Source organism: Diadema setosum, chromosome 11, assembly GCF_964275005.1.
Source record: "Diadema setosum chromosome 11, eeDiaSeto1, whole genome shotgun sequence".
Classification (NCBI taxonomy): Eukaryota; Metazoa; Echinodermata; class Echinoidea; order Diadematoida; family Diadematidae; genus Diadema; species Diadema setosum.
In genome coordinates this window covers 14,806,666-14,860,717 of record NC_092695.1, presented here as the reverse complement: position 1 = coordinate 14,860,717, position 54,052 = coordinate 14,806,666, and the positions used below count along the sequence as shown (strand labels likewise).

The following is a 54,052-nucleotide window of genomic DNA, read 5'->3' as shown; positions in this document are numbered from 1 at the left end:
TTAAGAGAGCGAGTATTCGGGAATTTGAGCATTTCCACTTGACCTTTGACCCTTGCCCTTTGACCCTATGGTCCAAAATACTTCAATAATCATTAACTGGCAACATCCATTTTGATAACAATACTTTATCTCAAAATGTCGGAAAACATGTGACATTCTAACATTTTCCCTTGACCTTTTTTAACCATGGCCAGACTCTTTCCCTACAGCATCATTGTGCAGTAATGTGTCTACCTTGTTTAATTAACTGTATGCATTACATAATCTGCAAGGTATAAAGAAACAAGAGACCCGAGGGTCACGCGCTCACCTGAGTATCGCAAGTTCACCTTCCATGCATTCTTGCAGACTCTTACCTGAGAATATTGGAAACTTACGGTGGGGGTAGCTTTGAGAATGGGGGCATGGTGTCCATTTACATATTCCATCACACTGGCAAAAATACATGTACCTGCCAAATACACTGTACTTTATAGAACGTTGGATTATGCAGCTTGGGAAAAAAGACTTAAAGCCTTATCACTTTTGATTAGAACTAGAGAAAACTATTATTTGATATTCATTAATTTAGGAGGTTTGGACCCCCTAGGCGCTGTGGCCCCCAAGGAAAGCATGGTGCCCATTCAAACACTTTGAGATCTTATCCCTATGGGAATGCTACTTGACAAGTTTGGTGAAAATCCATTATGTTGTTTTCAGCAAGAAGATGAAAATTTAGGCCCGCATTTGGACCCCCCCCCCCATCCCATCCCGCTTCCTTGGGTCCCAAGGGGGTGGGGGGGGGGGGAGGCACCCCTGATTCTCCCATGAACAAACTTGAAACAACAGTCATCAATATACTGACTCATTGTATTAACTTAGCTCAATCACTTCCAGTTCTAGAGAAAATCTGTAAAGATTCCTTACAGGAGATGGGGGGGGGGGGGGGGTGGGCCCCCTGGGGCCCACCATGTGGGGCATGGTGCCCATTTGATGGAATTGAGATTCTATCCCCCTAGGGATGCTACCTGCCAAGTTTGGCGAAAATTAGTGACAGGGTTTTCAAGAAAAAGATGAAACTTTACAATTTCGGTCCAAATTTAAGCCCCCTGGGGCCCCTCAGGTGGGGCATGGTGCCCATTTGATGGGAATGAGATTCTTTCCCCCTAGGGATGCTACCTGCCAACTTTGGTGAAAATTCATAGTGGCATTTTCAAGAAAAAGATGAAAATGTACAATTTGGGCCCCATTAGGACCCCTCCCCACCCCCTCCCCTGGGTCCCAAGGGGGGCACCCCTGATTCCGCCATGAACAAATTTGAAACTACAGTCATCAATGTACTAATTCATAGTATTAACTTAGCTCTATCACTTCTGGTTCTAGAGAAGAAGATTTTTTAAGATTCCTTAATTTTTTTTTTTTTTTGGGGGGGGGGGGTTTGGGCCCCTCTGGGGGCCCCCAGGTGGGGTATGGTGCCCACTTGAACAGATTGAGATCCTATCCCCCTAGGGATGCTACCTGCCAAGTTTGGTGAAAATTGGTCAGGACGCACGACGGACGCAGGACGCCGGACGAAGAGAGATCGCAATAGCTCACTTGAGCCTTCGGCTCAGGTAAGCTAAAAATGTAAGCATTTAATGGTAGAAGGTTAGCATTGTAACTTGACGTTTGACCCCATGACCTAAAAATTCTAAAAGAATCACTGGTAAACAGTACACGCGTGATATGTACTAAGCTTCATGATGATACCTTGAGCCACTTCCGAAGAAAAAGTGAAATTTAGCAATTTAAGTTGACCTTTGACCTTGTGAACTTAAACCCTACGGCTAAAAACTTTCCCAGATAATGTATATCTGCAATTGTAATGTATGTATACACTAATTTTTAAGAATATGCCTCCAGGCATTGCATAGATATGGGGGAATAGTAAAATTTTGAGGATTTGACCTTGACCTTAGACCCCATGACCCCTCAAAATCCCAAGTCCTGTCAGGCAGTACATGTATATGTACTAGGTTCCATGAAGATACCTTGAACCATTTCTAAGATATGGAGAAAAAGCAAAATATTAGCATTTTTGATTGGCTGTTGACCTTTGATCCATGGCCAAAAACCTTCCCTAGAGAATATTTATTGGGTAATACATGTATACACTGAGTTTCAAGAAAATAACTTATGGCATATTATTTAAATATGGGGGAAAAAGTGAAATTTGTAGTATTTGACCTTGACCTTTGACCCTTTACCTCGAGCATGTGTACCCAAAATTTGATAGGTACAACTTCGTCCACTCATAGGAAATGCCAGGTTTCATTGGTATACCTCAAACGACTTTTTAATTACGCTGTCCACAAAATTGATTGCGGACGGAAGGACGGACGGACGGACGGACAACTTGAAAACATAATGTTTCCGGGGATATTTCGTGGTGGAGGCATAAAAAATTCATATATTATTGCAAACAAATCATGATCTTGTACTTAATTGTTTCGTGCAGTTCCCGTCATTCATATAACTCTTACTGCAATTTACTTATTTTCCTTCTTTAGCTGTACATAAAACATATATTCTGATGTAGTACTTTCTAACCTTCATTTTCATTGTTTGCCATGTCATAAACTTCAATTATGTTTTTTTTTCTGATTTTTTGACTTTTACATCAATTCTAACTCGATTTAACTGAACGTTTTTGTGCAATCTATGCCATTTCCTTTTGTTATCTTCACTCATATCAACTTACCTACATGAAAATTTTACTATTCCACAAAAACCGTCTTTAATAAAACACCTAATGTCAGACAATATGTCGTAAACTTTTGTTGCTTTATATCCATCCGAAATGTTATTTTGTTTTGATGCAATATACACTGTATAATTTATTACTATATGGATTTGTGCAAAATACCAGTTCATTTTTGTTCTTTTCTTATCTAATGTGCATATTCTATTCACGAATAATAATACATTTGTTTTGTCTTACAGAAATTGTTACGTGATTTGATTATAGCTCTATATTTCATTTTCATTTAGCCGTTCATGTGAAAATGTGGTAAATACTTATGCAGTATACCTTCTATGACCTATACATCTCCATTGTAGTTTGTGCTTTTCTCGATTGACTGTATCTTTTTGTATCTATTTGCATTGTAATAGGTATGTATCCTCTGTATGGACCCCATAGAAGATCAACATTACCATGTCCACAAAACATCCATTTTTGTTGTCTGCTGCTGCTACTACTACTACGACTACTTGACTAGCAAAAGCTCTCAGATTCCTTTCTGCACTCTTACCAAGAATTCACATGCGCGTTTAGATGCAACAATTCAGCGATCTCAAATATTGTTCTTCTCTTATTTCTAGTTCTTCATTTCATCCATATAGTATAATGTACATCTCTGTCTTTCTGTCTGTCTCTGTCTCTCTCTCTCTCTCTAGATATCATATTTATATATTTGAGGGAAGTGCGCTTAATATACTATTGACCTACCATATTACCTTTCATCACACAAGTAGGCGTACACATTTACCAAGTCATGCTTTCTGTTACCATAAACAAAGTTTGTAGGTTAAACACGCACCGACACATAAGCTTACATCAAAGTAAAACCTTAAAACCCGGCGATTCAATTTCTTTAGGATCAAGGTTATTACATAACGTGTATTGAACGTTGGTGAAGCCAAGGGTTACGTGAAAACAAGCATGACGATACTTTCCTTTCGTAGTTCAAAATTGTTGCTGTTATCTGTTGTTGTTCTTTGGGTTGCGTCTAGCACACAACAACACAAAAATGCCCGGCCCCGGGACAGACCCGCAGAGCAATGTATGGTAACATGATGATAATGATAGCTTACATGCAAGTTCGAGAGGCCTTACAATGAATGACAGAGCGCGGTCTTTTATCGATCAGAATGCCTGTTACTTCTCGATTGAAGACGTGTAAGCAGAGGCGAATGCTGTATTGGTACATCATGAAGTGCAGACATCGGCCCTAACAATCAGAACACAGGTGTAATTGATGCTGGCCTGTGATTTGGGTTAACTAGGAGTATTCGTAATGCGTGTTCTAGTTAACACCTTATTAGATCATCTCCCCATGTCTGCTTGCTACTTGGCAGTTGAAGTCTGAGAAGAAATGAGAGATGTGACGTAATAAGGTCACTTTCTGCCGTGACCATATCCACCGTCAGACCTCTCTGCGTATGTATACTCGAGTATGCAGTTTACGATACAAACGTATGCACTGTGTCGGTTCTTAAAGGAAACCAAAACTCAAAGAGCAATGTTGATTGAGTGAGAGCAGCAACGTTAGTAGAACACATCAGTGAAAACTTGAGGAAAATCGATGCATAATAAGTTATCAATCTTAAAGTTTTGGTGTTATAACCACTGGATAAGGAAACTACTAGAATTCATGACGTCATGTGTGGACAACAATATAAAGAAAATATGAAAGAGAATTCCCCAAAAATTCATTTTTCATGAAAATTACACATTCCTTCAACTTGATACTGACATATGTTAAGAGCAGTAATTATTCTCCCTGCTTCTGAAAGCTCTTAGTCAAATGCTCTTTCATTACGCTAGAAAAGTGAAAGCATGTTGAATTCTTTTTATATTTTCTTTATAATTGTTGTCAACACATGATGTCATTAACTCAAGTAGTCTCCTCATCAAGCGGTTCCAACACCAAAACTTCAAAAAATTTATAACTTTTGCATTGATTGTCCGATTTTCCTCAAGCTTTCACTGATGTGTTCTACCGTAATGTTGCTGCTTTCACTCAATCCACATTTCTCTTTGGGTTTGGTTTTCTTTAAAGGGGATTTTCCGGGTCAGTTAAAAGTGAGTCTGAAAAGAAAAATAAAATATGACAATCACAATAGTGTAAACATTATGGTCAAAATCGAATTAAAAGTAAGAAAGTCATGAAACTTCAACGGTTTGCTATCTTGTTTTGCAAAACAGTTCTTGAACAGTAATGACGTGAATGTGTAAATCAGTGAGCTGATGAAGTCATCACCTCACAATTTCCATTGATCGTGTACAAACTTCGTGTTCAACTTTTCTGCTACACACATGTAAAACATGATGTTATTCCTAGTTGAATATCTTCCAAATAATGATTGGTCAGATATATCTATTTGAGATTAGGGCATAACTGCGCTTGAACAAAAACCTGGAAATTTAAAAAGTTTTATAAGTCAAATAGTATTACAAGCTATATGACAAGCTGTGAAGGGCGACATCATCAATTCGTCATTTGCATATTCATACTGACTATTTAAAGCTGTTTTGTAAAAATTGGCAAAACTGCACAAATTCACAACTTTAATATTCTATTGAAAGAATGAAAAGAAAACAGTGAATGAAATAAAAAAAGATAGATAACATAAACAGTAAACCTAGTAGTAAGTTTAAGTACTTTGACTGGTCGAGTTTATTTTCAAATATGAGATCTCGTAAGTCATCACAAATTATTCCTGAAAGTGTGCCACTTCGGTGAAGGTATAGACATTTTTCTCCAAATCAAGGAAATCACATCTCAGCAATTGACAAAATCACCACTAAAGTCGGAGAAGATAAGAAGTTCACTCAAAATGAAAACTGCTTCGGAATGAACACTTCACATAATCAAATCGCTAATAAATAAATAAATGAATGAATAAATAAATAAATAAATAAATAAATAAATAAATAAATAAGATAGAATTGGAACAATAGTAGCTGAGGTCTTTAAGATATAGACTGCGGTAGGCGGAAAACTGCTTTCCAAAAACGTGATTAAAGAAATCTGGGAATAACAATGATGAGGATAACGATAATGCTAAAGATAGTAATGATAACAATATCAATGATAATAATAATAATAATAATAATAATAATAATAATAATAATAATAGTAATAGTAGTAATAGTAGTAGTAGAAGTAGTAGTAAAAGATATCATAAATATCATTTGTGTTATCATTATGAGCATTATGATTATACTTATCATTAAGTAATGCTGATGGGAATAATGATAATATTATAATGATAGCAATGATTATAAGAGTGATTATAATACTCCTTTCCACTGCCACAGTGCCCTATAATTAACTTAAGAAACAAGATAAACAATCATCTGAACTTCTCATGAAATTTGTTGGTCGTGTGATAAATAATTATTTTGACATTTTCGAATCTAACACCAATATTCAATGATTACAAACAAATAACGGAGACCTGGAAGTGCAACACTATGGCCCGAATTCACAAAGGTGGTACAAATTAAACCATGGTTTAAACCATGAAAAAAAACTATGGAGCGCCAAGTGTCGCATGGAATATTTCATTACGAAATCAGTCATTTCGTCGATGAAATGATTATTTTGTAACTAAATGAACATTTTGTCCACGAAATGATAATTTCGTTAGCGAAACGGTCTTTTTGTTGACAAAATGACCAATTTTGTAATGAAATATTCCGTGCGACACTTGGCGCTCCATAGTTTTTGTCCATGGTTTAAACCATGGTTTCATTTGTACCACCTTCGTGAATTCGGGCCAATGGGGTGAATAGCTGGGTTACAGAAAGTGTGAATTATGCCTGTGGGACAATATATAGGCCTACAGTGTATATACTGAGTAAGTGCCCTGCTTGCCGGAACAATTCAATTCAATTCAATTCAATTCAATTCATTTATTTTCATTCTTCTTTTTCCAACAAAACATAACACAGAATGGATCTGGGCCCCATTTCATAAAAAGTTGATATGATAGCAACTCTTGCTGGAATGACAATTGTCATAGTAACGACAAGAATCCAGTTTCCTGATTGGCTGTTGCTGTTGGAAGTTGCCATTCCAGCAAGAATTGCCATCCTATAACATCTTTTATGAAATGGGGCCCTGGAATTATATCATAAACATATATATACATTGAACTTTGCAAAGGATAAATGATACAGATAAAGATATGCATGCATACTGGTCGAGCAACTCTTTTTATTCCCATGAAACTTTCTCATGCAATTTATGCCATGCAAGTTCTTTGAGGACAAAACGAAAACAAATACAAGACAAACATTACGTTCTTATTAAGCCAGTGGAGGATAGACATTAATGAAACAAGCCATTAGAAAAATGTTCACAGCAATGAAAGTAATGGTGCACGCACAATGTCAACTGCAGGGATATCTAGACAGGTAACAGGAAACTGACAAATACAACCTACTGCAACAAAGTCTTTTTCCCAATGATAACCATAGGTTATTTATAGGAACCAATGGGTTAATCGAGAGATTCAGGGACTGTCTAGAAGAATTATCTGCACATATCTGTGCTGTTCAGTAAATATGGGCCCTAACGGCCAAATGCAGTCTCTACAAAAACAAGTCAATGTTAGTTCACATTATTTCCACTTTCAAGTTTACACAATGGTACAAACTGAAAACACCAACGTGTGGAACATAACTGGTAATGTAGCCTGCAACATAAACCCCCAGATATAACGAGACAATTAAAAGTAGAGGGTACCAATTTGACGTATCCGGGCAATTACCCCCAGAGGGCAATTACCCCCCGGCTAAATACTAGTAAGTGGTAAGGTTAGAGTTAAGATTAGGGTTAGGTTTAGGGTTAGGATTTTGGGTTAGGATTAGGTTCAGGATTATGATTAGGATTAAGGCCAGGGGAAGGGTCCGGGGTAATTGCCCAGGGGGTAATTGCCCTAGACCCCAATTTGAAGCTGATAAGTATGTATAATATATACAGCCCGATGGATGCAATCTTAAGAGTACTTGACGTTCAATGTGGCGTAATGCGGGGAAAAGAAACAAAAATTAAAGTGTGGATGCATTTATTTCAATCTTGCTTATGTGAGTAGACGAAGCCTGCTGATAATCTCATAGGTTTGTATAGAATGTATTATGTCCCCTGTTGAGAGAGATAGAAATAGAGGTTTAACGGAAGGGAAGGAGAAAATAAACACACTAAAACGTACGTGCATATAGCTACCGGCCATTTCCATGGGGACCAGTATTGCGTGTATTTGGGGCGGACCATTTTACCGGGTATGCATCTTGCTCTTTGTGATGAATGAATGAAACGGAACCTTAAACGTGCGTGGGTTGTAAATCTCTCACAACGGGTGCTCCATCTTGCGTCCTATCCGAATGACATAGTTTGCCTCTACTTGACGTACAAGGGACGGCAGGATTACACACAACATTGCTCTGCAGGACTCACTGGGCTTCGAACCCAAGCCATTTGATTGCAAGACATATATACTACAGACTGAGCCACCAGTACAGACATCATTGGCCTACATTATTCAACTGGTAAATAAAGCAACAACACACGCAACCTGCAAACACAATCCGCCCCTATGTATGCATACACTCATACTGTCATAATTACAGGTCTATGCATATAACACTCACTTTTATATGCACACACCTGAAGGGATGGGAAGACTTGCAAAACCAAAAAGCGCTCTGTCTACACCAACACGAAAACTGCATTTATATACGCAATGGCATGGAGATGTTATATCTGTGGGGGACGTATGCTCGTAGTTTGGTCTTTTTGCATTGTTTCTCATTGAATTAACACGACGTGCAGGCAGTTCTTAATTCTATAACCTGCGTCAAGCTAAATAGAATTAGAAGAACTGGATGATGAACAAAGATACAAGTATGATGTTCCACAGACCATAGTACCAACGCTTGCTACTGATGCTTTACAAATTGCCCTTTATTGACGTAAATAAACATAGATACTTCAGTGTTTGAGTAATAGTCATCATTAAAAGATGAATAAATAATAATAATGGGCTTGCATACTCGAGTATATCCACACGATTATGTATACCCATGGTATTTGGGTGATGTTTGCTGTTCCGGAGGTTCGTTATTCCAAAGAACACAAATTTCGTATACCTAGATGTTCGTTAAACGTAAAATAAGATTCAAATTCATGAAATTCTTCAGTCGATATGTTTTCATTGCAACTATTGACAAATTGCCCTACATCGACGTAAATAAGCACTGAATTGATCAGTATTTTAGTAGTAGCCATGATAAAAAATCATGGGCGTAAGTATACTCGAGTAGGATTCGAACCTACGACCTCCTGATCACCGAACAGGCATCATCTCCACTAGACCACCGAGCTTTCGCCCGACAGCAAGTGTTGGTTCTTATCCTTATAGCATGTAGCGAGTACTGCGTAATTATTCAAATTCATGAAATTATTCTTCCGTCGAGATGTTTTCATTGCAACTGATTGACAATTTGCCCTATATCGACGTAAATAAGCACTGAATTGATCAGTGTTTTAGTAGTAGCCATGATAAAAAATCATGGGCGTACATACTCGAGTAGGATTCGAACCTACGACCTCCTGATCGGGCGTCATCTCCACTAGACCACCGAGCTTTCGCCCGACAGCAAGACAAGTGTTGGTTTTAATCCTTATAGCATGCAGCGGGTACTGCGTAATTATTTAAATTCATGAAATTCTTTCGTCGAGATGTTTTCATTGCAACTGATTGACAAATTGCCCTACATCGACGTAAACAAGCACTGAATTGATCAGGAGGTCGTAGGTTCGAATCGTACTCGAGTATGTACGCCCATGATTTTTTTGTCATGGCTACTACTAAAACACTGATCAATTCAGTGCTTATTTACGTCGATGTAGGGCAATTTGTCAATTAGTTGCAAAATAGGCTTTGTTAATCCGAAAAGTTTTGTGGCTTTATTCCAAAAGCTTTTAGTCGGAAAATGAAATGAGGTTCGTCAATTCGAAGGTTCGGTATTTAATCCCAATGCGAAATAAGTTTCGTTAATCCGGAAAAAAAAATGCGTACCATCACCTTCGGAATTACGAACTTTATTTATTTTCAGAATAACGAACCTTCGGAATAACGTAACAATGGGGGGGGGGGGGGGGGAGAGCAAACATGCCATGCATTCTTACATTTTGTCAGCACAGTACATGTAATATGTAAATCGAAGATTACCACGCCAAGTTTTGGACATGTTCAAAACTTCCGTAGCGAGGTCGCCGACCATGGCGATGGTGGCAACCCTCCGTGCTTCTGAAGCGCTCAAGATGGTTTACGATGAAGAAGATTTAAAGCTATTAACCCACGATCCGCCGCGCTTTGTCGATTTTTGATGATCGTAGCGGAATTGCCGTCTAGTGAGATGGGGGTATAACCGCGAGACACATCAACAGGTTATATCAATAGGCACATACATATACACACACACGCGCACGCGCTCGCACACAGACACACACACTTTATTTTCCTTGAACGTTATTGATTTCATTCTCAACTCATGTAAATAGATAATCCGTTCTGGATACAAAGCAAAACATAGAGAAGACAAAATCAACATCATTTTGCAGTATTTACTGCCATGATTTCTCACTTTAACATCAACAATCATTACAATGATGACAAATCATTTAACGTCAAACCAACTAAGCAATATTAACGAAACAATACTATTTATGATATACATTATATTCCACTTGAATATATTGGCATATGAAACCATATTTCACTTGAATGTATAAACATGTAATTTTCATTCAGATTTTAAGAAAATATGTATGCACACACACAAAAAAGCTACATCATACACATGTCCTGTCTCATAAGCCAGTTTGCAGTTCCAATTTGCGCATGAGCAGAAAAATGGTCATTCGTACCAACAGGCATGTTGGTTTTTAAATTCACCGGGATAAGCATATGTGATTTAATGATTATTCATGTGATTAGTATAAATGTTGCTTGCCAACACATCCACCTGACAGCAAAAGTGGTATTCATTGGTATTTGGCATTATCAATGGAAAGAGATTGTTAATCATTACATTCAATGCAAAATAATGAAATGGATGCTTTCCGAAGTGTTATTTGACGGATCATTAAGGTCATCTGGTCTACGGAAGTTCATTTTTGTTTGAACAGGATTGATGAATCCCATAATGATTGTTACGTAAAGCTTATGAGAAGCTTTGCTAGAAGCGACTGAGAAAAGAGACAGGTCATTCGTACCAATGTGCCCGTGAGCTAACTCTGAACTGGCTTATTGCCAAAAATAAAAGAAAGAATGAAAATGATCTGCATTTATTTCATTTGAATATGCAAAAGTCACATTATATACTATTTTTTTTATGCAAATGCTTTTGTCGGAAATGAAACAAAATGAAATGAAATGAAACTAAAAAATGATTTTTTTTTTAATTTTTTTATAAAAGTCCTATCAGTCCCACTCCAACCGAAACAAATCTTTATCTATTTTATCAGAAATTTATACGCCCCACCAGGCCAGGGTCTTGCAGGAGTTTGTCGGCTGCTTTCCTCTTGCCACAGCGTATCAAACATATGCACGTCAAGGCGCTAACGAACTGGGGAGGCAAAGGAATTGAGAAGGAAGAGTGAAGGAGGGGGGGGGGGTGCGAAGGAAGGCTGAGAGACAGAAAGAGTGAGAGAGAAAAAAGGAAAGAGGTGATGAGACAGCGAACAAAAGCCGAAATGACAAGAGGGAAGCAGAAAAGGAAATATTCCCAGATATGTTGTACTAGATATTGTACAAACTAGTCGCTTGACAAATTCTTGTCGCTCCCTCTTTCGGTTCAAACAAGGCTGAGCAAAGCCAAAGTGAGAAATCACTAGAAAGGATTGATCATTCAGGGACCAAGGAAGGGAAGTCCCACCAACTTAAATCAAACAACATAACCCAAAGCGCAGATTCCAAGATTACCCCCCCCCCAAAAAAAAAAAAAAAAAGCAAGACGGTTGGTCAATCGACAGTAACACTTTCCAATACCAATCATTTCCTTCGGACATCGCTGTCCTATGGTGCTTCTATGATATAATTTTTGCTCCGCCAGCAATTGCTCCGAAAAATGCAAAAAATTTCCGCGAGAAATGATTTGAGACATTTGCGACGCCGACGTTTGCTCTACCGGCATCTTGCTACCCCGACAATATCTCCAGCAACAACTGCTCTGCCGACGTTTACTCCACAGACATTGGTTCCCGACAAAATTGCTCCGCCGACAATTTGCTCTGTTGATAGGTGCTCTGACCATACGATATTTTGTTCCACCGATAATTGCTCCAAACTAGATATACGACATTTTGCTCCGCCGATAATTGCTCCGACGATATGCGGAATTTGCTCCGCCAATAATTGTTCCAAACATGTGTTACAATTGGTCCGAGAGTAGATTGTTTTCTTCTGCCTATTCAAACACTTGTATCATGAAAACGACGTCCCGGAAGTGAGGGGGAGTAATCATATCATTTTGTCCATCCAATAATTTCGAAAGAGGGTAGAACTGATGCAAAAGAAAGTTTGCTGAGCAGGCTGTCAACCCCTCCCCCCTTCCCATGAATGAAGAAAAAATATGGAACACAACCTTAAACTATTCAGAAAGTGTTATCTCATTGTTATTAGATACTCACGTGTTATTTTACATTATCCTCTTTCAATGCATGGCGAATCAATTTGAAGTGTATGGCCTCTGGTTTCAGCATTTATGCTCCCATATAATCATTATACTGGTACTCATGGTTTGAATTTGAACTGAAATTAGTGTTAAACTTTTGATCTCAATACAAGATATTTACCTCCGGAATTTTCAGCTGTTAACGCTACAGCCTTCATCAGCGGAATGACCCGCTGAAGGTAAATATCTTGTATTGAGATAAAAAGTTTAATACCAATTTCATCTGAATTTCCAGTATAGATGAGCGTCTACTCTAATGGTTTGAACTTGTTGTGAACAAATATACATTCGGTTAATGTCTGTTTTTCAATGTTTGAAATGACGTACTATTGTATAGACCATTTGCTCATTTCATTTCCTGCGCCAGTTGTAAAATAGAGAATGTTTTGACCTTCGTGTCAATTTCAACATTATTACTATCGTTTAAGTCGCAATAGCAGACATAATAATTATGTAGTAATATCATAGTGGTGGTATTGTTGCCATTGTCATTATTTCATCATTTCGACATCACCAGGTCTATTGTCATTCAACATTACGAACAGAACTTTATTGCTTCATTATAAACGTGTAGAATACACTCAGAACGAGTAACAAACAAAGGAAATATATCAAACCAGAAAACATATGTATTCTAATCCGCAAATAATCTACTTCAACATTCATTTTAATGAAGTCGCTTTCATGATAACCCTTATATGAATTCAAACTTTCATAATATTATCGTATAAAGTTTAAAGTCATAACATGCTCATCCCTCTCGAAATTTGCTCTATTCCAGGAATGATACACCCTGGAAATGTTTGAAATAAATGATACCCATTACTTTCATTACCTGTCAGAACAACATCGCGAGGCCCTACATAAACAAACACACATGGCTCATGACACACATCAGTGCTATGTTGATATATATATATATATATATATATATATATATATATACTTGTTTCCACGGCTGGCATCAAAAGGACGAGGGCTAATTTGAAAGAGTATCCTCCCCGACAAATATTTCTCCTGACCTTCCGCGACCCAGGCAGTCGGAAGACTCGCTCCTCTGATCGCATCAAAACGCGGAATCTGTCAGCATTGTTTAGATGGAAATCCTATACACGTGCCAGCACCCTAGGTCTTCCAGTCATGGCACGCGACTCGACGTTAGCCTTTTTCAAGTCAGAAACTACGAACAAATACACAAACACAGTAATTACGTCAGATTCAAAACAATATTGTAAAGCATACGTCTGCACCAGTACTAAGTACACATGGCGATGACGATGGCGATGTATTCAAGAACAGTGAAGTACATTACTTTTCGTGACTTTTGGTGCAGGCAAGGTTTAGTTCATAGTCGGTGAAATAAAACCTCAAAAGCGATATCCATTTCATTTTGATTAAGCATATCCCAATCCTCAATCGGTTCTCAACCCGGATATTCACTCATCAGGCGCGTAACCAGGATTTGCAGTAGTAGGAAGGGGTCAAAGTCGGAAATTTATTTATTTATTTATTTATTTATTTATTTATTTATTTATTTATCTATTTATTTATCTATTTTGTTTGGGGGGTTGGTTCGGTTGCACCTCCCCATTTTCTATCCTCCTCCATCTCCAGTTACAGGCCTCCCTATACAAAACAGGTTAAGTCATATGCTGCCACCGCTCGGTCTACAGTGTATAAATGTCGCAGTTAGGAGATTAAACGCAATTGTGTTTTGCCTAAGTATACATTCAAGTCGACTGTATGATGGAATCTTTTAGCATAATAGTTGAATAAAATAGTTTGGCAAATGCCCTAAATCGATGTAAATAAGCACTGATTTAATAAGTGTTTCAGTAGTAGCCATGATAAAACTCGTGGGCATACATACTCGGGTTGGATTGGAACCACCGACCTGATCACCGGACAAGACTAGACCACCGAGATTCTATGGTGCGACATTTGCCCAATAATTCCGATGTACTGAGTTTATCACCAATACACTTAGTTTACCATCTGAAAACTTTGTTTATCAGTCGATAAACTAAGTTTTCCGAGAAAAATTCTGTTTATCGAGCGAAAAACTAAGTTTATCACAATAAGTTTAGTTTTTCTTTTGAAAACAGAATTTATATATAAACTTAGCTTATCGCTCGTTACTCGTAAACACAGTTTCTCTCGAAAAACTTTATCGACTGATAAACTGAGTTTTCGCCGATAAACTCAGTTTATCGACCATAAAGTTTTTCGGATTATTGGGCAAATGGCGCGCCTTATAGCTTCCGCCAGACAGCAAGTGTTGGCTCTCATCCTTATAGCATGTAGCGGGTACTGCTTATTTACAAGTATTCAAAAGTCATGGGCATACACACTCATGCTGGATTCGAACCAACGATCTCCTGATCACCGGACAGGCGTTATACCAACAAGATCACCGAGCTTCGCCCGACAGCCAATGCTGGTTTTAATCCTTACAGTATGCAGCGGGTACTGTGTATTTGTTCAAATAAATGAAATCTTGCATCGTGTTGTTGACGCAAGAATTTCATTAATTTGAATAAAACACATGACATGGCTTGCAGAATTTCATCCGCAGGAATGAATGAACAGTCTTAATTAGTGGAAAAGGATCAATATCCGTTATAGTCCAGTCAAAATATGGAATGACCCAAAACAAATTGCGACAGAAACCATTCCACTTGCATTTAACCTGGAAGAGCTATCAAAACAACAGATTAACAGTTCCCTAAAATTCGAGTGGTGGATCAATGCCTAATTTGCATAAATTCAAAATGGCAGCCATAAAACCTATTTATGCTTATATCTTGGGACACAGAACCCATAGAAAGTCAGTTTTTGTGTCTAAACCTATGTTTTTTAGGTCAAGGAGTACAATTATGACATCAGTAATAACTTAAAAGTTTTTCTTTGTACATAATTTGCATAGATTTGCATATAAATGCATTCAAAATGGCCGCCATAATGGCCTTTTAATATCTCCGTACATAAAACCTGTAGAAAGTGAATTTTGGTGTCTATATTTATGTTTTTCATGTCAATAAACACAATCATGATGTCAGTTGTAACTCAAAAAGCATTCCTACATACATAATTTGCATATATATGCATATAATTATATGCAAAATGGCTGCCAAATGGCTTGCACATGCCCCTATCTCTGATTATTTCATCCGTAAGTGGTTCCCTTTGTGTCTCTTATCTTCACTGCCAGGAATACTTGCTGGAGTACCTACATTCAATAGTAAATCAATGAAAATCTGCATAAATATACATATAAATATAATTATTCAAATCACTAATATGAATACATTTCTACTTTTAGGATATACATATACATGCAGCCAGCACAATGTTGATTGTGATGCCTGTATCTATTAATTCAAGGGCAAAGAACATTTACATTTCACAATCTTAATGAACATCCTTACACCTAGTTGCATGAATTTCCATGAATTTACAAGTAGTTTAAGGCCTACTCTACCACCCATGATTTCCTCAAATAATTAAGCCTCTGGACAATAATCAGTGTAAACAGTATTTAACAGAATCGATTTTCATTTTACTTTAACTTTAATTTAGCTTCCAAGTGTGCCCAATAGGTACAGAAAGATTGAAATTTTTGAATTGTTTAATGCATATTTGTAACTACAAAATACTTTCTTTTTTTTTTTGCAAGAAGGAAAGTACATCAATTCATTATGAGCATGTTTATCTATGAGTCTATATACAAAAGTTACATGAGTTTGGTATACAATGTAGTAGATATTTTGGTCATATTTTGGTGCCTTGGTCACTCAATGACTTTCTGAACAAGAGACCCATGGGTTCAGAGCTCACCTGAGTATCTCAAGTTTACCTTCCATGCAGTCTTGCAGACTGTTACCTAGACCGAACACATCAAAGTTGGAAGCCTTTAGAGATCTCCAGGGCCCAGGGAGACATGACATCCATATGTTTTTATTCCATGACACTGGCAAAAACACCTGCCACGTCTGTAGAAAATGTGATCATGCGTGTTTCCAAAAAGAAGATCAAAACTTACAACCGGTCCCTAATGAATTAGGTATGGCAGCGACCAAACCGGGGCACTCCTGGATCTGCCATGACACATTTGAAAGTACCTTCTACAGTATAGGGTCCCTGTAATCATGGCCTTTATCCTTTTACCCATTTCTGATTCTAGAGGGAAAAAATGCTTTCAAAGATTCCCTAATTTGAAGGATTTTGGGCATCTTGGAGTCAACATGGGGTTCATGGTACTCCTGTGACTAAATGATATGATATTCTATCACCTGCAAAATTCGGTAGAAAAAAAATGACCACACTTTCCGTGAAGATGAAAGTGTGAAAATTGGTCCCTAATTTAGTACAGGCCCAAAGGGGATCAGCCCTGAATCTGTCATAAACAATCTTACGAGTCCATTCACTGATGTATTTACTCAAAGCACTTCTGCTTTTATAGAAGTAGATACTCTAACGCTATTTCTTTCAGTGGCTGATGGGCTGCTTTCAGACTGTTTTTTCAAAATTTCCCGGTCTCCCTCCAGAGTTTGTAGTTATCCCGTTCTAGATGGCTCTCTCTCTCTCTCTCTCTCTCAAGATTTTTTTTTTTTTTGCACATGTCACAATTCAACACCCAAGAGTCATACGGCCCATGAGCTTGACACTAAACAAATAAGGTCCATGAGTCTGACACTAGGCAATAAAAAAGAGCCCACGAGTCCGACACAACGCAAACAAGGCTCTTATGTTTGACACAGAATTATTAAAGCAAAGAAGACCAAAGACCATTTTTTCAATGCTGACCTCATTGACTTGTGGGAAAACCCCAAATATTTAAAGCAGGAGAACAGATACAGGGATGATCCCCTTCGGATCCGAACCAAATTAGGATCATCTTCACAATTTTTTTTTTTTTTTTTTTTTTTTTTTTAGAGGGGGGGGGGGGGGGGGGTCCACACTGCTGAGGGTACTTTGAAGTGTTTCATGGCAGATTCAGGGGTGTCCCCTTTAGGCCGCAGCCAGGAATAGTTTATTGAGGACCAGGTTTAAGTTTTGATCTTCTTTTTGGAAACACGCATGATCACATTTTTATACAACTTTGGCAAGTGTTTTCGCCAGTGTCATAGAATAAAAACATATGGATGCCATGTCTCCCTGGGCCCTGAAGGTCTCCAAAGGCTTCCAACTTTGGTGCGTTCTCCCTAGGTAACAGTCTGCAAGACTGCATGGAAGGTAAACCTGAGATACTGGGGAGCTCTGAACCCATGGGTTTCTTGTTCAGAAAGTCATTGAGTGACAAGGCACCAAAATATGACAAAAACAATTTCCACACCAAACTCATGTAACTTTTGTTTATCAACTCATAGATAAACATTCTCATAATGAATTATTGATGTACTCTCCCTCCTCAAAAAAAAATATTGCACGTATGCATTAAACATGAAGGCAAATTCTCACATTGTATGCAAATATGAGATGTTTGGAGTTAAAGTTAAGTGACAATTGGTTCTGTTTGATATTGTTTACATTGATTAATGCTCAGAGGCTTTATTTTAGGAAGTTATGGGTGGTACAGTACTTGCAAATTCATGCAACTATAGAGGTATATAAGATAATCATTAAGGTTGTCAAATATAAATGTCCTTTGCCCAACATTGTATGCATATGTATGCTAAAGGAAGTGTATTCATATTAGTGATTTTAATAATCATATGATCTGATTCTGATTTTATTTCTGAATTTCTTTTTCATACATAAATGAAGTACAAAGTGAATTAAATAAACAAATTGAGCACAGTATAAATTGAATCTGACAATTAAAGCAAATAAATGATTAATTAAAATATTCAACTTTTTTTCCCTGATACAATTCAAAATGAAAATAAACTATTTTGTGCACACATTTATGCATACATAAGTTACAGTATATCTCTAGCTCAAAGACAAATCAGGCAATTTCTGATGTACAGAAATTCAGGAGACAATAGTCATAAGCAAGCGCTTGACGAGGACAATGGCCTCAGAAGTGATTGTCTAAACAATACAACATTGTAGGAATATAAGTCACTACTCACTGAGTGGCGATAAGGAGAAAGGGAGGGAAGAATGAGGGTAAAAAGTGCAGTAATTATATTTATATTTATGCAGATTTTCATTGACTTACTCCTGAATGTTTAAGGTACTGCAGCAATTACTCCTGGCAGTGAAGATAAGAGACACAAAGAGACCCACTTACAGATGAAATAACCGGGCATGTACAAGCCATATGGCAGCCATTTTGCATATAATTATATGCATATATATGCAAATTATGTTTGTAGGAATGCTTTTTGAGTTACAACTGACATCATGATTGTTTTTATTGACGTGAAAAACATAGACATAGATGCCAAAATTTACTTTCTACAGGTTTTATGTACGGAGATATTAATAGGCCATTATGGCGGCCATTTTGAATGCATTTATATGCAAATTTATGCAAATTATGTACAAAGAAATACTTTTGAGTTATTACTGATGTCATAATTGTACTCCTTGACCTAAAAAACATAGGTTTAGACACAAGAATTGACTTTCTATGGGTTCTATGTCCCAAGATATAAGCATAAATAGGTTTTATGGCGGCCATTTTGAATTTATGCAAATCAGGCATTGATTCACCACTCAAATTTTAGGGAACTTTTAATATGTTGTTTTGATAGCTCTTCCAGGTTAAATGCAAGTGGAATGGTTTCTGTTGCAATTTGTTTTGGGTTGACCCCATTTTTTTCATATTTTGACTGGACTATTAGGGCACTTTCAGGTCACAGATAAGCAAGAGAGAGAGAGAGAAAAAAAACACCTTAATCTTTGTACTGACTCTTTCTTGCTCATTTAGTTCAATTACACTCAGCAAAAAAAAGAAAAAGAAAAAAGAAGAAAGTAAACGATTATTCAAGTTTATATTTCTCATAGAATATTTGGCTAAAAGTTAATGTACTATTTACCATATGAAAAGTAATTTAATTGGCTATCATCCCGGTAGGTCAATAAAAAGGGAGACTTTACGCATGAGTGAGCACCTTTGTTTTTCTAAGGCACAAAACTAACAATTGCAAAAACGAACAAGTTGTCATTCATGCGTAAGTGCTCTTCCATGTAACATTAAGAGCAAACGACAAATTTAATACAAGAAAAAACATGAATTAAGTTGCAAAAATAAATCTTTGATCTCTATAGTATCTTTAAAGCCCAAAAGATCAATAAAGGCTAAAAACAATGGAGGAAAATGTCAAATCTTCTGTCAAATCCAAAGTCAAATGAAAGAGGAAGCAATAATAACAAAAAAAGTTAGAATTTGAATTGATTGCTCAAATGAGAAAAATTATAAACATATAATATTTGGTTTTTTAATTTGTCTCATAAACTCTTAAATTACTAACTCAAAGAATGAAATAAAAATATTCTGTTCATTTAATCATCATTGTGCCCTTACTCCCTATGTCAATGGAAGTTTGAGTTGACAGAAAATTCTTATTTTCCCCCTCTAGTTTCCCAACTTGATTTTGTTTCAGGTTATAAAGAGAAAAAGAGTAAGAAAACCTATCTTTGCCATTTCATTCATGTCTCTTATTGTGTTAAACTGGTCTTTTGTTATCATTGTTATCTTGAAGGGCATATCTTGGTGTTGTTTTGTGTCAGACAGAAAATGAATTTAATTGTTTGAATTGGTTAGTAAAAATTGAAAAAATTCAGCGAATAATAACAATGTGGAGAATGAGAAATTTAACGTATTATGGGAAAGTAGTTATTATTAAATCTTTTCTTGTATCTCAGTTGATTTATCTTTCATCTTGTTATAGAATTCCTCAGAAATATGTAAAACAGTTGAATAAGATATTATTTTCATTTCTGTGGAATTCTAAAAGAGATAAAGTTAAAAGAGCGGTTGTAATGAATGGTGTTTTACAAGGTGGGTTAGGAATGATTGATTTAGATGCAAAAATAACTTCACATAGGCTTTCTTGGTTGCCGAAATTATTTGATACTAGTGATAAATCCTGGAAATATATATGTAAATTTTGGTTAAATAAAATCGGAGGGGTTTATTTATGTTTACATTATAATTGTTCAGCAACAGATATGATGTTATTGTGTAAAAGATATAAATTACCGGTATTTTATTCTGATCTTCTTTCTACATGGGCAAAAACACATTATAAAAATATATTGCAGGTGACTGATATATCAAATGAAATTATTTGGAATAATACGAACATCAAGTATATGAATGAAGCTTTATTGAACAGATACTGGGTTGAAAAAGGTATTATTTATGTTAAACAGTTGATAGAAAATGAATCATGGAAAAATCAAGAACAAATATATGAGACAATGAATTTGACTTCTTTATTAATATTGTTTCAATATGAAAGAATTAAAAAGGCACTGCCACAGGTGTGGTTTGATTATTTGTGTAAAAGGCAATGTACCAGAGATGTTTTGTTTGATAAAGAATTGTTTCAAATAAATACTGGGGATATAATTGAATTGATAGTTTTAAAGACAAAACAGTTTTATTCGTTACTGCTTGATGAAAAGAAATCCGAGCTAAGTGTAATATACTTTTGGACAAAAACATTATATATACCTCCAGAATTTGATTGGAAGGTGTTGTTTGATTTCAAGTTTGGAAAATTATTTAACAATAAAATAAAGCAATATAGTTTTAAGTTATTACATAGAATTTTACCATTCAAAGAAAATTTAGTGAAATGGAGAATTATGTCTGATATGATTTGTAAGAAATGCAACGAAGTTGAATCGATTTGGCATGTCTTGTTACATTGCCCAGATACGAAGTTATATTGGAAAAAAATATCAAATTTTATATGCGCTTATTTTCATATTGATATCACTGTAAATGAACGAATGATATTAACAGGAATAGATGTAAGAGATAAATCTCTGATGTTGTTAAATTTGATATTAGTTTTTGCCCAATATACGATTTTTCGTTTGTATATACTTAGCAATTATACCGCAAAAGCAACGAATGTATACGCATTATTGACCAACTTTAGAACAGAGCTCAATATGAATTTAAAATTTTTAGTTAAAAAAAACTTACTTGATTTCACGAAAAGGCAACTTCATGAATTAGAGCAGAAGTTGAATCACATAAATGATATTTGATTAACTGTGGATGCGGAAATTAATATGTTGAGGTAACGTCACATTTATGAAGTATTTTGGATATATTTGAAGTATATAATTTCCAGAGGAATCGAAATTCATGTGATGATTATGATTTTGACAATTTATTGTTCTATCTTCGTATATCTTGTTCTCTTCAGTGAACCTTTTTAGATATTTGAAATGAAATAAAGTCCCTCGAAGGAGGATAAAGAAAAAAAAATCTTGAAGGGCATTTGCAAATAAAAGAGAACATGTCAATTTTTGCAATTTTAACTTTTGTGCCTTGGATCACAAAAACGAATGTGTTCACTCATGAGGGGTGTATGAAATATCCCTTTATATTGAAATATCAGGTCAATAGCCAATTAAATTACCTTTGATTTATATGAAATATTGATTTTCATCAATATCTTCTATGAAAAATGTGAACTCGAAAAAGTGTTTACTTTCTTTTTTCGCTGAGTGTATAACGGGATGTCGTCCTGTATGCCTCACAACTAACACTTGCTGCACAAGTATAGAACAAGTACAATGCAAAGAAGAAGAGAAAACAGTATAACTAATCTTTTCAAGAGGCTCCGAGTGCAATGCGGTAGATTAAGTGTTCCTGCTCTAAGTCTTACCGGGAGACTATGATATTGAGAAAGATCTGACATGCAGGTGCGTCTCCAAGATGAAACCAAAGATAAACTAAGCGTCTTTGGATGAAACGCTCATCAACTGGCTATACTTCTTCGTGACCATGTTTCTATTGTTTCCTAAAGAGCTCAACTGATGTAAAACACATCCACACACACAGTCCATACACAGTCCACACACACACACACACACACACACACACACACACACACACACACACACACGCACACACCAAGAATCAAGTTGGTTTTTTTTTATTCTCCACTGGTAATATACAGGTAATTTTAGTCATCGCATATGCTTGTTGTAGAGGTGAACTCAAACGGTCAACCATTGTGCGTGCGAGGTTGCAACACATGTAAATTCTTATCTGATTATGCCTTGCATGCTAGGTAATAATAGTGATAATAAGAATGATAATAACAAAAATAACAATAGTAATTATATATGTATAGGCCCTATATATATATATATATACATATATATGTGTGTGTGTGTGTGTATGTACATACTCATCGTTACTGTTATCATATATTACATCATTATCTATACATATCTAATCTTGCAAGAGAAGGCAACGTGAAAACAGCGAGTAAAATGGTAGGGAACACAGAAACTACACGTCACTGTGTGGTTTCTATCCTACCCCGCTTACATGTCTAGTCTTAACGGACCTGTGTATTGTATATTTTGTAAACATATTATGAAAGCAAACATGCAAATAAACGAATATACACATATTGGGAGAAAGACAACTGCTAATGAATGTCAGATGAAGTTGAAATGAAGTATAAAAAGCAAGACATAAGATATGGAAAATTAAGAAAGTGTTGTCGTTTGGACGTTTTTCTTTTTTCCATATATTCTTTGTAATCATAGTACAAGTGTATATCATTAACTTTGAATTTGTCCTCCACCAACGAAATTATCATCATCAGAAATGTCAGAGGAAATTTCATTGTTGCATGTTTGCTCAGATTATCAAACGACGGTGAGAATTAAGTTTCCTTTGGCACTGTTTCTCTGTCTGAATGCCTGTGATAATACTTGACTTACAATGAGATATTCGAAGTTCACTTTATTTTATCGTAGACTACACTGTCTTACACTGTCACTCGCACACACATTCATACTCGCATGAGGCCATTGAGGCAACAACATTTTCATATTTCTATCATAATTAAAAGCGTTTGACTTACCTCTTTCAGAAAACAGGGGAAATATATTTTCTTTAAAATATGTCAGTATAAAGAAAAGGAAATGTGTACTTTTCATAAAAATGAAACTTCACTGGTGTGTATTATCGCCGCATTCTCAAAAACCATTTTGATATGATATATACATAGATACAATATATGTATATAATATATATGTATATATATATATATATATATATATATATATATAAAATTATACGTATACATGGATTCATTTCTCTTTGAAATCCGTTGGTTCCGCGGTTGCTTGCTATCAAGCATATTTGTTGCTTCCTACAGGAGGCTATAGTTAATAAAATAAATCAAAATACAAAAATTCGGAACAAATTCTGATGTGGTACCGGTATAGATACCTTTACATACCCATCTTTATCGTTGGAGTTGGATGTATGCAAACGCAATGAAAGAAAGGAAGAAAGAAAGAAACAAACATAGAAACGAGCAGATTGTGCATTGAGATGGTGATGGGCTAAAGATACTACGTATTACGGATTGAGGATTTAGACGACATATGCAGGTTTACATCATACAAGAAATGGGGGAGGTACTAGTATAGAGCATACAAGTGCAAAGGAAAATACCGGCAAATGAAGAAGCATGTCAGCGATGGAAAGTGCTTAATCAGACCAGGAACAATTACAGGTGCCTAAAACAGAGACAATTTTGACATCACTTACAATAACAATACAATAAGAACACTAAATTCGAAGGCCCACAGAGCTATAGGCGTTCACCTCTCGCTCACCTCTTCTCCAGGAGCCAACCAGGGGCGGTATTACATCACTATGAATCGATCCGGCTGCTGAGATTGTTTATCAACATCACCCAATCGTTTCGTGATCCATGTAACACCATCGAGCCACTGACAGACGGTGCGATGAGTGCCTTGTAAAACAATCTACGTCTCTAGCCGTTTGTAAAGGGTCAGCAAGTCCTCATTAATCTATCAACCGACATGTGTGCAGTTGTACGCAAATTAACACATACATGGCATCAGGGCCTTCTAACCTGAAAGGTCGTAATGAATATTGATTAAAGAGATATCGGCGTTGAATCTGCAAAGACGACACGACATTGTCACAACTAATACGTAGCTTGACGTTGGACTTGTTGGCATTTGAATCTACGTCAAGCAAACTTTCGAAGATGAGAATGTCATATGTGAGGATAAGAATGGAACACCAGACTTTGGCAGATTATGCGAACTTGTAGGGATAGAGCAGAAAGCTTTTGCAATACACGATAGAGTGGCGTTCTATGTTCTCTTCCATAATCTGCTCTACAAATTGCAACACATGAAATGACGCAACACTATTTTGTACTACGTTTCCGGAGTTTATTCACGGCTTGACTAAAGAGTATTGTTCGCAGAGTAATCTCTAACGCTCCTTCAATAACATGTGAGCAATAGCTTGTTGAGTCAAACTGCATAGCGCAGATGGCGGTTGTTTTTATTCATCTCATTCACCTTCTGGAATGAAATGTGTTGCTAAGAGCAATCCTGTCAGCACCCCCTGAAGTACAATTCTCTCGGATGGATGGAAGTTAATAGAATGGCAGAAAAGTGGTCAACGACAACGGATCTCGGAGTCAAAGAGGTTTTCATCGAGGAACGATTAAGGCGATTGGGCACGGTCGAGCGCTCGTCAGCACCTAACTCGTGTTGGGTTGCAACCTACTTTTGGGAGGAGGCCCAACCAAGCGACATTGTGTCTCCACAATACGATGAAGTTCTCTTCTCATGCTAGTTCTGAGCTTCACTGACGACCAAAAAAACAACAAAAAAAAAACAAACAAAAACATCTCGCGATCACTCTGACATCTAAATCTGGCAATGACTTACGTTTTCTCCTGTCATTTACACAAGAAGAACTTGAGGCGCTCGATTGTAGAAGTTATAAAAGAAGAGATTTTGATTTCCATACCTCTGCGTACAATGTAGCCTGAACAGAATTATAATCTTTAAGTGAACAATGATGACCAGTTGGTCCAAGATAAAGCAGAGATCAAGGCTGTTCCAGGCTGCTAAACTTACATCAAAGCACAGTTGAGGGACTTGTTGTGCATCAAGTGCACAAAACAGTGACCACCACTAACAATTTTCTCGAAAGACACATTTTTCAGTGTAATCTCTCATCAAATTCAAATTGGTTTTAGTAGATAGTGAAATCAAGAAAACAGAATGGTAAAATTTGTTTGTATAAACGAGGTAGGTAAACTGAGAAAGTGATGGACAGATAGCAAACACATAATGTGCATGCCAGTACATGTAACACGGAGTGATGATGTTAAAGCTTAACACAAGTCTCCAACTGACCTGCGCAAAACTATTTTCGACATAAAATCATCAGGAAAATACCTTTCATCTCATTTGTGCTTGCGTGCGTGTGTCGGTGTGTGTGTGTGTGTGTGGTATGTGCTTTAGTCGCCCTGACTTGGTGAATTAGACCATAAACGTGATTTTTTTTTTTCGTTCACATGAAGAGATGCACGTTGATAACGTCACTATGAAAAAGAAGAACATAAGCGACTTTCTATTCTCTTTTTTTTTTCCTCAGAAGACCACAGCACCTTCGCGAATAAAAATGAAAAAAAAAATCTTATTGGTCTGGAGTGAATCGCAAGATAGGGGTACCTATCATGACAGCCCTGTGTTTGTTGACCCCAAAAGAGTGATGGCGCCCAGTCTGCCCCGAGTTAACTCTGAGGTATGTAAATACAGTGTACTAGCTTCAGACTGACGTCAGGATTAAGGTAAGATTACAAACCAAAGACGGTAGCCTCCCACCATCTGTGCTTTATTGGTCCAGAGCTGACAGAAGGTTCAGGAGAAAACATGTATCTGCTGATTCGAACTTCCTTGATGCTGTGCCTTATCCTCTACGGATAATGTAGCATCGAAATTAATCGTATTTCTAGAAAAAAATGTCTGTATGGTACGTTGGAAAGTAAATGATGATTATTAATTCATGTTTTTTTCACTACACTAGTGTTGATTCCAGGATGTGCTTTTGAAACGTTTAATTGGTCGTATAGTGTGTGTAATACGTAGAGGGTAGAAAAGCCGATAATGGAACAGTTAGTTGTGTTTACACCATTAACCAAATAGTGAATGGATTGACATTATGTCAACACGATATGAAACCACAATCTTTTTTAGACTTATATCTTAATCAATAAATTGCACATTTGCCTCTTGAGGAAGGATGGTATGTTGCCAAATTGCATACGTTTAAATATTATGTACAAAACAATGTTTAAATAATTATTTTTAAAAGCTGCTTGTCAGTGTCATCCATCCTTCTGGCCTCAAGAGCGAAATGGCCACATGCTGAATTTGATAATATAGAAGTATAAATAATAGCAATGAATAAGCCCTGATATAGTAATCACGGATGACGACAGATGCCAATTTCACATCATGCAGTTGAGACTTGGGGTGAAGATAACTTGATCAAAAGAAGTGCCTGAGATAACCTAATGTCCCAGTGGAAAACATATTATAATATATTGTTTTCAGGGTACTGATATTATAGGATGTTTGATACAATTTACCAGTCTCCTAGACATATTTTCAATGGGTTTATACTTGTGTTGGTGCAGCCTTACCTTGAGTTTGAACTAATGTGCCATGGACTATCCGGGTAATCATGTGTACTGTCATTATTGAATCACCAGATGACATATTTGTCAGTTGGTATCGCGCTGCAATGGCTGATTAATCGCAGGCTATTAGTAAATTTAGGGCGGTAACAACCGTCATGGCACACTCGGGTTACGGCATCAACAAGCTTCAAAGCTTCTTGACTGAACACACTTTACCCGGGCAAAGGAGTGCTGTTGGGCCTATTTTTTTTTTCATTGTCCCACTGCAGTTCTTTAAATAGATAATACAGTTTAGATGATACAGGCAGATTTTCTTCGTAATCACACGTTGAATTCTTTTGATTTGTTTAATCAAAGCTGAAGTCATACAGGGATAATGCCGAAGGGAAAATGGGAGGAGGATGAGAAAAACAAAATGATCAAGGAGGAGGATATGAAAGGGATACAGTGAAGCTTTTGTTGTTTAGTCAACATTTACAATATTCAAAGTGTGGTATGATATGTCGAGAAAGCAGGTCCTGCAGGACTTTATGAAAGAATGGTGAGCACATGATATACAGTAGGTCGAAAGGGGTAAAATCGACTCCATCACTCCACAAAATTGAATATAGGAAGAATAGCTTGTTGGTTTAGACGTACCCAGACCACCTCCAAACATGCCTGGAAATAGACGGGCATTTTTTTTTTTCCAAAATGAATTCTCCTTATTATCAAGACTGTAAATAAATGATTATCAATGCATGTATAGCATTCGTTCGCCGATGAGAGAAAAAAAAGACAATAAAGGAAATATACTTTTCCATTTATAATAAGACATAATATATAGGACGATCACGTATCACAACAAAATATACCGGTAATCGAATCAGAGGAAATGAGCATAAAGTTGTGATTGTGAGTAAAATAAAAATGTTGGAATGCGATTTCCTGAAGTCTGTAGCAATAAATGCAGTATCTATGCAAAAAAAAAAAAGAAAAAAAAAGATAGTAATAATAATAAATGACTAGGGCCTGCATAGAAAAGACTGGGGCATAAGTGATTAAAGGATAAAGAATGGATGATAACACATGAAGTGTGTGCACACGCATTGCAACCTCACATCCCAAGAACTAAGCATCTCACAGTGCATTATGAATTAATCAAGATGAATTCCACTAATGGAAAAGAATGGAGAGTGTCTTCAAATGAGGTGTATTGCATAGTATCGGCTGTCAGTGCACAAGACGAAGATACAGCGCAAAAGACGTCGACGCCATGTAATTAAGTAGTCCATCGGACACACTACAGAATGTCTTACAGTCATCCAATCATAACTCTCTTCAAAAAGTCCGATCTTGCCTAATTCTGACTTGGTGAATCTTCATTGAGATATTGCTCTTAGTCATTAATATTTTGTCAGGGGTGAATGCTCATTCAATTTGAAAATTACCCTAGAGTCCTCATCATGTTAATCAACCCATCTTTGCTACCATTTTGTTTGATTTTGGTTGTGTTTTTTTCAGGTCAAAGTTTTTAAAGGATCATAGAAATGTTCTCCTAATGAGTTTACGGTGATCAATATGACTTGTGGATGACTTCGAGTGCGGTTGGGCTCAAGTGCGTCTCCGCCACTATCTTGACGGTTCTAAGCAGAGGGACTTCCCAAAAATGAATTTGTCGCGTCACATTTTCCGACACGAATACTTCATGACAAACTCGACTGCTTGACTTTGTCTGCCAAGTCCCAGAAGATGTGGTAATGGGAAACTCTGCATGAGTACGTGGGATTATGCCTCTAACTATCCATCATTTGACATCAAGAAAAAAAAAAGTAGTCGGCAGTATCAGACTGTATCACACTCGTATGCTCTCCTGCCAACTGGTCTATTTTTTTTTGTTAGGAAAATGCATTGCAGCAATTATTTCTCTATATCTCATCTTCTTATTTCAAAATGGCGAATACACCGCAGTAATATTGTTTATGCAACAAATTAGTCCTTCCAACAGAAGCAGATCAAGGACTTGGTTGATGCTTCATAGCTATGTCTCCACATCCTCTTCACAGATCGCAGTTGATATTGGGTCCCTACTGATAATGATGACAATGATGATAATAATAATAATACTGATGACAATCCTTCCCTTAAATCTACAACCTTAAGCTGTTTTCAAAGACGAGAAGCAATACGACACGCTAGTTCAAACTGTTCGTCTGGTCAGCAAAGACATCGGAATGGACTTCGGCATCAACAAGTGCGCTACCCTGGTTATGAAGAGAGGGAGATAAGTGAAGAGTGAAGGAATGTCACTTCCTGATGGAAAAAAAAAGGTTGGAAGAATGAGAGAATACCTCGGCGTATTGGAATCTGAAGATGTGTGGAATGATGAGATCAAAAAGTCTGTGGCAAAGGAGTATACTTCTAACGAATGTAAATAGTATTAAAATAACATCTAAAAATGGCGACCACGTGATCACAGCTCGCAGTCTTGAGATATACAAGAGGAATGGTGGAATGGACGAAGGTGGAACTAGCTGCTATGGATCGAAAGACAAGAAAAGTGCTTTTAATTTACAAAACCCACCAAATGAGCAGTGATGTCGACAGGTTGTACCTGCCAAGGAAAGAAGGAGGCCGAGGGCTCCTGCGCGCATCAGATTGCGTGGAGATGAAGCAAATCAGTCTCACCGATTATATGAGCAGCAGTGAGGAAAAACTCCTTCAAGCCGTGCAGGTGGAATTTGGAAAGGCTAGTGCTATTGATCCACTTACTTTCAAAACCCAGAAACGAGCAGAAAGATACACAAATGGAAAGGAAAGCAGTTGCACGGGCAGTTCTGCAGAGAGACGGAGAACATCAACAGGAATGACACATGGTTATGGCTGAGGAAATGAGAACTGAAGATGGAGAAGGAAGGCCTAATCATCGCTGTCCAAGAGCAAGCACTGTCAACGAATACTCTAAAAGCTATGGTACAGGAAAAATGTGGATGCCACATGCAGCATAGGCCAATGCCGAGAAAGAGACGAGACAGTGCAACATATCTTATGTGGCTGTAGTAAACTGGCGCAAAAAGAGTACAAATGACGACATGACAACTGGCACAATAAGTCGTTCACTGGGAGCTTTGCAGAAAAAACATGAAATACCATGTGAGAGCAAATGGTATACGCACGAACCACAGAAAATGTCCGAAAATGACCAAGTTAAAAACCTGTGGGATTTTGATGTCCAATCTGACAATGTCATGCAGCATAGGCGTCCGGATATCATCGTCGTAGAAAAGTCTCGACAGATGTGCATGATCATCGATGTCACTGTACAAGGAGACAGCTGAGTAGACGAGAAGAAAAAGGAAACAACTGAAAACTGAACTTAACCTGTAACCTTAAACTGAACCTGTAAGGGCGGTTAGTTGGCTCAATCGGTAGCATGTCTGCCTTCAGATCCAAAGGACCTAGTTTTGATCCCCGAATCTCAATGAGCAATGCTGTGTGAAAAACAATCTGTCCCTTGGATAGGAAAATGGAGGTCGCTAGTGTGAGAGAGTCATTTATTCGTCGCAAAGGGCAGGGTGTTTAACCCAGTGAAGTGGTGCCACCTCACATCCAACTGGACCCGATGGAAGACCAGCTAGTGTAGCTGAATATGGGCTAACCAGCCATCTTCTCAGATGGAAAATGAAACACACACACAGACACACACACACACACACACATACCAGGACCTGGCCATAGAGCTTCACCGCTTCTGGAATATGAGAACGAAGGTGGTCCCCATTGCAGTCGGAGTATTTGGAACAACGTAAAAGCAGCTACGACGTTACTTAGACGGTGTGGGTGTGCCTGATCGAGTGGAAACGCTCCAAAAAGCAGCATTGTTGGGGATGGCGAGAATCCTTCCGACAAGTACAGGATGGAACTTAACGTGATATTGATCTCCATGAGGCATCTTGTAAAGATAGAGATAATGATAAAAATAATGATAATGATATGAAACAATAGAGCATCTTGTGATGATAGAGATAATGATGATAACAATAACAATAGCGCTTATGACCAAAATGTTTCTACGTGCTTCACAGTCAACAAGAGAAACAAAAATATAAATCAACTGCTGTGTGAGTTCAAATAATCCATGAATTACACAGTCATCGATATTATTCTTCAAATAAGTGGGTCTTGATCTTCTTTTTGAATGTGACAATAGCGGTAGAGTACTAAATATAATAGGGAGGTTGTCCCAGAGAAAGGGGCACAAACGGAAAAAAGCGCGATCACCTGTAATAATCACCCAATAACATTTTTTTTTCTGGTATATGGGACTTGATTCTGCGAGATTTCATACCAAATATAAGAAAATAGATTCTTACATTGCTTGTTTAAACGCGTTCAACGTAGACAGTTTAAAAGCCAAATAGCAAAACCTGATTGAATTTCATCTTTCAATTTCAAAGCACCGAAAGCGTAAAATGTATGTAAATTTATGTACATTGTTTTGAAATATCTTATTTGTCAGTGATTAATAGCGGCCACGACATAACATTCTTTACTGATATAAGATTATTTTATCAATGTTTTGTTTGTACAAAGGTCATGTTTCCTCAGTTTGAAATGGTCATCCCTAGTTACATATCAGATTTTCATTCATTTATTCGTTTCATTCACTCATTGAACGAAATGAAAGTTTGCGTAAAGTTCGGCCATAGATTGCTTGGCCAAGCAATGGCACAGGTCAGTAGTATATGTTCAAGTTATTACTCTGATAAAGAAATAAAATTCAAAGCAGGAACGAGCTTAACAATACATACATCTCAATCTCTCTTCAGTTCCCAATATCGCAATTAATCAAATTAAATTTTTCTTCCAGACAAAAATGTAAAGGTCATCAAGAGGCATTCAGACCTAAATAGTCTTTATTCTTGATGATAACAATAATTTTGGCAATGTCGGGCGTAATAATTGTCATTCTCTTAATCTTTATGTCGCATGTGAAAAGCATTTCATTTGATAGGTCAGTATCACATAATTCTAAATTATCAATCAATTCAGTTCGATTTATTACATTCGTGTCCTCTTGTTTGATACATCTCTTTTGAGATTATGCATTCATTAACTCTGTGCATTCTGTTGTGAATGAATTTTTCCGCGCCATGACGCTGCTACGAAACCAAAGCATAAGGAAAATAAGCAAATGGTTCATTGAAACGATACATAATAAATGTAAGTATGCTTGCGTAAAATAGGTTTTCCTGGCCAATTTCGCACTTTTGTAATGTCCATTTGATAGAAGATTCATTCAGTTTAGCAAAACCCCTCGTTATCGCGCAGTCTGTCTTTAAAATTGCAATTTGTGCGTTCAATTTAGCAATTTTGATCAATGAAATTTGCACATGTGGCTTTCGAATTCGTAAAAAGGGCATTCAAATTGGCTGGTACTCTACGTTCATTCCAATTCGCCACCTCTCGCCGAAAGGGGTATTTGTGTCATTTAATTTCGCGAATGGGCAGTCAAATTCCAAACATTTTCATTCAAATTAACGTCATGTTATTTCTTTTTTTTTTGAAAAGGTGAAAACATCGAAACGTGTGCATTTCTATGTGACTTTTTAGTTTCATCCACACACTGTCAAGCAGTAAAAGTATAATTTTTTGACCCGATATAACTCGAGTATGTTGTTCTGTGAAGCCCATTTTCTTTCATACATATAGACCTACACGTACCAGTACTACAGATTAACTCCATCTTCTTACAGTCATGGCAGCACAAGTTAGATACAGAGGTATATCTCAAGAACACAGAGAAAGAATTATAGGAACATATTATGATGATCATAACCTTGACTTCCTGGAACTGGCCGACACACTCGGAATAAAGCGCTCAACGGCCGGATAAGTTGTGGCCACATGCACTTCGGACTGGGAGACTCAATAAGCACATTGGAAAAAAAAAAACTGTTGCCAAAATCTCTAAAATGAATACGAAAACATGAATATATGTTGAAAAAAAAAATAAAGAAAGAACCAAAGCATAAACATGTGTGCTAAATTGACTGCAAAAGTTGTTAAATTGGATGCCCAAAAATGAATTCGAATGAACGAGCGCAGCATATACGTGATCACGTGACCACATCATTCTAAACTGAAGGAACGAATGACGAAATGGTGCTTGTTTTACGAATTTAAATTGAAAAAGTGTTGATTAGAATGAGGTTAAAGGTAATTTGAATGCTCCAAAATGAATTTGAATGAAGAGATGATCAAATTGAAATACCGAACATGACAATTGTCATCTTCGCTAAATTTTGCTAAATTGAAAGCAGCAATAAGGAATTGGACTGACAAAAGTGCGAAATTGGCCGGGAAAACCTATAGTATAACCTATCATACGGATAGGAAATTCCATTTTCCGTGATTAAACATATAGAGCGGGCACGCACGCATGACGAACGAAATGAAGTCATTTGTGAAAATTTGTAGAAATAAGCAAATAATGGATACGTGCGGGGGAGGAAGAAACTTTGTTGGTACGAGATGGTCAGACGAATTATGAACAAAAAAACCAACAGATGGGAAATTCAAAATTAAGGCAGGATGACTAAATCTAAACATCCTGGCCCATATAAAAGATTATGCTGCACTTCCTCACAGAATTCTCATTTATAGGATCTTGTTCAGTGTTCGCGTTTAGGAGATCGAAATGCACATAGAGTATGAACTGAGTTAAAGAAAGCACAAAAACAGTTGTACCTTTGGCCTCCACGTTAGTTTTTCTGTGTAATACGTCACATTCACAATGATCAAAAGTACAGAGAAATGCACAAATAGGTACACTAAATGAGTCTCAAAGTGAGCCTTTTTTAAAAAAACAAATTCCTCAGTGTATCACAACAGTGTATAATATGACAAAGTTTGATCGGTAGATATAGGAAAATCACTTCTTACTTCACTCTGTAAATCATAACTATAGGTCTAAGGGATGATTGTGTCATCAAAGTAATGCCGCACATTAAACGTACACTCTAAAAAAATCCAGGTCAGAACTGACCCGGCACTGGGTCCGTTGGGGTCACACACCGTTCCGGGTCAGAAATGACAAGGAATGGGGTCAGATATGACCCCATTCAGAGTCATGAATTGGGTCAGGGTGACCCCATTCCGGGTCTTCATGACCAAATTCCAAGTCATTTTTTACCCGGAACGGTGTGTGACCCCAACGGATCCAGTTCCGGGTCAGTTCTGACCCGGCATTTTTTAGAGTGTATGGAATAGGATTGGTGCTAGATTATGACAGTAATCAGTAATGCTCTGGAATCGTAAAGCTCTAAATGGTTGCCTCATCCATGGCCGGTGCCACGTTTTCAAAAGTGTGGGGGGGGGGGGGGGAGGGGCACTTCCCCACTATACGTATTGACCTAGGGTAAATGTCCTTTCATTGTTTGATTGTCTGACAAGTCACAAAATGTTCATGCAAAGCTTCGCAGTCGTGATTGATTTGATTTGATTTCAAATCTATCCCTAATTAGGCTGTTAAAGGGAAATTTTCCCCGAACAATGTGGATTCAGTGAATACAAAAATAGCACACGAACACATCATTGAAGTTTGATGAACATTGGACAATCATTGCAACTGATTGACAAATTGCCCTACATCGACGTAAATAAGCACTGAATTGATTGCCCTACATCGACGTAAATAAGCACTGAATTGATCAGTGTTTTAGTAGTAGCCATGATAAAAAAATCATGGGCGTACATACTCGAGCAGGATTCGAACCTACGACCTCCTGAGAACCGGACAGGCGTCATCTCCACTAGACCACCGAGCTTTCGCCCGACAGCAAGTGTTGGTTCCAATCCTGCTCGAGTATGTACGCCCATGATTTTTTATCATGGCTACTACTAAAACACTGATCAATTCAGTGCTTATTTACGTCGATGTAGGGCAATTTGTCAATCAGTTGCAATGAAAACATCTCGACGGAAGAATTTCATGAATTTGAATATTGGACAATCAGTTATGGATTTTAAAAACTTGATCAAGTCCATGTGCAGTCATTGCTGCTAAGAAGGCTACAACAAGCTGTGATTTTGCAGTATAGGAGAACGATATAAAGAAACTTTGAACATTTAAGCTTTTGAACGGACTGTCCGATTTTCCTCAAAAGTCGCCGATGTGGGGTATACTAAATATTTCACATGTTATGTTGGAGCAATTTCCCCTATGAACCTAAACAAAGTCTATTAATATATTGATGCTATCGAGGACACTAAGGTGTGACTTCTTTCTAATAGAAACCCATGAGGAGGTGGTAATATTCAAATCACATTGAGCAGAATAGCTTAAATCTTTCATTACCATTGGCAAATTGTAAATGATAAATATCGCTGTAATTTTAAAAAGGGTTAAAGCAGTGATCATCACGGAGGAGTAGATGTTCAGTGGCCTCTAATGGCAAAAGCGAACAATAAGTGCGGTAAGACACCAAATCAGTAAAATTACTGGTGGTAGATGATAGAGTAATGTATTATAGGTTTTAATATGAAACACTTACATATTATAAGTTTATGATCTCTCATAATCCTAATTAAAACATTAAGACACTAAAACCTTTGTCAAAAGCACGGTCTCTGTATTATAGTAATTGCAATATCAACGTGCAGAGGTCTTCACGCGAAACACTGCCAAAGCGGCCATCAACGAAGCTGCCTTTTGAAACTCATCCGTATTTCGCAAACTTCCGCCTTCATTTGAATCATCACATTTTGCTTCCAGAATTTGGTAGAAAACAAACAAACAAACAAGCTAACTAACAAGAAACCAGACACACAACCAATCAGCAGATCTCTGCTCTACCAGTAATTCAATTGCTATGCAGTATTTCACATTCATGCTATCACATGGTGCTCATATATGATTTTTAAAGTGACCATTATGAATACACTTAGAGTTTGTTCTATTGTTTGTGCACATCCGCAACCTCTACTTATTCATTTTATTGTTTAGGTTCAAACTATTTCCTTCCAATGGTGAAATTTCCTATCCTTTCAAATATTTTGGAAAAATAGAACAGGAAATCTTCAAAGTAGGCGGTCTCGCTAAATTATTTACTTGGAAATGAACAGGGACTTATGTGACCACGAGCATGGCATTGCTTGCTGCATGGATCTAATATAAGATGGACTATTCACAGCAGTTTTTTCTTTGATGTAATGATCGTCACTGACACATGATTATGTGCATCTTAATGAGTACTTTCAGGTGTCTTGACAATAACGATTGTGTAATCATGTATCGTCACTAACAAAAGAATCGTTTCCCTCATTCCAGGCTTGTTTCGCTGATGTGCCTTTTTCAGACGGAAATGTCTTTGAATAAATACAGATGATGAGGTGCAGCAAACCTGAGATCATTACAAATTTTGTGTCAAAAGATGGGTAATTGCTGATTCGCACATTTTCGCACACGCATAAGACCTTGCCTAATGGAAAGATATATCTGTTCTCTACCATTACCGTCCCTTTTTGCTCTGGAATAAGCTGGAGAAAAGTGAAATATTGAGATCACAAATGATAATTATTCTTCCAAAATGTTAGCTTTCTTTTAAAAACTGCCTGCTTCTCCCAAGCGAAATTGTTTGAGGCATGATTTCCTAACATACACCACAACTGCACATTCACTTTACTTGATTCTTGTGAGTTATTTTCTTCTGCGCATATAGTTTTAGATTTCTCGAATCTCCGTCTTGTTCTTCTCCCGGCTTGCTGGCGGTGACGATCATGGGATCAAAGCAGTGAAGCATGCTAAAAATGTCTTTGTGGGGCTTTTGAGATGTATAGGTGCATGAATTGATGAACGATACGATGAATGTCCTTGTATATTAGGTCCATGATATGGTGCAGTAATGTGATGGCGACAGCTCACTGAGCTCAGGATACCCCCCCCCCCCTCAAAAAAAAAAAAAAAAATGAAAAGGGACCAAATGTGCAGTTGGTACGATGGAGGTTTTAGAGTGCGAATACAGCAATTCATTTCAAGGACCACCATAAACACACGCTAAAAACTGGTAACCCGTATGATTTGCCATGAGGCTTGACTAAGGTTTCATGACATCCGTTGACTGCTCGTCAAGAAATTGAAACTTCTGTAAAAGCTGTTATTTTCGTGTTCAGATATTTTCGTGAATGAGGAGGTCACAGACATTTTCGTGAGATTTTCCCAGCACTCCTGAGCAGCGAGCTTCGCCGTGACAATTACAAACTAAATGCTTGAAATCCGTATCATTCCTAACATTGTGAGTAGTCTTTTAGGTGAGTGAGAAGTTGGACTGAAAAGATTCCTGCTGGAAAGAATCCAGTGTTCCGCAATGTGAAACACAATGTGAAGCACATTGTGATCACATTGTGAACACAGTGTGAAATCTCTTCACATTGTTAAATTCAAGCGTTTTGACATTTCGAATCATCAATTCACAGTGTGAAACAGAACATTATTAAAGGAGACCTCCGGATGATTTTAAGATTTTTACATTTGAACAACTATAAATTAGTTCTACTGAGGACAGAGTTTCAGAATTTGTGATAATCGGGATGAAGAATAAGAATATTTTCAAAAATTTAGAACCAATTGCAATGAACAAGGATGATGACATGGCAGAGTCACCATAAGAATGCATGAGTTGGGGCTCAAGGAAGCAGAACAAAAGAAGAAGGCATGCATAGATTATACACAGGTGACCTTGCAAGCAAGCGGTATTGCAATGAAATTACACTGCTACATTTCTGAAATATGTGAACCTCCTATGTCACCATCCTTGTTCAGTGTTATTTGTTTATGGTTTTTCAAAGTATTGTTTCTCTGCTCAAGAACCACAATAAATTCCATAAATCTATACATGGAGTTGTCGATTTATGTACTACATGATGTGAAATTATGAAAATCGTCTGGAATGTCCCTTTAAGTGAGCACTCGGTGAAAAACCACACCATAGTGTGAAATCATCTTCACAGTATTAAATTCGAGCGTTTTCACGTAGCCGACTATGTGGACACACTGTGACCACACTGTGACCACACATTAAGACGTGACAGTTTAGGCCCACATGACACGTGACCCCCTTTCTATTGAGACTTCCAAAATACAAAATACTTCGCAGGTGACAATCCCTATCTTCGAAAAGTAACCTATATATGACCCCGTTTACAGTGCGAGGCTCGGCCGCGGCCGAGCCGCGGCCGAGCCCACCTTCATTTCAGTGTAAACGCGCAAAAGGCCAAATGCGAGGCCAAAATTGGCCCCGCATTTGGCCACGCTCTGGAGGTGGTCTCGGCCGCGGCCGAGCCCGGCCTTTTCTTGGTGTAAACGCAAACTGGGCCAAATGCGCGGCCAATTTTAGTCTGGCTTCCAAACCTTCTGCCTGTACTACTTCGCTATTCAGGATATTAACCCCCTAAATGTCGAAAACTAGTATAGTTTAAGGTGGTTTTGTCCTGAAAAGGATTTTTTCCTTCGGCAAAGGCCTTTGCCCGAACGGCGACTTCGTCGCCGCAGAATTCAGTTGGCAAAGGGTCTGAAAACCAGACAATACCAAATTGCGTTTGTTTACAAGCAGAGCGCCACTACGACAAAATATTGAAAGGTTTGAATTAAAAGCGCGCCCGAGCCCAGCAGTGTAAACGGACAAAATTGCGAGGCTCGGCCTCGCAATTGAGGCCGGGCTCGGCCGCGGCCGAGCCCGGCCCCGCACTGTAAACGGGGTCATATGTCTACATCATTCAAATTGAATTCCAGTCATCTGGGATATTTACGTTCATAAAACTATCAATGCAACCTGAGGGGGTGGGACATCGTACGCGTTCATTTTATCGTTCTTTAACGTATTGCCGTAAACTATAGGCAAAGCGTCCAAGTGTTACTTTGTATCTCACTGAAATTGAACAATTCTTCTGCTTGGGAAAGTACACGATATGAAAATACATGCATGAAACAGAAAAAAACACTCTTCGTCAAAAGTGAAGTTGACTTGTCTGCCGCATATCCTCGCGTCAACTCAAGGAATCTAGGTCATCGATATGGTTACATTTTGGGACTTCTCGCGAGAAAGCTTTGTCTGGGAGTACCATTAGCACGCACAAGCGAAGTGGAAGTTATAGACATCTTATAACATCCTGTTTATCGTATCATACAGAGGTCATTAACGTATCAGCTTGCGCTGATCTATTTCAATGAGTAAATCTAGTAGGGATGGCTGCTACAGCTTTTGAAGATATTTCTCTAAATATTGTATTGAAATACTAGGTGCTGATAGCGCAAACTCTCTTATGATGGAATACGGTACAATAAAAATCATGCAGAAAAAGGATGTATTTTTTAAAGAATAAAAGTAATGCTACATGTCTTTTACTAAAAAAATCAAAACAACTTGTTCGTTCTTTAAGTAAATTTACAGGAATGTTTATTACACGCAGTATTCTGGACAACTTTTCCGATGAGAATATTCAGTTTTTAATTGTCTACCTGATGACGTATAGAGTTTGACATTCTTTGATGTCTTTTGCATGTAAAATTCTTCCATAAAAGAAAAAATATGTCCTTCAAACTAGGCTTGCAAAGGCCCAGCTAGTTATTCAATTGTGGCAAATTAGCATTTTGGTCCACGCTCGCTTTACACTGAATTGTCAATTTGTGACCTTGCGATAAATTTCGCGCGTTTCAACGGCACTTGCCAATTTCATTTTGCGTGGAGTTCCGACCCACGACCAAGTATTCCATGACCTTGATCCAATAACTGTTTGCCATGGAAGTCGGGCTTGATAAGAATCTTTCTTAATCTAACTTAAACCATCATAAAGAATCGTCGTCAACCTTGTGGTAGAATTCAATCCACATTATTATCTGAAGCCCGATGTTACACAAGGCCTCATTGTAATCGAATTCCATCTAGCACTGACACTTTTAACATCTTTGCTTTGTAAGCGGCGACGACCGCGCTATTCCGCCAATTTCTATGGTGAGTGGATAGGGACTAAACATTAGTTTGGAAAGGAGAGCTCCTGAATGTACACTGTTTGAGTTACATTGGCATCCTCTAGTTTATCATTTTTCTACAACCCAAGTCTGATATCTTGCCTGTCACTTACGTCCAACTAACCATTATCTGTACATATAGAATGTCACGTGTATTTACTTGTCAGTCTCTCAATTTTCTAATTACTATTCGGTTTCTGTTTATCAACCTTTATCTAGCCAGCATGAATCCTATTGGTTATCGTTATTTAAGATGATCTTAGTCGATCCTGGTGAATGATAATAATAATAATAATAATAATAATAATAATAATAAAAAAGTCATATAAATAGTGATAATAATAATGATAATGATAATAATGATAATGATAATAATAATAATAATAATAATTTTTATTATTATTAAGAGAGGGAGACGAGTGAAGAGTGCAGGAATATCACTCCCGGATGGAAGAGTACTACAGAGTTTGGAGGAAGGAGAGAATTACAAATACCTCGGAGTGTTGGAATCTGATGATGTCTCGAACAATGCTATCAAAGTGTCTGTGACGAAGGAGTACTTCTCACGTGTAAAAAGTGTACTAAAATCACACTTAAATGGCGGACACGTGATCACAGCTCTAAACACCTGGGCGGTAGCAGTTTTGAGATACACAGGAGGAGTGGTCGAATGGACGAAGGCGGAACTGGCTGCTATGGATCGGAAGACAAGAAAGATGCTCTCGATCTACAAAACCCACCAAATGAGTGCTGATGTCGACAAGTTGTACCTGCCAAGGAAAGAAGGAGGCCGAGGGCTCGTGAGTGCATCAGATTGCGTCGAAATGGAGCAAATCAGCCTCAACAATTACATAAACAGCAGTGAGGAAAAAACTCCTTCGAGCCGTTCTGGTTGAAAGTGGAAATAATGTAAACGTCATTGATCCACTTACTTTCAAAAGCCAGAAACGAACAGAAAGATCCGCAAAGTGGAGAGAAAAGCAGCTGCACGGGCAGTTTTGCAGAGAGACGGAGAACATCAGCAGTAATGACACATGGTTATGGCTGAAGAAAGGAGAACTGAAGAAGGAGACAGAAGGACTGATCATCGCTGCCCAAGAGCAAGCACTGTCAACAAATGCTCTGAAAGCCAAGATACAAAAGAGAGATGTGGATGCCGCATGCAGGATATGCCGAGAAAGAGACGAGACAGTGCAACATATCGTATGTGGCTGTAGTAAACTGGCACAAAAGGAGTACAAAAGACGACATGACAAACTGGCACAAGTCGTTCACTGGGAGCTTTGCAGAAAACATGAAATACCATGTGAGAGCAAATGGTATATGCACGAACCACAGAAAGTTTCTGAAAATGGTCAAGTTAAAATCCTGTTGGATTTCGATGTTCAAACTGACAATGTCATCCAGCACAGGCGTCCGGATATCATCGTCGTAGAAAGGGCTCGACAGATGTGCACAATCGTCGATGTCGCGGTACCGGGAGACAGCAGAGTAGCCGAGAAGGAGAAGGAAAAGATAGAGAAATACCAAGACCTTGCCAGAGAGCTTCGCCGCCTGTGGAATATGAGAACGAAGGTGATCCCTATTGTTGTTGGAGCACTCGGAACAACGCCAAAGCAGCTGCGACGGCACTTGGACGACGTTGGTGTGCCCGATCGAGTGCAAACGCTCCAAAAAGCAGCATTGCTGGGGACGGCACGAATCCTGAGAAAAGTACTGGAAGTCTAAGGTTCCAGGATGGAACTTGACATGATATTAATCTCCAAGAGATATCTTGTGAAGATAGAGATAATAATAATAATAATAATAATGATAATAATGATAATAAAGGTAACCTTGGCACCGGTTTTCGATCAGATTTCTCTCGCTTCATCTTCTAATAACCAAGTTTGGTGTCAAGGAAGACAATCGACGTGACTGGCCCTCATCTATAGGCTATACCCTTACCGAAACACATGATTCAAGTTTTCTCCTACATGAGCACCATTTTTTTTTCTCGTGGCCGCTTGGCAAGCACAGCCCATCTTCAATGTGATATTAGGTTATATCGTATTCAAACTTGCTGTCACGACAAAAGCACGGAATTTAGCTATCGAATATATTCCGATCACTGCGCTCTTTGATTTAAATTTTCTTAGATCACAAGAACACGTTGCTCCCCGTCATCAATAATTTTCTGCTTCAGCATTTCCATTGGTATGAAGGAATGTCTCGATGCGACATTAAGAAACCTCGTTTATGGCGAAATATTGCTTGATTCACAGCGCTTTACATTAGAAATACAAAATGATAGTTCTGGGTAAGAACGAGTCAACGTACCTTAATGGGGCAGGCCTTGCAAGGATGCAAGTCTTACCAGTTGATATGAAAATATCATGTTAACGGTAAATTTCATAACCATGTACGCAAAACAAAGTAATAACGTATTCCATCAGATAAAAAAAGGAAAGATGTAATTTATTCTTCTCTAACGTAATGGGAACACGCTCACACACACATACACACACACACACACACACACACGCACATACACAAACCTGTTTGTTGTTTTGTTTCTTGAAAGTGTGCTTCCCGGGCAGGATGGACCTTTTTCATGCCACTGTAGGTTTAGTTGCTTGTTTGTGTGTGTGTGTGTCTGTATGTGTGTGTGTCTGTGTGTGTTTACACAACTTGTATGAATCTACAAATATGATAACAGTAAATAGTATTTGCAGTTTTTATATACGTATATTAAAGATGTAAAGTTATAGTTATACATCTATTTATTTTGTTGTGTAGAGGGATTCAAAAAATCTATGCGTATTGAATAAGCAGAGGCTCGCGAGAATACTTGTGATGAAATTAGTATCTTCGTGTATAGCACTGTCTTAGTCATGATTTGTGACAAAATTACTATTACCCGAGCGTATAAGATATAGAAAGTCCTCCTGTAATACTGAAGATTGATCATGCCAGTACCAACGCTCAGAAAAAATGATAGAAGAATAGAAGGGGAAATGTGCTGAAAACAGTATAGTGATTGTATAGTGGCAAGAAGACGAGTGCCAGGTGTCGTTTAAGAAGTTTCGGCAGAGGTTGTTGAAATAGTAATAGAAATGGCGGTAGTAGTAGCAGAAGTAGAAATAATATCAGAACGAACATCATGTCAAGTGTTCTTGCAAGTTGAGTGGAAGTACGTCAGTATATGTGGTACTAATAGTAGTAACAGTAGTCGTAATCAGATCTTTCTTTGCAAGATATTTTAACATGAGTCGTAATCATCGAGTAATCCTTGGAGTTCTGTAATAGGCCTGATAGCTGCAGTAAAAATGTTGAAAACGTTATTGTTCTTGTTATCTTTGAAGCAGTTGGAGTTGGACCCAGATGGGTTAAGAAGTGAAATAACAGGCCTACAGAATAATTGAAATTCCCGCTGATACACGACTATCAACCTTCTTACACATTTTCCTTTTAAGTGTGTGTCCTTGCTTGTAAAGTATTATTGTCTTACCAATGCATTCGTTTAACATTGGAACGCCACAGGACAACCCGAGGTGATCGACTTTAATAATACTTCGCACGTCAAATATCGAAATCGATCGCTGTTGAGGTTTTTTAAATCGCTTAACTAGAGCCCCGTCAACACCATACCGACCTCACCATTGGGACTGAGTCGGCACCGATCCATTCACTTCAGACATAATATTGATATGTAATTGCTCGGACATATGTATCGTCCCCGGTACTTTGGAATTATCGGACTTACCTCTTGTAAAGTCCACTTTTCAATGATGATGTCCAGCACACGACGTAAGCAATATGTTTTTGAAGATTCCAGGGTAGATAGTGACGAGGGACCTATTCAGCTGGGGCGAAAAGAAAGCGGCGGACCGCGTTGTGTTCTCATGCCGAGCACTTCATGAAACATATACAGAAGTAGGGTCAACGCATCATTCGCATACCAGCTGCGATATCTTTGAAGGCTCTGCGCAAAGGACGAAATCGCATAGCATTTCGAGCGTTCCCCCTCGGACGAGCCCCCGGAGCGTATATGCCTTGAGAGCGACCTCCAGCCGTCCGCTGTTCAGTAGCCGCCCAGGCTGTGTTCGACATCCGTCAAAACCGCATCTCGCTGTCTTCCTCGCTCAGGAAATTGTATACTACTGCGGTTTCCAGCCTGTCAATGGAAGAAATAGCCGGCAATACACCCGAATGAAGTTCTATTGTGCGGATGAAGACTGTAATCTTAGACTGAAATCCTGTTGAATATCTCTAAGGTCTGGGATCAGTCTTGGAGAAAGTGAAAAACACTGAACTCTATACTTAGTCAACATATGACTCCTTTGGCAACAGCGTTTTTAAGGGAGTGGATCAATGCAACTTGGTTACTGGTTATGGCTCTTCTAGATTTTTTTTTTAACACGACATTATCAGTAATCTTAGTCTGCTAAGATCAGTAGATTTCTAAATCTAATTTTTCAACAATATGACATTCTACTCCCAGCATTGTATTAACAATGGCACTTTCACTACACCTCTTGTTCTGCTACTTGTAGCCAAACGCATAGGGCACGGTCGATCGTATAACCCAATGATCGATCTTAAAGAACGCCGACTATGTAAGGAGATTTTGATCCTCTGTCAAAACATAGTGCCTACATTAGTAGACATCACTGTGTAAAAGAGTGTTTGATCCCCTATTGCCAAGTAGCACGCTAGTTATCCCTATACAGGAAATCATGCAAGATATTCCATTTATTCAAAAGATGCATTTTACGTGTATGTCAGAAATAGGGATATTTGAATGAGCAGTTTCGAGTTGGTTTCAAGTTCCCAGTTTGATGGCTGGTTTAGTCAGATATTTGTTTGTTTATTTTGAAAAACTTGTTGAACATTCCTGTGAAACAATATGCGAATTGTCCTTTATAAGAAATGCTTGGGAAATGATATTGTAATCGGGCAAAATGACAGGGAAACCGTTTGAGCAGCCAGATGACTGCGTGTTGTCATTCTCGGACTAGAAAGTAAATCGAGTTTTACAAAGTCAAGAATAGATATTGGTTGTTTTCTGCATATGATGTTGGAGAGATAGAGCTGAACAATACTCATCATGTAGGAAAACGACTTATTTTTCAGCGTACATATTTTGGCAAAGAACGTTGACCTCAGTATTCGTGAACTTCCTCTGTCCCCCTCAGGGAGAACGGGTGACTGATATTCACTGTCAAACTGCCCAATGGAGAAAACATGGTGTTTTAGGAGAAAAGGGCAGTTTTGTGGACAATCATCGATAATTGGGGATGGAATACAAACCACAAAACATACTAAAAAAAAAAACCAACACAGTATGTTAGATTCAATTTGTTGTTTCTTCGTTTTCGACATTTTCATTGATCATAAAGTGCGTTTTTTCTTTGCCTCCTTGTTTTACATACTCAAAAATATTTGTGTCTGTCCCTCCAACTCCTCTCATAGTCCTCTACTTATGCCGTTTGTTGTCCACCATGTTTTACCATCTTCGTTACAAAATATCATACTTCGTTTCCTTATACAAACTGTATAGAGTCATGTATGTGGTTTCGCAAGTATCCCTACATCATGCTGACTTTTTTCTTATTCTGATTTCTCTTATATTCTTTATATCATTTTGTTTGCCTCACTTACTAACTCATCATTGGCTCAAATCTTGTTTATTCTTCCAGTCAATGTTGATGACGGGAGGTATCTCGAAGGTGTTTTCGATTGACTTGCACATATCTGTCCCCCACCACGGTGCAGAAAGTTAATGCACATTTCATTTTTCCAAGATTACTATAGGGTTCTCCCACTGAAGAGGAAGTCAACCGATGAAATTACATTCATTCCGTTTACAAAGATTACAAACACACGTCATTGTGATTGCTGTTGTTGAATATGAAATCTAAGAAAATAAAGAAATCAGTGACCCCTTTAATCTAAAAACAACAAGAACTAAGACCAAGATACGTAAAGACGCAACAGTCATGCAAATGAAGTTGTAGGGAATGTTTCACATAGTACAGGTATAAAGAAGAAAGAGAGAAATACTTAAAAAAAAAACTTTTTAACGGAAGCACCCGTTATCAAATTACGGGTAAAAAAAAAAAAGAAGGAAATTTAAGGAAACTCGCCTTTCCTTCCCCGAATTCCCTCGCTCTGCCCGCTTTACCTCATATTCGCTCGCGCGCGCTCTCTCTCGTTCTCTCTTTGTATGTTTTCTTTCCTTTTTTTTTGTATTTCTCTCTCTCTCTTTACTGCGTCAACTAGCGGATATCGAGAGGCGTACCTGTCCTCTAATCTCGATTGTAAACATGGCAAGCACGGTGGAAAAATGACCATGTCGCTGCATTATTCTTCGATGTTGCCACGCGTCCACCTCTTCCTATATTTGATAGCGACAAATTGAATAGTATCGGTGCAAAGTCACGTGCAGAATATTCTTCTCTTTATATTCTTGTTTGCGATGGAGTTCGAGTTTTTGTTGTTCTCTTTAGTTCATAGGAAAAAAGAGTATCGTGATGAAAAAAAACCAAGTAATTACTTTTACCCTGCATGCAGTTACGTGGTATTGTGCTTAAAGGGTGTAACTGGTGGAAATAAAAAATGCCCTTCGGAAAAGTAGGAGAGTAAAATGAAATAACAGTCTTCTAGTAGAAAACTGATATTACATAGAAAGCATAACATCTACACAGTTTTTGATAATTCGTTTTATTTAACAAAAAACGGTATAAATTCTGATAGGAAGGTTGTATTGATACTGTATAATCAATGTACATTACATCGCAATCTTATAACAGTATTAATGCGTTTCTCGAGACGAATGGATGCCAACCAATGCGTAATAAGGACTTGTTTCAGTCGCTTCAACAGTTATATAAGAATCCAACCAAGGAGATTTTACTTTGCTGTGTTGCAATTTATTGGCAGATGACAATCACAGCTGCATGCTTCACCATCAAAATGAAAAATAAATTTTCAATCACCAGATCTTCCATATTCCTTACATAAACATTACCGTGATTGCCATCTCCGTTTATTACTATTTGTTTATGTTTTCTTATGTAGCCAATTCGAGGTAACTACTGTGTCCATTGATAGAAAAACTACGATTCATTGTCTTACATTGGTCTTGATCATTTCCACTCTTTTTTGGTTCCATGTCACATGATGATCTCCCAGATCTCAGGGAGAAGACATGAAACCCGTTAACACGACGGGAACTTCTCTGTCAGCTATCAGTAACAACCCATAGCAATTCATTCTTTACCTGAACCATCAGCCATCAAACATTTCGCTGAATTCAACTAACCATTTGCTTAGGAAGGTAACTCCAGGTTTTCAACACACACAAAAGAAACAGTGTGAGTCACTCGTCCTATCAGGGACTCCTTGGGCCTTTTTAACAGTGATCGCTTGTTGCCATGTGAAGGTTAGCCCCCCCCCCCCCCCCCCCCCACACACACACACACCTTAAAAACGTTCTCCAATATCTGACGCGTACACGTACACTTACTTCCGCTTAGCAACTGCTGACAGACTTGATGAGAATTAATAACGTGACTATCAAGACGATGGGACTGCCCCTCAAAATATACATTTAAAAAAATCTTCTTAAAGAGTATGGGATTGAAGAATGACATAGTTTCCCACCTCTCTACTATTTGCCTACAGTTTTTGTTTGTTTTGTTTTGTTTGTTTATTTATTTTTGTTTTGCTTCAGAAAGCATTCTTAATGGTTTTTACTTTTTTTGCTGTTGCTTCATTTAACTCTCAAAATATCATTTGTTTAAAAAAAAAAAGAAATTGTACTTTCCCAGGCAGACAGGTATCTTTTAAAAGAGTACGGTATCAACGAAGGGTTCAAAGGCCTGTCTCTCGGTGCCTTTCTGACCATTTTGTTTGTTTGTTTGTGTCACAGGTGATTTTTCTCTTGATATGGAGGATGAAAGTCCTTCCTGCAACTAGGATCTTTTCTTTTAGTCATGGTTAACTTTCTCTAAAACGCAGCAGATTGTTAACCGACCGTCATTCGTTCAGCATGTACAACCAATGGGTCACGAAATGGATTACCACTAACACAATGATCTTGCACTGTAACAGCGACTTTATTACAGTGCTTCCAACGATGTGATACTAACTATAAGCTTTAGTAGGTGTATGCAAGTACACCATTAACATTTCAATTTGTCGCACTCGATCTTGAGCTTGAGTGATCTTCTCGGCTTCGTTTCCCCTGCTGAGTTCCTGTGTCGACGATGTCCTGCCTGTGTAGGCAGGTCAGTTCTCTTCCTTGCTGGAATCCAAGCTCTGCTCTGCCTTGGAACCCCAAACATATTTTTAATTTGATAACATAGCATTGTCCTTGTAATTCATGGGCTTTGTTCCTTTCGATTTTCTCCATAATTCTCATTGACGTGCCTATTTTTTATCATTCGATAGTACAAACAGCAAATTGTATATATACCCTTAAGTTATACATCAGAATGTGTACTGCCTTTACACACGAATTCAAGTAATGGGTGAATCATTCATTTAATCAACCCATTAAACTGGAAACATCTTGGATCCTCAATTCTTTCAAAATGTAATTCAGAATCGGTTTGGTATACAGGTGTGACACATACAATGCCATACTTGGAATTACATAAACTAAACTTGCATTTGGTTTTGGTATACTTCCTCAACATCGACATAAGCATACGACGGTATCTCACATCACGTGAATCTATAGGTTTGTAACTCCTGTATTTTTTAAACTCTTTACTCAAATTAATGATTCCTACGTCGAGTTTTTTTTTTATTGCAATTTAACTGATGGAAAAAAATCGCCTTTCGTAGACATAAGTAAACATCGATTGTCAAGGTTTTGAGTAGAAACTAATTTATTTTAAAAATCATGGATATCGCATCGTGCGGAGTCGAATCCCTTCAGAGTATGTGTTTGTATTGCCAATATTTTTACCATAGATAACTACTCAACACACTGGATAATCGGTGTTCATTTACGTCGATGATTCTTTTTTTTTCGGTCAATTTATAGTTACAACATTTTCTTTGCGTGTTTGTGTGTTTGTTTGTTTGTTAGTGTGTGTTTGCCATATTTGTTTTCTATCTTCACTGATGACTTAAGAAAGGACTAAAGTATGCATCATTGTTTTCCTTTTTAAAACAAACGTTTCTATGTCCTTGCTTGATAAATCTTGAAAGCGTAAATTGCGATATTTGATTTTACCAGTTAATGTTCAGTACGATATATCGCTTACTCTATATAGCTTCTCGCGGTTTACTATTAAGTGTCATACTTCGACAAATCTACAGTCGGTGTTGTTTCAATTATAATTTCATACAACAAGAAGTCAGCAAGAAGTGTGGTCATGTATAATACACAGGAAAACATAGTGCCATATACATAGAGGACATTCAAATACTCTGAAATGATTTAAGAAAATAACAATTGTGGAGAAATATTGAATCCCACAAATACGAGGATTTTGTAGTCAACATTAACACCTTGCTTGTGTCTGCAAGGAAACGGCTGTTACGCATAGACATTCTCAGGTTGATAATCGTACGTTCTTTTTCAATTTTCCATTCAAATGAAATCCTATTTCCATTTACACATGTTTCTTGATGCTGAAGAGCATGTCCTGAAAATTCAAGAGAGACTTTTACCACCAGAAGGGTTTTCCCGATTAAACAAACTAAAGAAACGCAATCCAGCGTCTTTTTCCTTCTTAAATACTGTTTTTTTCCAAGGTCGGGATTATGTCGCATGTCACACACAAACACACATATTATGTATATCTGCACATTCTACATCTAAATTATGCAGGTACATAATAGTTCTCTATTCACTCACTCATTTTCTTTTACTTGTCTGTTTTATGCATATGAATTTAAATGCATCAATTAACCTACATGGCTGGTGTTTGGGCTCCAGTGGACAATTAGATAGCCCTTTTGCACTATTTCTTAGCCGACGTTGTTTATCGCTTCTTTAAGAGATCAATGGAACATAGAAATCATATTCTTAGACACACGGGCGAAATGTAAATGCATTATCCCATAAGGATTCATCACAATATTGACAGTTACTTGAACGATGCTGTAGAATCTGTTTTCAAAAAGAGAAAAAAAAAATGACATTATAGCGTGCAAAAGCCTCTGATCAAACAAGGGCGGTGATTGGCTCAGTCGGTAGTGCATCTGTCTCAAGATGCAAAGGACCCGGTACAACACGTGCACGTAAAAGATCCCACTTCATTCATCCATCGCAAAAAGCACGGTGCAAACCCCGGTTAAGTGGTCTCGTCTCACACCCAACAAGACCCCATGCCGAGACCCAATGGAAGACCAACCAGTGCAGCTGAATGTAGGCTATCCTGCCATCTTCTCAGATAGAAAAATGAAACACCAAAAAATCAAAGATAACTGAATCTCTTAGCTTTGAATGCAACCCGACAGATTTCGCATCCTTTTTTTCTCACTTGACACTGAAATACGTATCTCCTAAATTTTAGTTTGTCTTATAGAGTGAAGTTCTGAGAAACAGGGTTATAACTTTAACGTAGAGGGCGGAATATCGTTACGAAGTCGTTTAATCAGGAACACTTAGATCCTCGTGCAATGACCGCCATGTGGCAAAACTCACTGATCTCTATAGGAACGACGTAGATCAGTGGGCAAATCTTACACCTACCCTACTGCAGATATAAAGACGGTGTTTATCCCCAATGACACTAAAATTATATTTTTGCCGAAAAATTTCCCTGAAACCTGAAAACAAACTGAGGATAAGATTTGAAAAGGAAATAGTAACGTGAGTAATTTCCTGCTTGATAGAAACTGACATCATCTAACTGAGCAATTAATGGGTTGAAATTGATGGCATGACACATCGTGATATTTTGATATCTTGAGCCATCTCAGAAGGTACATAGGTACCTACGTCTATGGCAAGCCGTTTGTGTAAAAAGTCGATAAACTCTGTTTTTCACTGATAAACTCTGTTTATCAGTGAAAAACAGTGTTTATCAACTGATAAACACAGTTTTTCTTTGATAAACTGAGTTTATCAACTGATAAACACAGTTTTTCTGATAAACTGTGTTTATCAGGGATAAACTCTGTTTATCAATTGATAAACAGAATTTATCAATCTGATAAACTGAGTTTATCAGAAAAACAGTGTTAATCAGTTGATAAACTCAGTTTATCAAAGAAAAACTGTGTTTATCAGTTGATAAACACTGTTTATCAGTGAAAAACAGTGTTTATCAACTGATAAACACAGTTTTTCTTTGATAAACTGAGTTTATCAACTGATAAACACAGTTTTTCTGATAAACTGTGTTTATCAGCGATAAACACTGTTTATCAATTGATAAACAGAGTTTATCAATCTGATAAACTGAGTTTATCAGAAAAACAATGTTTATCAGTTGATAAACAGTTTTTCTGATAAACTGTGTTTATCACTTGATAAACTCAGTTTATCAACTGATAAACACAGTTTTTCTGATAAACTCTGTTTATCACTTGATAAACTGAGTTTATCAACGTACTGATAAACACAGTTTTTCTGATAAACTCTGTTTATCACTTGATAAACTCAGTTTATCAAGTGATAAGCAGAGTTTATCGACTTTTTACACAAACGGCTTGCCATATACGTCAATCACGCTGCAAAACATAGACCTCGTAAGGCAACTTTGCTTTCCATCACACAGAATGATTTTCCTTCATGGCTGCTTATTTCAAAACGTCCTAGTCAACGGGTTGTCATCATCATGATAAAAATAAAGAAGACGACCATTGTGGGTATCCTTGCCTTGGGAATAGGGGTCTACTAGAACGAAGGAAGTCGGTGTTCACTTATCATAAATTCAATTTGCTCGGCACAAATATTTGTGTCTCCGACAAAACACGGACGAGATCCTTAACCCACATCTGTGTCATGTTTGCTTTCATGACGGGGTCACATCGTTCAGTTGATGACTGTAAAGTTGCACCCTATAAGCAGTTGCCGAGAAGTTGTTAATTCGACAATATTAATGATTATGATTGAATTTTCCACCACAAGAAATTATACTTTCGGATCCTTTAGATGTTGATATTTTTCAAGAGGGTTGACCACAATCATCACATTTCATGCAAATCACAGACGAGAATTCTCGACGACAGTCAAAATCTTTCCCGTATTTAACCACAAGATGTAGGATGATCATAAATTACACCAAAGTATATTTTCATGCCCTCTGACACACATACGTTGACGCAGAAAATGCACCACTGCGTGTATGAGAGTATAATGACCACATCTATAACTTTCTTTTCAACACTCATTTTTAGGGGGTATAGAGGAGGTGGTGGTGTTGGGAAAGTTCATGGTGTTAATATTCGCGCATTCATGTTTCCTTTAACCCCATAGCAATTGGAGATTCCGTGCATAATGGCCTATTGTTCCTTGGAAGGTACAGCAATTACTCTCATTTTGACAACTTTCTAAATTATGCACAATAGATCACTGTGTGTTTGTTTTTGTCAATTATAACTTATGTTCATTTGAAAGCCTATTAAGATTTTACCAAGAGACTTGTGCGTCATAGATATAATTCTGATATATGTTTGTTGACCTTTGACCTCTTAAAAATTACGTGATTATATACTTTATATGAAAACAATGACAACAGTAAAGCATATAAGTCTATAAAAAGTGGACGGGCGGCTTGGTTCGGGCTGTTCAGGGAGTAATCTGACGGGCGGTTTGGGCGGTTCAGTTACTAATGGGTTAAGCATGAATATCTCCATCGCAAATCGTGGACTACAGTTTAGTTTAGGATATACAGTGTAATTATATTAGGGGCCACGGAGGATGTGGTTCCCACCGCACACAATTCTAATCATCCGTCATAAATGCAATGTACTTGAGACTGATTTCAATTGATTTTATGTCATGTAAATGTTATTATCTATTTGTTATTTTACATTGTCATGGATGGATTTTGCAAATACGACACTATGTAATTTGCGTGGAAACTTAATAAATGAAATTAATTGAAATGAAATGTGCGTGTGCGTGTGCGTGTGTGTGGGGGGGGGGACTGAAAAAAAAGGATGTAGTGCTTGGGTCAAGATGAAATGCCCCCCCCCCCCGTTCTCGGTGAGAAGAATCTTGAGGCAAAATTCCCTTGTGTGAGTGTTGTTGTGTTTTTAATTTATTCGATTCAAATGGAGTTTAGAACAAAAGAGGACAAGACAGAGAGGCACTAACAGAGAGAACGAGCGCAAAACACATCAGACGGGAAAGCGCAGGATCGTTCTGGATATGATTAAACGGGTAATGATAAATGGTCTTATGTAACCAGGGTAGCCTCTCCTGTAGCAATTAAACACTGCTCTTCCAGAGAGTCCGCCTTATCATCACCAGAGCATTGTCCGGTACCATTTTCTATAGGTCGACAGACATGTTGGGTTGAAAAAATCTTGTCCGAGGATATAAGCACGTGACAGGATTTAAACTCGGGATCTGAGAGTCACGAATCTTGCCGCTTTACCACAACATACCCACTTAGAAAGTGGAACACAACAAGAAGCGAAAGAAGGCATAGGTCAATACAGATTCTTTTCTGTATGTAATGACGTCTACTGCTGATGTGAACTCATTCGTCAACTGACTAGGCTCATCTATTGCCACACGACAGGAACTGTATAGAAGCTGAATGGAATCAAAATTTAACAAAAGTCTTATAGCTCATAACTCACATACTAACACGTACTCAGAGTGGGCTGAGAAAGAACAATAAAATGGAAATGATGAACACTCATATTTACGTGATGGAAAATGATAAGATGCACAGGAGATGGTTCGAGAGAGGGGAGCAAACAACAAAGATAGATAAGGCTGGAAGGAACACG

The 54,052-nt window shown here is 37.7% G+C and overlaps 1 protein-coding gene across 1 annotated transcript; it reads left to right on the top strand.

The window, feature by feature from the left end:
* Positions 1-40,833: 40,833 nt before the first annotated feature.
* LOC140235300 (uncharacterized) lies at positions 40,834-41,866 on the top strand. Its single transcript, XM_072315327.1, has 2 exons — positions 40,834-40,938; positions 41,084-41,866. The coding sequence occupies exons 1-2, from the start codon at positions 40,834-40,836 to the stop codon at positions 41,864-41,866; spliced, it is 888 nt and encodes a 295-aa protein (XP_072171428.1).
* The last annotated feature ends 12,186 nt before the right edge of the window (positions 41,867-54,052 follow it).

Bases quoted from the DNA above. Each gene is read 5' to 3' on its own strand.
- LOC140235300 (XM_072315327.1), top strand. From the start codon at position 40,834: ATGGATCGGAAGACAAGAAAGATGCTCTCGATCTACAAAACCCACCAA. The intron at 40,939-41,083 runs GTGAGTGCATCA...TTCAAAAGCCAG, and splicing joins AAGAAGGAGGCCGAGGGCTC to AAACGAACAGAAAGATCCGC.